The sequence below is a fragment of the Triticum urartu genome, chromosome 2A (assembly GCF_056163025.1).
Source record: "Triticum urartu cultivar PI428250 chromosome 2A, HENAU_Tu73, whole genome shotgun sequence".
NCBI lineage: Eukaryota > Viridiplantae > Streptophyta > Magnoliopsida > Poales > Poaceae > Triticum > Triticum urartu.
This window is the reverse complement of record NC_141874.1, coordinates 710691615-710763165: the sequence shown is the minus strand read 5'-3', so window position 1 is coordinate 710763165 and position 71551 is coordinate 710691615. Positions and strand designations below refer to the sequence as shown.

Here is a 71551-nt window from a genome sequence, read left to right as displayed (position 1 = left end):
TTACCTGATGCCGCCCGAGGAATTACATACCTTGAGCCTCATCAAGCCGCTTATTAACAAGCGTGATGTCGGCATCTGCCACGTCCAGTTGCCGCTTTAGTTCGGCAAAATCGTCAGTTTGGCTCGATTCCGTACACCCTGCCGCCTACATTCAAAGGCGACATCTTAGACCTGGGATTATGATCCTCCGCGTGCCGTCATTTCTTGACGACGCGCAGAGTCTCAGGGGCTACCATCTACACAGGGCGCATCTTATTCATGCGCAACTGACAAAAGTATACATTATCTAATGTACCTCGAAACCCGTCAGTAAACTTTTGACGGCCTCATACAATCTGCTCTCTGCGGATGAAATCCTTTCAATCACCGTGCCCATCAATGCGCGGTGCTCCTCTGAGATAGAAGCTCGCCCCAGCAGAATCTTTAGCTCCTCCGGCCGAGCACCAGACGGTGCCGGGCTCGTCCCATGACCTCTTTCGAAGGCCGGACACGGAGAACCTTGGGGGGCTGCATAGCTACCTTCCACCCCTGCCGGATTCGGAGAAACCCTCCGTGACGACACCTCAGGGTCGCCCGCCTCGCTAGGCGGCACGGCAGGGGGAGGCATCCCGCTCTCCATCATCTCCGAAAGGAGATCCCCCGAAGACGAGCTCTGCTGAGAAGGGCTGAGGTCCGAGCTACAAGGTAAAGGTTTGGTTAATCTTCTTAGATATAAATCAAGGATTTCCCTTATCCCTCAAAAGGAAAATCTTTCTCCACTTACGGCTCGCTGGAGAGCTGATCCCCTTGAGGGCGTAGTCCGGCCGAGGGACTCCCCGGCGTCGGACCCTCTGATGAGGATTTTCTCCCCCGCTTCGAGGCCATGGTTTCCGGGTCGTTAGAGGCGGCTCTCTTCTTCCCCTTAGGAGAGGAATTGTCGGTTCCTCCCTTCGGAGCAGCCTCCTTCGAGGAGGCCATAACTTCCTTGTCCCCCCCTCTCCAAAGGCATTACCTCCAGCATCCTGACCAGCACGGGATCCGGCCTGGTTTCAGGAAGGGGAGCCGGACACCTGATCAGCTTTGTCTTCGCTATCCACTCCTGTTTAAAAGGACGGCTCTTTTAGGGGCAAGTTTATGACAATTATACGGATAGAAGGTCCAGGCACAAGGTTGCTTACTTGAGTATCCGGGCGATTGCAGCTTAGGCCTGCGTCCTCGGTTAAATCCGGACACATCTCTTGTGACCCGAAGAACAGTCTATACATCTCCGCGGGCGTTGCGCCCATAAAGTTCTAGAGAGCTCGCGGTCCCTCTGGATTAAACTCCCACAGGCGAAGGGGGCGACGTTTGCCCGGCAATATTCGGCGAATCAGCATGACCTGCGTCACCTTGACCAAGCTGAGGTCTCCTTTCAAGAGATCCTTAATTCGGCCCTGTAACAAGGGCACGTCTTTGGGAAAACCCCAATCTAACCCTCTGTTAACCCATGACGCTAGCCGTGGTGGGGGACCCGAGCAAAAGGCAGGAAGCGCCACCCACTTGGTGCTCCGGGGAGTGGTGTTATAAAACCACTCTCGTTGCCACAAGCCTAGCTCCTCTTGAAAAGAGCCCTCAGGCCATGGAGCATCAGCATTTTTGCTTATAACAGCTCCTCCGCACTCTGCGTGCCGTCCCTTGATCATCTTCGGCTCCACTTTGAAAGTCTTGAGCCATAATCCGAAGTGAGGGGTAACACGGAGGAACACTTCCCATACAACGATAAACGAGGAGATATGGAGGATGGACTCCGGAGCTAAGTCGTGGAATTCCAGCCCATAATAAAACAGCATTCCCCTCACAAAAGGATCCATCGGGAAGCCTAACCCCCGAAGGAAGTGAGACACGAACACTACGCTCTCACCGGGCTGGGAACTGGGGATAGCCTGCCTTTGAGCAGGCAACCTGTGCGAAATTTCGGCGGTCAAGAACTTAGCCTCTCTCAACTTTAGCACGTCCTCCTCCGTGATGGAGGAGGGCATCCATCGGCCTTGAAGGTCGGAACCGGACATTGTCGAAGGTCTGAGGCGCCCGGAATCTGGAGCCTAGGGTGTTGGAACTCGAGGCGACGGGCGAACTTGTTTTGGGATTGGAGAAAAGGAGTAAGGCCCTGGTATCTTTATAAGAGGTTGAATACCAGGAGCCCTCCCCGTAACCGTTTGGGACTCGCCTTTAATCGAGAAAACATGCTAACGGGCACGATTGGGTTACCCACGTCCGTATTGATGAGAATCCCGTAAAAGGGGGGTACACGATCTCTGCTTTGACAAGACGTGCCAAGGAAACCGCCTCGCAAAACACGCTGAGGTGGAAAAGTGAAAACGATTCGAGTAAAGGACTTGGCTGTAGTGTGATGACGCACTGCGGAATACATCAGCAGATTTGATTCGTGTTAATATTATTCTCTCTATGGCAATATGTGGAAGCTTACTTTGCAGAGCCGGACACTACTCTTGGTGTTTACAATCTTCTATGAAGGACTTGGAGGAGAACCCGCCTTGCAATGCCGAAGACAATTTGCGCGCCGGACTCGTCGTCATTGAAGCCTGGTTCAGGGGCTACTGAGGGAGTCCTGGATTAGGGGGTGTTCGGGTAACCGGACTATACCTTCAGCCGGACTCCTGGACTATGAAGATACAAGATTGAAGACTTCGTCCCGTGTCCGGATGGGACTTTCCTTGGCATGGAAGGCAAGCTTGGCGATGCGGATATTCAAGATCTCCTACCATTGTAACCGACTCTATGTAACCCTAACCCTATCCGGTGTCTATATAAACCGGAGGGTTGTAGTCCGTAGGCAATCAACTCCATATACAACAATCATACCATAGGCTAGCTTCTAGGGTTTAGCCTCCTTGATCTTGTGGTAGATCTACTCTTGTACTACCCATATCATCAATATTAATCAAGCAGGACGTAGGGTTTTACCTCCATCAAGAGGGCCCGAACCTGGGTAAAACATCGTGTTCCCTGCCTCCTGTTACCATCCGGCCTAGACGCACAGTTCGGGACCCCCTACTCGAGATCCGCCGGTTTTGACACCGACAGGCACTGTCTAGAGTTTTACTAGCATATTGGATACCATTTAATTTCTTATCAACTCTTTGTCCTAGAACAGCCCCTACAGCATAATCACTAGCATCACACATAATTTCAAAGGGTAAATTCCAATCAGGTGGCTGAACAATAGGTGCAGAAATCAAGGCTTTCTTAAATATTTCAAATGCTTCTACACAATCATCATCAAAGACAAATGGAACATCTTTTTGTAAGAGATTAGTCAGAGGCCTATAAATTTTAGAGAAGTCCTTAATGAACCTCCTATAAAAACCGGCACGACCAAAGAAACTTCTTATACCTTTAATGTGTTGGGTAACGCAGTAATTTCAAAAAATTTCCTACGCACACGCAAGATCATGGTGATGCATAGCAACGAGAGGGGAGAGTATTGTCTACGTACCCTCATAGACCGTAAGCGGAAGCGTTATGAGAACGCGGTTGATGTAGTCGTATGTCTTCACGATCCGACCGATCCAAGTACCGAATGTACGGCACCTCCGAGTTCAGCACACGTTCAGCTCGGTGACGTCCCACGAACTCCGATCCAGCAGAGCTTCGAGGGAGAGTTCTATCAGCACGACAACGTGATGACGGTGATGATGATACTAGTGATGCAGGGCTTCGCCTAAGCACCACTATGATATGATCATGATGATACTAGCGAATACCGGAGGGAGAGTCTCTTTACTCGTTCCGTAATACATCATCCCGCATCTAACTCATTAGTTGCATTGCTTGCAAGGCTTAAAGTGATGTGCATTACCGAGAGGGCCCAGAGATACCTATCGGAGTGACAAATCCTAATATTGATCTATGCCAACTCAACAAGTACCATCAGAGACACCTGTAGAGCACCTTTATAATCACCCAGTTATGTTGTGACGTTTGGTAGCACACAAAGTGTTCCTCCGGTATTCGGGAGTTGCATGATCTCATAGTCACAGGAACATGTATAAGTCATGAAGAAAGCAATAGCAATATACTAAACGATCGAATGCTGAGCTAACGGAATGGGTCAAGTCAATCACATCATTCTCTAATGATGTGATCCCGTTAATCAAATGACAACTCATGTCTATGGCTAGGAAACTTAACCATCTTTGATTCAACGAGCTAGTCAAGTAGAGGCATACTAGTGACACTCTGTTTGTCTATATATTCACACATGTACTAAGTTTCCGGTTAATACAATTCTAGCATGAATAATAAACATTTATCATGATATAAGGAAATATAAATAACAACTTTATTATTGCCTCTAGGGCATATTTCCTTCATAATGTCCTTAGGACACGACATCTTTTCAATAGCATAAACTTTAGTTTTATCAACTTCAATACCTCTTTCAGAAATTTTATGCCCCAAGATAGTACCTTCATTAACCATAAAGTGGCACTTCTCCCAATTCAAGACAAGATTAGTTTCTTCACATCTCTGCAAAACTCGATCAAGGTTGCTTAAGCAATCAACAAAAGAAGTTCCATATACGGAGAAATCATCCATGAAAACCTCAACAATCTTTTCACAAAAGTCAGAGAATATAGCAATCATACATCTTTGAAAGGTAGCCGGTGCATTGCATAAACCAAAAGGCATACGTCTACAAGCAAAGGTACCGAAAAGGCAAGCAAAAGTTGTCTTTTCTTGATCCTCTTTTGACACAGGTATTTGAGAGAAACCAGAATAACCATCTAGAAAGCAAAAATGTGTATGTTTGGATAATCTTTCGAGCATTTGATCAATAAAAGGTAAAGGTCAATGATCCTTTTTAGTAGCTTTATTTAATTTACGAAAATCAATTACCATTCTATAACCTGTAACAATTCTTGGTGGGATCAATTCATCTTTATCATTAGGAACAATAGTAATACCTCCCTTCTTAGGGACACAATGGACAAGACTTACCCACTGACTATCAGCAACGGGATAAATTATACATGCCTCCAAAAGCTTTAGTATTTCTTTTCTTACCACTTCTTTCATCTTAGGATTTAACCATCGTTGGTGATCAACAACCGGTTTCGCGTCTTTCTCCAATTTTATTTTGTGCTGGCATAGAGTGGGACTAATGCCCTTAAGATCATCAAGAGTATATCCAATAGCAGCACGGTGCTTCTTCAGAGTTTTCAATAATTTCTTTTCTTCATGCTCTGAAAGGTTAGCACTTATAATAACAGGATATATCTTCTTTTCATCAAGATAAGCATATTTAAGAGTATCAAGTAATGGTTTAAGCTCAAACACGGGATCACCCTTGGGTGGAGGAGGATCCCCTAGGATTTCAACAGGCAAGTTGTGTTTCAAAATAGGTCCTTGTTTAAATAATACTTCATCTATTTCCCTTCTTTCATTCATAAACATATCATTTTCATGGTCGAGCAAATATTGTTCTAAAGGATTATTAGGAGGCACGACAATAGAAGCAAGACCAATAATTTCATCTTTACTAGGCAATTCTTTATCATGGGGTTGTCTACAAAATTTAGCAAAATTAAACTCATGAGACATATCCCCTAACCGATAGTAACAACATCCTTTTTGCAATCTATCCTGGCATTAACAGTATTCAAGAAGGGTCTACCAAATGTAATGGGACAAAAGTTATCTTGTGGGGAACCAAGAACAAGAAAATCAGCAGGATATTTAACTTTCCCACACAAGACTTCAACATCTCTAACAATCCCAACTGGTGAAATAGTGTCTCTATTGTCAAGCTTAATTGTAACATCGATTTCCTCTATCTCAACAGGTGTAATATCATGCATAATTTCTTTATATAAGGAATGAGGTATTGCACTTGCACTAGCACCCATATCACATAAGCCATGATAGCAATGATCTCCTATTTTAACAGAAATAACAGGCATGCCTACAAAAGGTCTATGTTTATTTTTAGTGTCAGGTCTAGCAATTCTAGCAGCTTCATCACAGAAGTAAATAACATGCCCATCGATATTATCGGCCAAGAGATCTTTGACCATAGCAATACTATGTTCAACTTTAATTTTCTCAGGGGGGTGTAGGTGTTCTAGTATTACTCTTACGAACCACAGTTGAAGCTTTAGCATGATCCTTTATTCCAACAGGGAAAGGTGGTTTCTCAATATAAGCAGTAGGAACAACAGGATCAACATTATAAGTGATAGTCTTTTCTTCAACTTTAATAGGTGAAACTACTTTTACTTCAATGGGAGGATTATATTTAGACCACTTCTCCTTAGGGAGATCAACATGAGTAGCAAAGGATTCACAGAAAGAAGCTACTATCTCAGAGTCAAGTCCATATTTAGTGCTAAATTCACGGAAAACATCGGTGTCCATAAAAGATTTAACACAATCAAACTTAGGTGTTATACCTGACTCCTTACCTTCGTCAAGATCCAAATCTTCAGAGTTGCGTTTAGTTCTTTCCAATAAATCCCATTTGAATTCAACAGTCTTCATCATAAAAGAGCCAGTACAAGAAGTATCGAGCATGGAGCGATTATTGAGATAAAGCCGAGCATAAAAATTTTGAATAATAATTTCTGTTGAGAACTCATGATTGGGGCATGAATATAACATCGACTTAAGCCTCCCCCAAGCTTGAGCGATGCTTTCTCCTTTGTGAGGCCAAAAATTATATATATAATTACGATCACGATCAACCAGATGCATAGGAAAAACTTCTGATGAAATTCCAATTTCAATCGGTTGTAGTTCCATGATCCCATATCATCACATAGCCTAAACCATGTCAATGTCTTTTCCTTCAAAGATAAAGGGAAGACCTTCTTCTTGATAACATCCTCAGTCATACCTGCAAGCTTAAATAATCCACATAGATTAGGTGCAAATCGGGATGTAATGTTCCATCACCTGTGAAAGGATTAGCTAGCAGTTTCTCTATCATACCTGAAGGAATTTCAAAGTAAACATTTTAAGTAGGTTCAGTAGGTTGAGGAGCAACTCTTTGCTCTAATGGTCGGGGTGAAGTACCCCGAACAAGCGCCTCAAAGGATTATGTTCCATAGTAACAATGACAGTAAATTTCAGCACACTATATAAACTTTTCCTTACCAAATTCCACCTACCAAAGGCACTTCACTCCCCGGCAACGGCGCCAGAAAAGAGTCTTGATGACCCACAAGTATAGGGGATCTATCGTAGTCCTTTTGATAAGTAAGAGTGTCGAACCCAACGAGGAGCAGAAGGAAATGACAAGCGGTTTTCAATAAGGTATTCTCTGCAAGCACTAAAATTATCGGTAACAGATAGTTTTGTGATAAGGTAATTTGTAACGGGTAACAAGTAACAAAAGTAAATAAGGTGCAGAAAGATGGCCCAATCCTTTTTGTAGCAAAGGACAAGCCTGGACAAACTCTTATATAAAGGAAAACGCTCCCGAGGACATATGGGAATTATCGGCAAGCTAGTTTTCATCACGCTCATATGATTCACGTTCGTTACTTTGATAATTTGATATGTGGGTGGACCGGTGCTTGGGTACTGCCCTTCCTTGGACAATCATCCCACTTATGATTAACCCCTATTGCAAGCATCTGCAACTACAAAAGAAGTATTAAGGTAAACCTAACCATAGCATGAAACATATGGATCCAAATCAGCCCCTTACGAAGCAACACATAAACTAGGGTTTAAGCTTCTGTCGCTCTAGCAACCCATCATCTACTTATTACTTCCCAATTCCTTCCTCTAGGCCCAAACAATGGTGAAGTGTCATGTAGTCGACGTTCACATAACACCACTAGAGGAGAGACAACATACATCTCATCAAAATATCGAACGAATACCAAATTCACATGACTACTTATAGCAAGACTTCTCCCATGTCCTCAGGAACAAACGTAACTACTCACAAATCATATTCATGTTCATAATCAGAGGGGTATTAATATCCATAAAGGATCTGAACATATGATCTTCCACCGAATAAACCAACTAGCATCAACTATAAGGAGTAATCTACACTACTAGGAACCCACAGGTACCAATCTGAGGTTTTGAGACAAAGATTGGACACAAAAGATGAAGTAGGGTTTGTGATGAGATGGTGCTGGTGAAGATGTTGATGGAGATTGACCCCCTCCCGATGAGAGGATCGATGTTGATGACGATGGTGATGATTTCCCCCTCCCGGAGGGATGTTTCCCCGGGAGAACAGCTCCGCCGGAGCCCTAGACTGGTTTCGCCTCGTGGCGGCGGAGTTTCATCCCGTGAGCTTGCTTATGATTTTTTTCTCGGACGAAAGACTTCATATAGCAGAAAATGGGCACCGGAGGCCTGCCAGGGGGCCCACGAGACAGGGGGTACGCCCAGGGGGTAGGGCGTGCCCCCCACCCTCATGGCCAGGGTGTGGGCCCCCTCTGGTTAATTCTTTTGCCAGTATTTTTTATATATTCCAAAACGTGCTCACGAAGTTTCAGGACTTTTGGAGTTGTGCAGAATAGGTCTCTAATATTTGCTCCTTTTCCAGCCTAGAATTCCAGCTGCCGGCATTCTCCCTCTTCATGTAAACCTTGTAAAATAAGAGAGAATAGGCATAAGTATTGTGGCATTATGTGTAATAACAGCCCATAATGCAATAAATATCGATATAAAAGCATGAGGCAAAATGGACGTATAACAACTCTAACAGCAAAGTCATGCATATTATGATTAGTTTCATCAAGTAATTCTCTTTGAGATTTAGCAACTTGTTCTAATTGAGTTTGAACCATAGAAGCATGTTTTCCAACACCCTTAACATCATAGACTGTTCTGTTTTTGACAGATTCTATTTTTCGTGTGTTGTGTGCTTATTTTGATGAATCTATGGCTAGTAAAATAGTTTATAAACCATAGAGAAGTTGGAATACAGTAGGTATAACACCAATATAAATAAAGAATGAGTTCATTACAGTACCTTGAAGTGGTCTTTTATTTTCTTTCGCTAACGGAGCTCACGAGATTTTCTACTTTAAGTTTTGTGTTGTGAAGTTTTCAAGTTTTGGGTAAAGATTTGATGGATTATGGAACAAGGAGTGGCAAGAGCCTAAGATTGGGGATGCCCATGGCACCCCCAAGATAATCTAAGGACACCTAAAAGCCAAAGCTTGGGGATGCCCCGGAAGGCATCCCCTCTTTGGTCTACTTCTATCGGTAACTTTACTTGGAGCTATATTTTTATTCGCCACATGATATGTGTTTTGCTTGGAGCGTCTTGTATGATTTAAGTCTTTATTTTTTAGTTTACCACAATCATCCTTGTTGTACACACCTTTTGAGAGAGACATACTTGATTTGAAATTTGTTAGAATACTCTATGTGCTTCGCTTATATCTTTTGAGTTATATAGTTTTGCTCTAGTGCTTCACTTATATCTTTTAGAGAACGGTGGTGAATTTGTTTTATAGAAACTTTTGATCTCTCATGCTTCACTTAGATTATTTTGAGAGCCTTAAATAGCATGGTAATTTGCTTAAAATCCTAATATGCTTGGTATACAAGATTAATAATAAAACTTTCTTATGAGTGTGTTGAATACTATGAGAAGTTCGATGCCTGATAATTGTTTTCAGATATGAAGATGGTGATATTAAGGTTGTGATAGTTGAGTAGTTGTGAATTTGAGAAATACTTGTGTTAAAGTTTGTGATTCCCGTAGCATGCACGTATGGTGAACCGTTATGTGATGAAGTCGGAGCATGATTTATTTTTTGATTGTCTTCCTTATGAGTGGCGGTCGGGGACGAGCGATGGTCTTTTCCTACCAATCTATCCCCCTAGGAGTATGCGCGTAATACTTTGCTTTGATAACTTGTAGATTTTTGAAATAAGTATATGAGTTCTTTATGACTAATGTTGATTCCATGGATTATACGCACTCTCACCCTTCCACCTTTGCTAGCCTCTCTAATACCGCGCACCTTTCGCCGGTATCATATACCCACCATATAGCTTCCTCAAAACAGCCACCATACCTACCTATTATGGCATTTCCATAGCCATTCCAAGAGATATTGCCATGCAACTTTCCACCGTTCTGTTTATTATGACACACTCCATCATTTTCATATTGCTTAGCATGATCATGTAGTTGACATTGTATTTGTGGAAAAGCCACCATTCATAATTCTCTCATACGTGTTACTCTTGATTCATTGCATATCCCGGTACACCGCCGGAGGCATTCATATATATTTTGTTCTAAGAATCGAGTTGTAATTCTTGAGTTGTAAGAAAAATAAAAGTGTGATGACCATCATTATTAGAGCATTGTCCCAGTGAGGAAAGGATGATGGAGACTATGATTCCCCCACAAGTCGGGATGAGACTCTGGACGAAAAAATAGGAAAAGATGCCATAAAAAAGAAAGGAGAAAAGGCCCAAATAAAAAATGAGAGAAAAAGAGAGAAGGGACAATGTTACTATCCTTTTACCACACTTGTGCTTCAAAGTAGCACCATGATCCTCATGATAGAGAGTCTCTCATTCTGTCACTTTCATATACTAGTGGGAATTTTTCATTATAGAACTTGGCTTGTATATTCCAATGATGGGCTTCATCAAAATGCCCTAGGTCTTCGTGAGCAAGCGAGTTGGATACACACCCACTTAGTTTCTTTTGTTGAGCTTTCATATACTTATAGCTCTAGTGCATCCGTTGCATGGCAATCCCTACTCACTCACATTGATATCTATTGATGGGCATCTCCGTAGCCCGTTGATACGCCTAGTTGATGTGAGACTATCTTCCCTCTTTTTTTCTTCTCCACAACCACCGTTCTATTCCACCTATAGTGCTATGTCCATGGCTCACGCTAATGTATTGCGTGAAAATTGAAAAAGTTTTGAGAATGTCAAAAGTATGGAACAATTGCTTGGCTTGTCATCGGGGTTGTGCATGTATTTTGTGTGGTGAAGATGGAGCATAGCCAGACTATATGATTTTGTAGGGATAACTTTCTTTGGCCATGTTATTTTGAGAAGACATAATTGCTTTGTTAGTATGCTTGAAGTATTGTTATTTTTATGTCAATATTAAACTTTTGTCTTGAATCTTTCTGATCTGAATATTCATACCACAATTAAGAAGAATTACATTAAAATTATGCCAAGTAGCACTCCGCATCAAAAATTCCGTTTTTATCATTTACCTACTCGAGGACGAGCAAGAATTAAGCTTGGGGATGCTTGATACGTCTCCAACGTATCTATAATTTTTGATTGCTCCATGCTATATTATCTACTGTTTTGGACATTATTGGGCTTTATTGTCCACTTTTATATTATTTTTGGGACTAACCTATTAACCGGAGGCCCAGCCCAGAATTGCTGTTTTTTTGCCTGTTTTAGGGTTTCGAAGAAAAGGAATATCAAACGGAGTCCAAACGGAATGAAACCTTTGGGAACGTGATTTTCTCAACAAACAAGACCCGTGAGACTTGGACCCTACGTCGAGACACAAAAGAGGAGGCCACGACGTAGGGGGCGCGCCTACCCCCCCCCCCCCCCGGCACGCCCTCCACCCTCATGGGCCCCTGTTGCTCCACCGACGTACTCCTTCCTCCTATATATACCTGCGTACGCCCAAACGATCAGATATGGAGCCAAAAACCTAATTCCACCGCCGCAACTTTTTGTATCCACGAGATCCCATCTTGGGGCCTGTTCCGGAGCTCCGCCGGAGGGGGCATCGACCACGGAGGGATTCTACATCAACACCATAGCCTCTCCGATGAAGTGTGAGTAGTTTACCTCAGACCTATGGGTCCATAGTTATTAGCTAGATGGCTTCTTCTCTCTTTTTGGATCTCAATACAATGTTCTCCCCCTCTCTTGTGGAGAACTATTCGATGTAATCTTCTTTTTGCGGTGTGTTTGTTGAGACCGATGAATTGTGGGTTTATGATCAAGTCTATCTATGAATAATATTTGAATCTTCTCTGAATTCCTTTATGTATGATTGGTTATCTTTGCAAGTCTCTTCGAATTATCAGTTTGGTTTGGCCTACTAGATTGATCTTTCTTGCAATGGGGAAGTGCTGAGCTTTGGGTTCAATCTTGCGGTGTCCTTTCCCAGTGACAGTAGGGGCAGCAAGGCACATATTGTATTGTTGCCATCGAGGATAACAAGATGGGGTTTTCATCATATTGCATGAGTCTATCCCTCTACATCATGTCATCTTGCTTAAGCATTACTCTGTTTTTAACTTAATACTCTAGATGCATGCTGGATAGCGGTCGATGAGTGGAGTAATAGTAGTAGATGCAGGCAGGAGTCGGTCTACTTGTCTCGGACGTGATGCCTATATAAATGATCATACCTAGATATTCTCATAACTATGCTCAATTCTGTCAATTGCTCAACAGTAATTTGTTCACCCACCGTAGAATGCTTATGCTCTCAAGAGAAGCCACTAGTGAAACCTATGGCCCCCGGGTCTATCTTCATCATATTAATCTCCTACTACTTAGTTATTTCCTTTGCCTTTTACTTTGCCTTTATTTTACTTTGCATCTTTATCACAAAAATACCAAAAATATTATCTTATCATATCTATCAGATCTCACTCTCGTAAGTGGCCGTGTAGGGATTGACAACCCCTATTCGCGTTGGTTGCGGGGATTTATTTGTTTTGTGCAGGTACGAGGGACTCGCGCGTAGCCTCCTACTGGACTGATACCTTGGTTCTCAAAAACTGAGGGAAATACTTACGCTACTTTGCCGCATCATCCCTTCCTCTTCGGGGAAAACCAACGCAGTGCTTAAGAGGTAGCAAGGTACCAAAGTAATCCAGGAGTGGATCACTGGACAACGGTCAAGAACATCCTAAAATACCTGAAAAGGACAAAGGATATGTTTCTCATTTATGGAGGTGACAAAGAGCTCATCATAAACGGTTACGTCGATGCAAGCTTTGACACTGATCCGGATGACTCTAAGTCATTAACCGGATACGTGTTTTTATTGAATGGTGGAGCTGTCAGTTGGTGCAGTTCTAAGCAGAGCGTCGTGGTGGGATCTACGTGTGAAGCAGAATACATAGCTGATTCGGAAGCAGCAAATGAAGGAGTCTGGTTGAAGGAGTTCATATCCGATCTAGGTGTAATACCTACTGCATCAGGTCCAATGAAAATCTTTTGTGACAATACTGGTGCAATTGCCTTGGCAAAGGAATCCAGATTTCACAAGAGAACCAAGCACATCAAGAGACGCTTCAATTCCATCTGCGATCAAGTCAAGGAGGGAGACATAGAGATTTGCAAGATACATAAGGATCTGAATGTTACAGACCCGTTGACTAAGCCTCTCTCACGAGCAAAACATGATCAGCACCAAGACTCCATGGGTGTTAGAATCATTACTGTATAATCTAGATTATTGACTCTAGTGCAAGTGGGAGACTGAAGGAAATATGCCCTAGAGGCAATAATAAAGTTGTTATTTATATTTCCTTATATCATGATAAATGTTTATTATTCATGCTAGAATTGTATTAACCGGAAACTTTGTACGTGTGTGAATACATAGAAAAGCAGAGTGTCCCTAGTATGCCTCTACTAGACTAGCTCATTAATCAAAGATGGTTAAGTTTCCTAGCCATAGACATGTGTTGTCATTTGATGAACGGGATCACATCATTAGAGAATGATGTGATGGACAAGACCCATCCGTTAGCTTAGCACTATGATCGTTTAGTTTATTGCTATTGCTTTCTTCATGACTTATACATGTTCCTATGACTATGAGATTATGCAACTCCCGAATACTGGAGGAACACCTTGTGTGCTATCAAACATCAAAACGTAATTGGGTGATTATAAATATGCTCTACAGGTGTCTCCAATGGTGTTTGTTGAGTTGGCATAGATCGAGATTAGGATTTTTCACTCCGATTGTCGGAGAGGTATCTCTGGGCCCTCTCGGTAATGCACATCACTATGAGCCTTGCAAGCAATGTGACTAATGAGTTAGTTGAGGGATGATGCATTACGGAACGAGTAAAGAGACTTGCCGGTAACAAGATTGAACTAGGTATGATGATACCGACGATCGAATCTCGGGCAAGTGACATACCGATGACAAAGGGAACAACGTATGAGCATCCAGGTTCCGCTATTGGTTATTGACCAGAGATGTGTCTCGGTCATGTCTACATAGTTCTCGAACCCGTAGGGTCTGCACGCTTAACGTTCGATGATGATTCGTATTATGAGTTTATATGATTTGATGTACCGAAGGTTGTTCAGTGTCCCGGATGAGATCACGGACATGACGAGGAGTCTCAAAATGGTCGGGACATAAAGATTCATATATTGGAAGGCTACATTCGGACACCAGAATCCAGAATGATCCAGGTCGTTTCGGATAAGTTTCGGAGTGCCGGGGGTTACCGGAACCCCCCCCCTCAGGAAGTTATTGAGCCTCATGGGCCTAATGGTGGAAGAGAGGAGGCAAGCCAAGGTGTGGCGCACGCCCCCCCCCCTAGCCCAAACCGAATTGGACTAGGGCTAGGGGGCCGCCCCCTTTCCTTCTCTTCTTCCTCTCCTTCCTTCTTCTCCTACTAGGACTAGGAAAGGGGAAACCTACTCCTACTAGCCTCACCCCGAGAAAGGAAATAATTTGAGAATAAAGTAATAGCGAGTTTTCTCATCACGAGTAAAAAGGGTGGCTATGTCATTCAACTTAGTAAGATGTGCCACAATAGTTTCAGTTTCATAACCATGGAAAGGATCAGATTCAACCAGAGTAATTAACGTTGGGTCGACAGAGAATTCATAATCTTTGTCATCAATAAAGATTGGTGAAGTAGCAAACTTAGGATCACACTTCATTCTAGCATTCAGAGATTTTTTTTATACTTGTGTAATAATTTCTCTAGATCGTCTCTATCATTACAAGCAAGAATATCTCTAGTTGCTTCTTCATTCATAACATAACCTTCCGGTACCTTAGGCAATTCATATCTAGGAGGGCTAGTTCTAGCAGGAGTTTCAGGAGTTTCAGTTTCAAGCTCATCATCAGATTCAACAACATCATGTTGTATAACTCTAGCAATTTGTTTATCAAGTAATTCACCAAGTGGCACATCATCATTATCAAGCAAGGTACTAGCATCATCATAAGGATCATTCATAGTAGAAGTAGCATCATAAATAACTTGCGACATATTAGAATTAATAGCATGTGGTGGTGTTGCAAGTTTATTCATAACATAAGGTGAATCTAAAGCAGAACTGGATGGCAGTTCCTTACCTCCCCTCGTCCTTGAGGGAAATATCTTAGTCTTTGGATCCTTCATATTCTTCATAGTGCTAATATGATAATAATCCCAAGTGACTCAACAAATATAGCTATGCTCCCCGGCAACGGCGCCAGAAAAAGGTCTTGATAACCCACAAGTATAGGGGACCGCAACAGTTTTCAAGGGTAGAGTATTCAACCCAAATTTATAGATTCGACACAAGGGGAGCCAAAGAATATTTGAAGGTATTAGTAGCTGAGTTGACAATTCAACCACACTTGGAGATTAATTATCTGCAGCAAAGTGATCAGTAGCAAAGTAGTTTGATAGTTTTGATAGTAGTGATACCAGCAACAATAACAGTAACAGTGATAGCAGTAATTTTGTAGCAAGTGTAACAGTGATGATAGCAGTAATAACTTAGCAGAAACAATATGGAAAAGTTCATAGGCATTGGATCGGTGACTTGTTGGATGATATTCATCATGAGACAGTTATAACCTAGGGCGATACGGCACTAGCTCCAGTTCATCGATATAATGTAGGCATGTATTCCATAAATAGTCATACGTGCTTTATTAAAAGAACTTGCATGACATCTTTTGTCCTACCCTCCCGTGGCAGCGGGGTCCATATTGGAAACTAAGGGATATTAAGGCCTCCTTTTAATAGAGAACCGGAACAAAGCATTAACACATAGTGAATACATGAACTCCTCAAACTACGGTCATCATCGAGAGTGGGCCCGGTTGTTGTCACTCCGGGGTTGTCGGATCATAACCGTAGTAGGTGACTATAACTTGCAAGATCGGATCTAGAACATGGATATAATGATGGATTCATAAATGTTTGAGATCTGAAATCATGGCACCCGGGCCCAAAGTGGCAAGCATTAAGCATAGCAAAGTCACAGCAACATCAATCTAAGAACATAGTGGGTCCTAGGGATCAGGCCCTAACAAAACTAACTCGATTACATGATGAATCTCATCCAACTCCTCACCGACTAGCGAGCCTATGAAGGAATTACTCACTCCCAGTGGGGAGCGTCATGGAATTAGTGATGGAGAAGGGTTGGTGATGACGAAGAACGAAGATCCCCCTCTCCGGAGCCCCAAACGGACTCCAGATCTGCCCTCCCGAGGAAGAATAGGGCTTGGCGGCAGCTCCGTCTCGTGGATCGTGATAATTCTTTCTTCCTGATTTTTTCTGGAAATATGTGATTTTATAGTATCAGGGGGTCGTTAGTTGGGCCACCGGGTGGGTACAACCCACCTGGGCGCGCCAGGAGAGGGCGGCGTGCCCTGGTGGGTTGTGCCCACCCAGGGGCCCCTCTTCGGTAGGTCTTGGCTTCAGAAATTTTTATTATTGATATAAAAATTCCATTTCGAGAACTTTTATTTCTGCACAAAAACAACACCATGGTAGTTCTGCTGAAAACAGCGTCAGTCCGGGGTTAGTTTCATTCAAATCATGCAAATTAGAGTCCAAAACAAGAGGAAAAGCGTGAGAAAAAGTAGATACGTCGGAGACATATCAGTTTTCTCAGCATTATCAAAGTAGTGCATAATATTTTTCACATAACGAGCATCGAGGGTTTTAGGAGGTTCCCCATCTCCATGAGTAGCAAGTACCACTAATTTTTTTGGTGTTTCGTGTTCCATATCCATAACTAAGATAGAGAACAACTTAGAACAGGAAATAAAAACTACTTAGTGATAAAGCAAACAAGCACACACGAGAATATTCACCCCACGCTATTGCTCCCCAGCAACGGCGCCATAAAAAGGTCTTGATAACCCATAAGTATAGGGGGTCGTTTGTAGCCTTTTTCGATAAATAAGAGTGTCGAACCCAAACGAGGAGCTAAAGGTAGAACAAATATTCCCTCAAGTTCCATCGACCACCGATACAACTCTACGCATGCTTGACGTTCGCTTTACCTAGAACAAGTATGAAACTAGAAGTACTTTGTAGGTGTGATAGGATAGGTTTGCGAGATAATAAAGAGCACGTAAATAAAATCTAGGGGCTGTTTAGATAAAGACACAACTAAGTTAGTTTTAGTAGAGAGCTTTTGTCAACAAGAAAGTTATTTGTCCCTAGGCAGTCGATAACAAGTACCGATAATCATTCTTGCAACTTTATATGAGGGAGAGGCATGAGCTAACATACTTTATATACTTGGATCATAAACACTTATGATTGGAACTCTAGCAAGCATCTGCAACTACTAAAGATCATTAAGATCGTGAAACCCAACCATAGCATTAAGTATCAAGTCCTCTTTATTCCCATACGTCATACCCCACCTACTCGGGTTTAAGTTTCCGTCACTCTCGCAACCCACCGTAAGCGAACCATGAACATATTGCAACACCCTACAGCGGGGGCCCCTCATGTTTGCGCGAGAACGGAGGGCACCGTAGGACAGCACCATAAATAAAATATACCGTCATACCAACCAAGATCACGATTAACCCACAGGACAAAACAGATCTACTCAAACATCATAGGATAACCATAGATCATTGGGAAATAATATATGGAGTTGAGCACCATGTTCAAGTAGAGATTACAGTGGGGGGGGGGGAAGAGGTGTTATACCGCTGCATAGAGGGGGAGAAAGTTGGTGTTGACGGTAGCAAGATTGTTGGTGTAGATCGTCATCCCGATCGTTGCCCCCGGTGGCACTCTGGCGCCACCGGAAACGAGGGGGAGAGAGCCCCCCACCTTCTTCTTCTTCCTTGGCCTCCCCCCTAGATTGGAGGAGAGTTCCCCCTCTGGTCATTGGTCTCCATGGCCGCGGAGGGGCGGGAGCCCCTCCAAGATTGGATCTCCCTCTCTGTTCTCTTCTGTTTCGCGTTCTCTAGATCTGGCCAAAAACTGTTTCTTATATTCCAGAAGATCCATAACTTCAATTGCGCTGATACTTTAACACGATTTTTTCCGGATATAAGCTTCCTTGCGCCCGAAGTAGAGCCCCAACTGTCATACGAGGTGGGCACAACCTACCACCGCCCGCGAGGGGCCTCTGGCGCGCCCTAGTGTCTTGTAGGCTGTGTGGACCTCCATTTGCGGTGATTCCAACTCCCAAAAATCACATATATTCCAAAATAATTCTCCGTGAAATTTTATTGCATTTGGACTTCGTTTGATATGGATACTCTGCGATACAAAAAACATGCAGAAAACATGAACTGGCACTGGGCACTAGATCAATAGGTTAATCCAATAAATCGTATAAAAAATTGCCAAAAGTATGTGAAAGTTGTATAATATTGACATGAAACCATAAAAAATTATAGATACGACGAAGATGTATCATATATATATACACATAACTAATATATTCATATTGATCTTCTTCTTTAAAGATGCAAGAGATGCGGGATAGGCTCCTAGTAGAGAACCGCATACGAGCAGTTCAAGAGGAAATTGCGGGATTTTTGCTTACGGAGGTCATATCTGAAAGCGGAGAATACCATTGCACCTAATGTCTGCAAATTGTAGGAGAAATTGTATATACCAAATTGTATATATATGTATGTATGTGTGTGTGTGTACGAGAAATTATATGATATATGTATGGTCGTACGAAGAATTATATTATATATGCATAACGTGTACAGTATGTAGTAGCGTAAAATATGTTTGAAATAAAAAAAAATTGAATATAAAACACAAAATGAAAAGGAAAAATAAACCCTAAACCCCAAACCCCTAAACCCTTAGAGAGAATTCCTTATTTAACATTACCGTAAAATATGATGCCCTATTTGACACTGGAAAAATATTTCTTCCCTATCTAACTCCAACTTTAAATTTTGTTCTCAATATAACACTTTCATCCATTTTTTGAGGTAACATTGTTAAATGGAACATGAAATGACATTTTTGCCCTCATACATCTATTTGATCTTTTTTTGCGGAGTATCTATCTGATCATTAACTGGGGGTGCGCCCTCTCCTTTCTCTTGTAGGAGTATCTCTCTGGGTCCGCCCTCTCCTTTCCCTTGTATCTTCTGATGTTTGTGCGTGAGTTCTTCCTGGATACTTACTTCGTGCGTGAATGATGAGTGCGTGAGTTCCCCTTGCGATGCCTATGTATGAGTAGGTCAGACGCATCGCAGCAGTTCGGATATTCTGGATCGTTGGTGCCTTTCCTTGCCCCCATGATCAAGTTGATCGGCTCCTTATCAACATACCTGGAAATAAAAAAAATTCTTTAACCATACATAGACAGGTGTACAAGTATTCAGGTATGTATGTGTGCTTGCCTGTATGTGCGTGGGTATTCGAGTATGTATATGTGTGTCTACAGCCGCCGCAGGTATTCAAGTATGTACAGACGGTAAGTATCGGATGGCCATGATCATGTCATTACCGTGTACTTGCTCACAAATCACAATGCATCCATGGATGGGTACGTGAAGGAGCACCCACATGCATGAATGAGTCACTAACTAATGTGCTAGTACACGTGTGTGTGCTTGACGTTGTTTTTTTCTTCATCTTTTTCTACAATGCCAAGCATAAGTATTTTGACATAGCTCCGTACAAAACCACTTCAAACAAAATAAAACACAGATGCATGGGAAAGAGGAGTAAAAAATGTCATATACTAGTTATAGGGGTAATATTGTCATTTCATATGCAAGTTAACACCGTTAGCTCACAAAATGGATGAAAATGTTATATTGGAAACAAAGTTTAGAGTCAGGATTTGATAGGGAAGAAATATTTTATCAGTATTAAATAAGGAAGATGATTTTAAAGTAGTGTTATATAAGGAATTCTTTCAAACCCTTAGTCCTAGTTGGTGTTACCAACCGGGACTAAAGGTCCCCCAGCCCGGGGGCTAGCTCGCGGCCACGTGGAGGGACCTTAGTCTGGTTGGTGTCACCAACCAGGACTAAAGGTCTTAGTCCCGGGTCATGGCCAACCGAGACTAAAGGATGGGGGCCTTTAGTCCTAGTTTCGTTGTCCCGGTTGCTGACCCGGGACTAAAGGCCCTTGCCAACCGGGACTAAAGCTCGTTTCTCCACTAGTGAAGAGAACTACAGGGACAGAGCCCTCGTGCTCATCGCTGCTGCCACATGAGGGAGCACCGCAACCACCACCTCGCCGGAGAGCGCCGCCTAGGGATTCGCCTGACCGCACAAGGGTGGCCGCTGAGTTGTTGGAGAAACCGCATCGCGCAGCCGCGGAGGTCCGAGCCTCCCCCACCATAGGCACGCGGAGAAACGCCCCGCCATCGTCGTCTGCCATGCAAGCTTAGCCCACCGGCGTCCTTCGACGGCAGCGAGGGAGGAGGAGGCAAGAGGAGGGGCGGTGGCGGTGGCTAGGGTTCCGCCCGAGCCGCCCCTTGAGCAACGCGGGCGTCTCTTTGTTTCTGCAGGACATATACTTTGACAAGTGTCATTATACAAAATACATGATGTGTATTTGGTCTTATATGATTTTACTATTTGCTAGCGTGTTTTTCAACGTGCGCTGGTTTTAGCTGCGTGCATCATACTTATGCAGATGTTAGATGCGTGCTTATTATGTTTGTGTCTTCTCCATTCTAAACCCGAAATCCACCCTTTTGTCAAACTACTAAGAGCAACTCCAACACAGGGATCCAAACGGACATGGATCTTGTCCGATTCGATCATCTATTCGCCTCACGGACATCGGGCGAACACGCGCGACGTGTGGATAAACCCAACGCAGAAAGACCAAAAAGCGGACAAGACTGTCGGCGTCCCTCGACGCAGCGCTCCTACGCGGCTGCTGCCACCGGCCCGCCGCCCGCCGCGCTCCTCCTCCGCTGGCCGCGGCTGCCACCCGCCTCTGCTCCTCCGCCTGCCGCGGTTCTCCGTCAGCCGCAGCCGTCGCCGCGGCCTCCGCCCACCTTCGCTCTTTCCCCCGTCGCGCTCCTCCGCCCGCTGCAGCCGCCACGGCCGCTGCCACCGGCCCGCCGCCCGCCGCGCTCCTCCTCCGCTGGCCGCGGCCGCCACCCGCCTCTGCTCCTCCGCCTGCCGCGGTTCTCCGTCAGCCACAGCCGTCGCCGCGGCCTCCGCCCGCCTCCGCTCCTTCCCCCGCCGCAGCTGCAGCGGCCGCTGCCACCGGCCCGCCACCCGCCGCGCTCCTCCTCCGCTGGCCGCGGCCGCCACCCGCCTCTGCTCCTCCGCCTGCCGCGGTTCTCCGTCAGCCGCAGCCGTGCCGCGGCCTCTGCCCGCCTCCGCTCCTTCCCCCACTGCGCTCCTCCGCCCGCCGCAGCCGCAGCGGCCGCCGCGGCCTTCGCTGCCTCAACCACCTCAGTGTTGCGCCCGCGCCGCCGTCGCCCGGCCTCGAGATCGCGCGCCCGCCACCCGCTCGCCACGCCCCGCCCGGCCCCGAGCTCGCCGCGCCCGCCCCGAGCTCGCCTCGCCGCGCCCGACGGCGAGCGACCTGAGCGCGCGGAGCAGCGAGGTACCGGCGAGGGTGGTGGGCGCGAAGTAGGCGCGAGCGAGTTGTAGCCTTCCTGCCTCCGTCCATTGACGAGGCCCACGACGGCGTCCTCGATCCCATCTCTTTCGACCGAGAGAGAGAAGAAAATGGGAAGGTGCGGGTCGCTGATTTGTAGGGCCAGGGCGGACAAGAGAAGCCACCAACGGATGGGAGCGGACGACGGGAGCGCTCGCTTTTGTCCGCCGCGGACACATTTCTTTCCATATTTACGTTCAATTTGGGTCCACGACGGACAGCAAGTGGACAACGGGCGGACGCTTTGTCCGTTTGAGTCGCCTCGTTGAGCCATCTTTTCTGTCCGGATAACTCAAACGGATAAAATGGGTCGCTCCATTGAAGTTGCTCTAAGTAGTTCAATGGCCACGAGCCCACGACCCCACCTAGCTGGCTTGTGTGGTATACATGACCAGCAGACAACCTCGTATGCAGTTCACCAGACTTAACAAAAGAGATGAGCGGTAAAAATGTCATGTGGTCCATGCTAATCGCTAGCTGGTGAAAATTCATTTCAGCATGTATGTGGCCACACTGTTAGTGAAACAACAGTTTTTTTTCCTTTAAAAATTTAAAATCTGAATTTCAAACTTAGACCCATATATTGTCGCATGACCAGTTTCATCAATAAATGAGATAGCATCACCAATTTGTGGAATTTCATGTGTCGTTACAAGCATCAATTTGTCCACTGAGGTGGGAACAGGAAACGAGATATTGTTGTCACTTTGGGATTTTGTTTGAAATATAAAGAATTTCGGTTCGGGGCGTTGTCATGGCGTCCACCACTCTCGAGTATGTTTTTGATGACTGTGTGCATTTTCAAGCTTCTTCTTTAAAAAACAAGTTGAGCTCACGAGTCAAACAAGAAACAACTAATGAATGCTATCTGGATAGCTTTGGCTTGAAGAAGGTTTTGACAGTAGAAACTAAAGTTTGAGAAATAATCCTCTTTTGACAGCTAAACAATGTTAATTATCTGGACGAAAGCTAGCTTTGGCTTCAAGTAATTGAAGTTTGGCAGTAGAAATTACCTGCCATTTTCCATCAGCTGACAAAGTACTTAAAATATGAGGCCAGTGACTTCTCGGTGAGTTGACGAGATCACAGTAATAGCTGCAGCAAGTAGCCAGCTACCGCAATGTACTACCGGAGCCATCCATCACTTGATCAACCCAAACTCCGACTGCACCAGCCATGTCCGCCGCGCCCTCCGAGCCCCCGGCGGCCACGGCTGGCGACGACGAGCTTCTCTACGAGTCCATGCCCCGCCTCCGCGTCTACAGGAGCCGCGTGGAGCGCTACCTGGTGGGCTCCGAGTTCGTCGCTGCCTCCACCGACGCCGCCACCGGGGTCGCCTCCCGCGACACCGCCATCTCCCCCAACGTCTCCGCGCGTCTCTACCTCCCACGCCTGGATGCGGCCGACGCCAGGCTGCCCATCCTCGTCTACTACCACGGCGGCGGGTTCTGCCTCTTCTCCGCCTTCGACTCCAACTACCACGCCTACCTCAACGCCTTCGCCGCGCGCGCCAACGCCATCGTCGTCTCCGTCGAGTACCGCCTCGCGCCCGAGCACCCCGTCCCCGCCGCGTACGCGGACTCGTGGGACGCGCTCGCCTGGGTCCTTTCCCAGGTCGCCGCGAGCGCCGGCGCCGAGCCGGATCCGTGGCTCGCCCGCCACGCCGACCTCTCCCGCCTCTACCTTAGCGGCGACAGCGCCGGGGCCAACATCGCGCACCACATGGCCATGCGGGCGGGCGCCAGCGTCCGCGGCCTCGTCCTGGTGCACCCCTACTTTCTGGGGAGCGACGAGGTGGGCTCCGACGGCCTGGACCCGGCGATGCGGGAGCGGCTCGGGAGGCTGTGGCGCGTCGCGTGCCCGGCCGCAGCGGGGGAGGACGACCCGCTCATCAACCCGCTCGCGGACGGCGCGCCGGGGCTCGAGGCCCTGGCGTGCGGGCGCGTCCTCGTGTGCGTGGCCGAGGCCGACGTGCTCCGCGACCGCGGCCGCGCCTACTACGACCGGCTCGGGGCCAGCGGGTGGCCTGCCGAGGCGGAGGTGTGGCAGGCGCCGGGGAAGGGGCACAGGTTCCACCTGCTGGAGCCGGGCTGCGACGAGGCCGCCGCGCAGGACAGGGCCATCAGCGGCTTCCTCAACCGCTGACTCGCCGGCCACGAGCTCGACATCGCCGGAAGAGGAAGAGTCAACTGTGTAGCCTCATCCAGGAGCGGCAAAACTACCATGCATGATATATACCGTGGTGTCTAGATCTGTCACTCATTTTTTTACCGAGATTCGAGCCCAAAAGAAATCAATATGCATGCAAACCAGCAATCATCACTCCTCTTGTCACATGCTCAGTTTATGTGTGTCAGTGCTTTTCGTAAATAATTTCCTACCCTGTGCATGGCCGTGCCCCTCATTGCAACTCTATCAGGAAATATATTATCTCTTTCTGTGTAAATGATTTAAATACCTCATATCTTCTAAGTACAAAAGTGTGTTTTACATTATATCTGGACAAATGTGTTTATTTCGATGAGATATTTAAAACATGACCATTATTGAATATGTTTTTGAAAACTTCTTTTTTCTTACGACTCAAATACACTTTGACTATTGCCTGAAAGAAAATAAGCACATATGTATTGTAAACGTGTCATACATCAGACTTCCGATTCAAAAGCATCTCCCGCAAAATAAAAAAGACTCACAATTCAAAATATAAACTGGATTTAATCTTTGGAATCATAAAAAAAAGGCATGGATGAGTGAAATACAAGCGCATGTAACCAGGGAAAGTTTATGTGCACATGCGAAAAGGTGACTGATTGATAGGGCATTAACCGATAAAACTGAGGCCCAGATTGAGATTAACTAAGCACTGCAGTAAAGTTTATGTGCACATGCGAAATGGTGACTGATTGATAGGGCGTTAACCGATAAAACTGAGGCCCAGATTGAGATTAACTAAGCACTGCAGTAAATACATGCATGCATGGGTTGGAATCTCAAAGATGATGAGTGGCTGAGACATGCACGATAGGTATCGTGCATGGTAGAATCTCTTTTCTCAGCCTCATCCTCACAAAATAAAAATAAAAAACTGTAACTTCATCGAGACTGGATTTTCTACCATGCACGGGACCTTCCGTGCATGCATCCACCATCTCATTTATTGTTTTGTGGGACCAATGACATCATCTATGTTGTTTTCTCTACTCACTAAGTTTTATTCAAATAAATAGATGTCTGATGTATGTTGAAGTGAAAGTTTGATTTACATTCTGTTTGCACAATTGTTTTTTTCGACAAGATCTTTAAAACAAGACTAATATTGAATATATTTTTTGGAAATTAGTTTTTAGACAACTAAATAACCATGCTTCAAACTTGTTTCGTACAATTGTTTTAATTCCATGCAATTTTTTAATAATGTTGCATTCTATTTCGTAAAGAAAAAAAATCTAACTATTACACTATGGCTCGCTGTGTTCCGTTGTGTATCATAATGTTACATTGTCTGCCGATGTGTATCAAATTGATTCTTCTTAACTTTACAGTGTTTCATCATGTTTCAGAACATGGATTTTCCTTGTTAAAATATATTCAAAAGTGGTCTCGTTTTAAAGTTCTCGTTGTCATAAACAAAATATGCAAACAGGTCATAGATTAAATTTTTGATTCAAAAGATAAAGTAGATTTTAACTTGGAAATAGAATTAAAAAGTATGGGATGATGGAGCCTCGCCGGGATAGTGTGCTTTCATGTGTCAGAGAAAAATATAGCAAGTATCAGCAGCATTAAACCATCAATGCATGGCATCGGATCTTAAGGAAAAATCAACGGCTCTCCCATGCACGGTACCTCCCGCGCACACGGAAGAATTGCTTTTCTCTAACTTCACTGTATACTCTTGAAATAATAACTGTAGCTTCGTCGCCGATGAATACTGCTTCATCTACTATATACTACGCTTTGTCCGGTTTATAACTCTAGCAGACATTCAAATACTTTTTTGGGCTAATCAAAGGGTGATTCATCCAGTTTTATGCATGTCGGAGGACCAAAACCGTCGCCGATCAACTCCTCGCTATGAGTGCTGGTGGAGCTGCGCCATTTGTTTTATTTTTTGAAAACCATACATCTCAAACTGTGAAAAAACGTTCAAACACAAAATACAGAAGAAAAAATAGAGCTTGAGGGTAGCTTTAAATGAACACACACTCACAAATCAAGGAACATCTACTCACAAGACATCATATCCACACTGAGACTCATTAACCGCCTTTGCATCCAATCAACATGGACTAATATTTTGCAGTGTCCACCTTCAACTTACTGTTGATGTCTGCCAAAGCACGAATTGCCCCGGTTGCTTTGCGATGAAACAACTTTTTGTACAAATTCAGGTTGGCCTTCATCTTGTGCTTGTCCCCTTCCTCTTTGTTCACCTCCCGCAACTCCCAAAATGCCTTCATCAACCTGTGCACTCGGTTATCGAAATATTGCCCACCTTGTTTTTCTTATCTAGACGCTCGTTACGCGCTATGTGTGACTGTGTGAGACACACCATCTTCCTCCACCCGCAAGGGCATCGGAGTCCCAAATAGACCACACAAGTAACCTTATTGATAAACTCATCCCCGAGATTGGTGATGCAAGGTACATCGACCTTCGTCACATCAACAGACCAACAATTGTTGTGCTTGAAAGCTCTGCAACACCAACCTTGTTGCGCTTGCGTCACTAGGTACGCATGGGCCTTTGATCACCCATTGCAACATGAACCATGGTGTGGTGACCTCCATCTATATGACTTGGGCTTTTGTCATCCATTACGTGACATGGGCCTCTGATCATTGCAACATGGACTATGTTGTGTTTACCTATTGCAACATGGACCATGTTGTGGTTAGATGCTGCAATCTGGCGGTGGGATGCGGCAGCACGCTCCATGTGTGAATCCATGGGAAGGAGTCGTCAGGGGAGAAGCCGATGGATACATGGAGAAATGCGGGTTGCAGTGGTTGGTCGTACGTTGTCGGTGACTGCGGTGGTGGATGGGCTGAGCCGCACATGTGGTTGGGCCGGCAGATCTAGGATGCGGCAGCACGCTCCATGTGTGAATCCATGGGAAGGAGTCGTTGGGGGAGAAGCCGATGGATACATGGAGAAATGCGGGTTGCAGTGGTTGGTCGCACGTTGTCGGTGACTTCGGTGGTGGATGGGCTGAGCCACACATGTGGTTGGGCCGGCAGATCTGGGATGCGGCAGCACGCTCCATGTGTGAATCCATGGGAAGGAGTCGTCGGGGGAGAAGCCGATGGATACATGGAAAAATGCGGGTTGCAGTGGTTGGTCGCACGTTGTCGATGACTGCAGTGGTGGATGGGCTGAGCCACACATGTGGTTGGGCCGGCAGATCTGGGATGCGGCAGCACGTTCCATGTGTGAATCCATGGGAAGGAGTCGTCGGGGGAGAAGCCGATGGATACATGGAGAAATGCGGGTTGTCGTGGTTGGTTGCACGTTGTCGGTGACTGCGATGGTGGACGGGCTGAGCCGCACATGTTGTTGGGACAGCAGATCTGGGCTGCGGCAGGGTTGCGATGGACGACGCCTGATGGCCGGGGAGGGTCCCGACGCAACATGGGATAGGGCAGTGAGCAGGGAAGAGCAGGGATGTGGGTAGACGATGCCGCCTGCTTGGCAAAATACTTGCGGTTGCGGCCGCAGGAGGAGACACTTAGAAGAAAGGGAAAGCGGTAGGTGGGCCCATGGTCCAACCCGGGACTGGTTAGGATCCTCTGCAGTACCGCAGAGTGCAGTATAGTCACTGACATGTGGGACCCGGCCCCACATGTCATCCGGTGTACTGACCGTAAAGTACTATAGAGAATCTCAACCCCATGGGGACGCGTGGCAGACAGAGGAAGCGGTTGACCCAAAATCAAGGATCCGTTCGGTTGATTTGAAGCCTTTTCCATAACATTAGGTATTTATTCAGAAAGTTCAGCTAATTCTCTCGAAGGAAAATCACGGTGGAATGCTAGTGCGCAGAGGTATCGGTCCGGGGTTTGAATTACCTATATCGATTAGTACTATGGTCCAAATAGCAGTGACACAAAGAGACGATTAGCTAGCTAGCTACATGATGGAGCAGGGGTCCTGCTGCTGCTGGTAGTGGCAGGGCACGACGGCGCACTGCTCGTACGCGGGCCACGACGGCGGCGGCGCCGGGACGTGGTGCACGTACAACGTCACTGGCGGCTCAGGCGCCCTCCTCTCCGCCGCCACATATGTCTGCTGCGGCTTCTGCTGCTCGGGCTTCTTCTTCTCCTCCGGCTTGGACGCGGTGGACGCCGACGGCGGCGGGCCGATGGTGAGGACGTCGGCGCGCTTCCCGGCTTTCCTCCTGGTGGCCTCCACCACGTCCACCGGGTCCACGCCGCCGGTCACCGTCATCGTGCCCTTCTCCGAGTCGACCTCGATCTTGTCCACACCTGGGCACAGCACGTAAGAGCAACACTTAACCAAGCAAGAATGCATGGCCTCGCTGCCAGTTCGGCCATGCGATCTGATCCAAACGTACGTACCTTGGAGGCTGGAGACGGCGAGCATGACCTTGCGCTTGCACTTGGCGCAGGAGGTGTCCACCCGCAGCACCGTCCTCTTCGACATGAGCGCTCTCGCGTGGTCGATAGAACCGATCCCGGCCGACCTCCACCACGACAACGACAACGCCGGCCGGCGGCTCTGCTGATGTCTGGTCCCGGGCTATATACAGACGGGTAGCGGTGGTGTCCCGTTTGGGTTTCAGGTGGTTAGGGACCCCGATGGGGTCGCTCAACCTCCCCGAACGGGAAGTCCACTGGCTACGGAGTCTAGATATTCTAGATAGCGAATTAGCGATTCACCTTTAGTTTCACCAGGTTTTCAGCTGGGGAAGCGTCACACGAGCCGGGATCAGGCGACCCGATTTTATGTCGCACACACGACGTACTCAACTGTTGTTTCGTCGTGGCAAACATGAAGTCGTCCTTTCCCTTTGTGTGTGTGTGGTCGTTGGGTGTTGGAACCACTTTAACCTGTACATATGACTTCATGCGTGCGGGGTTGTTAGCACAGTGGTCTTGGTGCTCAACTCCTGGTGCATTCTTTTTTCTTTTTTTAAACCGGGCATTACCCCTTTCCAAGAAATACAAAGTTTCCTGCCGGCCATAGACAAGAGTGAAAGTCCTGGTGCATTCTAGACTTTCACAAACGGCACAGCAGAAAACAGGCACAAATTCAAGAGGTACGGTGAAACAGCAACAGCAAATTCAGAAGATATACTGCAGATGCCCGTCAGACCGTCAGAGCACACAGGGAACACCGTGGCCAGGTGGCCTGCAACGAGAACTTTAGAGTTTTCGTCTGTGCTGCAAACATTACAGCATGTGGTCGCACCGCTGTAAGACAAGTCTGTACATCTTTGTGTCTGTGTATCGAATTCGTGCCGTATTTTCTGCCGCGACGAGACACCCGGTAGGTATTCATCCCTGTACTAGTCATAAAGCTACAATAACAGCGGCAACAAACAGCAGTGAGCGACCGCTCTGCTGCATCTTTTTTCCCGCCCAAGGGGAAGAGCTCCTCGACATTGGAGCTGTACTTACAAGGTTACAACAACAGCCGCAAGAAGAAACAGCAGGGGCCAATCTCATGTGCCGTTTCTGGTCCAGAGGCTTGGAGGAGCTCCTCAATGTTGTGGATCAACCTTTTTTTTCAAACCGGGCTATACCCTTTTCCATTGCAAATGAACGGAAATACAGAGTTCAGAAACATGTCAGGAGGAGGGAAAGAGGTAAAGCGAGTCCGGGCACTGCCAGGAAACCCACTACATTCGCCCGCCATCGAAACGAATGTCATGGGGCGAAAACCTAGACAGCACCGAATATCCACAGCAAACACCCATAAGTTTTTAACTACAGACAGAGACATGAGACATCCACAAAAGAACCAAAACGCCACCACATGATCGTAAGGTCGCCCAGCTCCAGCCAACGAGGTTTTGCAGCCCTTCAATCTCCTTCGATCGGCACCCTCGCCGCGTTGCACATCTCCATCATACGCATCGTGCTCGACCTGATCAACCTTTGTGTCATCACTGGCGCCTCCTCCCTTTGGGGCAATTGCATCATCAAGATAAAAAAAATTCAACCGCTAAGCAACAAAGGCGCCATTTTGAGCAATACAAACATCATGATATACCTCAGACCAACAACACATGCATGTATCAACAACCTAGGGTGTCCTCTATCATGTGTGTTTTCAGTGTACACACATAGTTGCATCATACAGATATATACAGCTGCATTTTTTAGATGAGTATGGCATTTTCTGTAAGGCTTTTTGAAGGGTTCCGTCTAAGCAAAAAATAAAAAAGGCACGATTTTGGGAAGTACTGCCGCGCACCAAAAACACACATATGTATCAACAACCTAGGGATTTTTTAGCGCTTCTTTTTCCATTGGAGTGTCTTTCTTCATTGGACAACACATACATCACTGCATCATGCAGTACAAACAACTACGTAGATACTCGAGATAAATACAACATTTTCTGTTGGGTTTATTGTAAGGTTTTGTCATCCATGTCTATAAGAGGGGGTCAATGACACTAGTAAGTTAACATACTTTAATCCGTTCCTTCCTTTCTTGGTTGCTTATTCCGGAGACATGGACGTCCACAAGGTCAAGAGGCCGGGCTTGTGCTTGTTGTTGCTCCTGGCATTCCTGTTGCTTCCTGCGGGGTAAACCTTGCCTGAAACAATAATCGTATGAAGAATGTACTGTAGTTGTTTCTCGGTGTGTTATCTTCTGATGAAGTGGTTACCCAAAATCCTGTGCATAATTTGTTGCAGGGTCTGAAGGTTAAGGTGACTAGGTGAGACTGTTTGCACAACGTTCAGCAAGACCTACTCTCACTCTATGTGTGTGGACTTTCCTTGCCATAGTCACTGCAAGCATGAGGGCTTCTTAGGCGGGGATTGCCACCCGTTCGGTGACCACTGGGAACCTGCCTATTACTGCCTGTGCGAGTACCCCTGTGGCTGATGGGGAAATCGCTTCATGATGTGAAGCGGCATGTGATGATGTAATAAATAAGCTCTTAAGGAGAGCCGTCCGTAACTTGCCAATAAATTCCAGTTTTGGAATGTTAAAATAAAAATAAATAATTACTTAATTAGGTCTGTCTAGGACACATCTATATGTGATTAGTTTTAGTGAATAGTTTCAGTCGATTTGTGTTACTTTAGTTTCGGGCCTGCGTGCCGCCTGATCTTTTCAAAGATCTGTATTCCCGGTTCTCTTTTCACTCGTATTGTCGTTTTAGGCTGACTGCTCCTCTCAGTGAGCTGCTGTATAATTGGAGGTCGCGTTTTGGTTTCATGCTAAGTAATGGAACCGGGGAGGGGGAACCTCCCTGTTCATCTAAAAAAAACATCTATATGTGATATAGTTATGTCTCATCTAAGCTGATGTCCACTTTGTTTGTGGTCTATTTTTTGTTCTAGTTTTTTTGTTTTTCGTTGCTACATTATATATTTGTGGGAGGTTAGATGTAACATCTTTAAAAACATCTAGATATGAATTAGACAAATTGTACTTAATTATAACTTTTTTAACAGAATATAGATGCAAGTGGTTGTATATAAGGCACCTTGTAGTTGATGTTCCTTTATATCATGTGGGAGGAGACGTTTCCGTCAACTACAAAGCGCCATATATATGAGCGCTTAATTATACTCCATCCGTTCCGTTCTTTTATATAAGGTGTATTTGTTTTTTCAAAAGTTAAACAAGTGCATGTTTGACCAAGGTTTTTAAAATATATAGCAATATCCACAATACGGATTTTATATCATTTGGTCCATCATGAAAAGTAGGTTCATATTTCATCTATTAGCTATTACAGATATTGCATCTACAATCTTGGTCAAATATTCAAATTGTTGACTTGCACAAAAAACAATACAGCCTATACTCTGGAACGGAGGGAGTATCGCATCTCTTATCATTTTATTTTTGGTGGGGGTCTCATCATATAACACCTCTTCAACGAAACGATGAGAATTAGACGAAGATGCAAAAACACCAGTGCATAAATGTCCAGAAAATGGACCTTTTCTCAATGAGACCTGACATCCTTTTGTAGTGGCCATGCTAATCTCCACTGCATTGGTCCAACTTTACAAGCCTCCAGTACATCCCCCCACCCCCCACCCCCCCCCCCCCCCCCCCCCCCCCAAAAAAATGTAGCTTTCGATCCTCTGCATGAACTTGCTCTAGTTCATTCGGATAATTTGAGACAAAACCATATATGGTCATTGGGTCTAATTCACATATTGTCTGGTCTGGTTGCTCAGTCGTTCTAGAATTCAGGTGCTACATGGAAAATCTAGCTACACGATATAAATAGAGACGACAATGTTGTCCAGAAACAATAAGCAACTGAGACCAGAGAAGGAACCGCAAACTCAAAAGTTGTGCAGTACTCCCTATCTCATATTAGTTGTCACAGAAATGGATGTACCTAAACATATTTCAATGCTAGATACATTCATTTGAGCATATTTCAATACTAGATACATTCATTTGAGCGACAATTAATATGAGACGAAGGGAGTAGTACATACGCCAGTTATCATCTCTGAGGGAAGCGGTGAAATGGCTACACCGTAGCCTGCAAGGCAAACCTGAGCTCCCATCTCTGCTGCAGATACTGCAACATGTGGTTGCCACTGTAAAAGTCTGTTCATGCATCTTGGTGTCTGTATCGAATTCCTGGTGTATTTTCTGCTGCGCCGAGCCACCCAGTAGGTATACATGATGTACCACTCATAAGCTACAGTAACAGCGACAACAAACAGCAGTGACTTTTTCCCGATGGAAGGGAAGAGCTCCTCAACAATGGAGCTGTACTTACAAGGTTACAACAACAGGCGCAAGGCGAAACAACAGGACCAACGGCATGTGCCGAGGCTTCAAGTTGAAGGAGCTACTCAATGTTGTGGCTGAACAGCTGTGTCATCACTGGTGCCTACCCCCTTCTGAGAATCACAAGGAACTCGCCCGATTTCCCCGCTCTTAGTGTAGAAATTGACGATCTTTTGGTCCAATTTAAAATAATGTGTCATCTTATCCAGAGGCTTCACATCCAGATCAACAAAGTATGCCTACGCATGGAATATGCAATTTTATGTCATTCACGTGCAAACGAACACCGCATAAAAGAAACGCATAAGCGGAATCAACGGTTCAACAGTAAAATATACAAGTACAGAAGTTGCTGACAAATACAAGATGAAGGTAACAGGAACACATTTCACAGAAACATACCTTGTAATCATAGGCTCGGTTCACTGACTGGAGAAAAACTGAATCATACTCGGAATCTGTTCTTTCACACTCTCTTGGCCGGAAGCACATCATGAGGCTACAGTCCTTTGCAGTAGCAGAAATGAGAAAGTCCCTCACAATCTTACAGCTCTTGTCCAAAGGAAGAGAATGCAACACAGAGTACTTGTGCAATAGCTCAGCATCAGTTATATTTTTGCAGACCAAACAAGGCTGAGAGATGATGTTGTAATACAAATGAATTGCCCCTTCGATGTCATGATCATCCAGTTTTTGAGTGGCCAAAAGTTTATCCAATACTCCAGATTTAGATATTGCCTCTGACAAGAGTTCAATAAAGTCAGATAGTTGTAGCCCACTAACCTTCCTCAGATCTTCAAGACACTTCTCAGTTTCATTAGCAAGGACCTTATCAGCACCACCTCCCATGCCACCAAAACCTAAGGAGCCATTTACAAAAATCCTGAAGTTGTTCTGAGGAGTCGAGAAAAATGACTTGATGGCCGTGCGTATTCTTTCTTTTGACCCAGAGAATAGATCAAGGGGGTCATATTCACTTGTCTTCGATATCTGAAATTTGTTAAAAATGTGTTGGGAATCAACCTGATTTCAAGAACCAATAGAGATACTACAGTATTGCAAAGAATGTCAACCTGGCAACCCTGAATTCTTAAATAAACAAGAATGCTTGAAGATATTTTGATTCAAAACAAATATCACCAAGACAGGTTTGTTTTTGCCAAAAGGCTACTTTGTCCTTTCAGTGGACAAAGAATAGTCTAGGATTCTATATAATCTATCAAACATAGCTATAATTAGTTTGAAATCTGTTAAGATTGACATACCTGCCCCTGATGAAATTTGAGGTGTTGATGCATCTTGTACCGTGTTACTTGTTTCTTAATAGCATTTTCCTTTGATATATATTCTGATGATGGAAGAAACCCACATTTGGCCTGGATGGTGAAGCATATAAAAAGCATGTCAATTGGAAATAAATATGTCAAAACAAATAATAAGAAAAATAAATGAAGCTTCGAGTGTACCTTTATCTCCACTGCAATACAGCTGCTACCTCTAGGTTTTCCTGTGATTAGAAAATTTAGTGTAAGAAAGTACAAATCTAAATGCGGGAAATCTACCATAGAGTTCTTAATAGCCTACCACAAACCCAATGGAAACCACTACTGAATCATGATACAGGTTAGCATTACTGGACCAAATATCCTTCTGGACAGAAACCAAAGATTTTTTGCAGTGAAACAAGATCAAATCTACAATACAAATCCGTAAAATACAAGAAACATAATTTTGTATCTTTCAGATTAATGGAGTTAGGAAAATCCCTACTATATGTATCCATGCAAAAACATCCCAAGTTTCAAAGGAAGTGCGACTTTGGCATAAAATAGTGCTGTTTTTTTTTGGAGGTTGGGCAACTATCTTGATCCTACCATTTGGCTGTGGCGAGTAGCACTAGAAATCCTAAACCACCATGGACTGCAAGCTATTTTTGCAAGACTTATGAATGGCGAACTTAAAAAAAATATACATGCAAAGAAGCTCAATAACCATGTAATACAAATAGAAAATAACAAAGCAAGTAAAACTCATGCTACAAACATTCCATCCAAGGTTTGCTGCATCAAGAGGGAAAATTTCACTTTCGTCATGCTCACAAGAGATGGGATGCACTGTAATAGTAGGGTTCAGGTTCCAAAACTTTACCAGAAAATAAGGAGTGGTCAGAAATTAGAAGGGCAGAATCAGCATTGGTGTCAATTGCGCTTGCATTCACTCGCCAAGCAGGACGGGCGCTGAGCACATTCTTTCCAACAATCTCCAGAAAATCCTTAGACACAGAGACACGAACCTGCACCACAAAAAAATGACATTATTTGACAATTGACATATATTGAAGCGGATCCAGAGAATAATGACTTTTGAAAGATCTTAACAAAAATGACAGCATATCTTTATCCAAACTTAATAGGTTGCATACTGATACCATGTTGTCCTTATAGACCAGATTAACTGGGGTGATGTTAACATTAGGAGATTTTCTCGCTGTTTCTAGAAGAACACGGAATTTGGAAATTTCAAAAAAAAATGATGATAAATTTATGACAAACATATAACTGCAACAAACATAACTGGGTCGAATATAAAACCGTACCCCGCCATCAACATGATCGTGCCCCAGATGTTGGCTCATGACATGTACTGCATAAGCTTGTGCCACAGAACCTTGCTTGACAGACTCGATCAATTCTGGGATGTCACCCCACACGAGCTGCTCGTAGCTTGAGAAGTTTACGCAGTTTGGTGCTGGTTGTGCCTTGTCATTTAGGACCTTCTTGGCCCGCAGTACCTTGCCAAGCTGTATGCAAACCAAAGGTAGATCAGCAAGTATAATCCCTGTCAGCTCTGAATGTATCAAACGAAAGCAAAATGGGGAATCATGGAACCAACTACAGATAAATAGGATGGCTGTTTCCTGGTTAGAAATGGCTAAAAAACTGGTAGGGAACAAAGAGCTACACCTGACCCCTGCTGCTCTCATGTTTCAATAATAATAAAGTGAAAGCAGATGCCTAAATTAAGAGGGCAGCCCTACACATAATTTATTGATTGCTACAGTGATGCGTGCTTAATTATCAAACAGAGCAGTGGGGACAAGCTAGCATCTCTGATTCTAGGCCACCAACTTCCCGATCGGTACACCAATCAATCTAGGCAGGGACAAACCAAGTCCAGAATCTTGCAGTAAATAGATGAAAGCTAAGTAGGTACCCAACAGCACAACAGAACGAACCTACTCAGAGCAGAGCAGAGCATAGCATACCATGGAGGGCGAGGAGCCCGTGTAGCTGAGGATGAGATTCGCCGCGCCCTCTCCCTTGTAGACCCAGTCCTCGGCGTCGCCGGCATGCAGCACCACCTCCATCTCCGCCCGGAATCTGCAGCCAGCACGGGATCAGACGAGTGGATCCGCGCGCAAAGAGAGAGAAAAAAGGCAGTCGGAAAAGCCAAACAAAAAAAAATCGGCAGAAGAGGGCAGATGGTGAATGCATCTAGACATGGGCGAATTTGTCGTTTGCTCTGCTGCCTCACGCCGCAGGCCCGCGGCATGGCCCGTGGCCGAAATTACGCGCGAGAGAAGCTAGTGAGGCTTGTCTCTGCTCGGCGCCGCATTCCGTCGAGCAGATGGCGTGCGGGCGGGAGGCCGCGGAGGATTCCGAGAGGAGCGGTGGAGGCGAGCGCGGGTGCTTACCGGCGGAGGCGGGGGGCAGAGCTGCGCGGGCGCTAGCGTCGGACCGCGCCCCCGCGACGGCCGGAGGAGAGGCGAGGAGGGCGGCTGCAGCCCGCGGCGGAGAACGCACGCCGCTCGCTCCCGGCTCGTGTCGCCGCCGCTGCCTCTCGCTCGCTCGCTCGCTCGTGCTGCAGACGCTGACGCTGCCGCTGCCGCCCCAGTTGAGCGGTTCGAGGAATCCGGGCCCGGAGGTGGGAAAAGGAAGGCTGCAGATTCCCGGGAAGCCGAAACGTGGAGGAGGGGTGGACGCCACGCGGACCGCGGGGGCTTTCCTCTGCATGTGGTTCCAGTGAGACAGACAGCGTGCCGATGCTCATGCTCGCATCAACGCAACTTGTCGTGCGTGACCTGTGATCATGAGCTCCTGTACCCACTACCCACCCCACCTACCTGCGGTCAGTGCGCTCGCTCGATTTGATGCAACGCATCAACATGTCTTTCATCTCCCCGAAATTTACCGGAATTTGATCAAATGTTGCAGTATATTTTTTTGTCACGGTGCAAACAAGGGTTGCCAAAATTTTCTAAAAATTTACGGCCTTCCTGCGAAGATTACAGCCACCGTCTGAACTTGAACTGCGCACAATTCTTAATCCAAGTAATACTATAACAAAATGAACTTTGCGACAAAAACTGCCGCGTGTACGAGCAGCTCGGGTACCATCGCTAAAACAACTGGTGGTATCCTCAAAATCATCTCCACGTTGAGAATGCCAACAGCCGAGTAGCTCTTGGCAACGGGATGACCGCCGTTAACAAGTTAAAGGAAAAAAAAACTACCACTAGTTGCAACGCAAGATTTGAACAGCACAAATTTTACACAACGCGCACAGGGTTAAACATCAAAATATATAGGGATCCGATCAAAATACACAGGGTAAGCTAAACAATAATGGGTGAGAAGCCAGAGCTGTACTGGGTGAGAAAGGGAACAAACTGTTCCTAGAACAATTGTTCTACTCTTACAGGATCTACTTTCTCGCCGCTACAACTATCTCCCACAATGTTACATATCGCAGTACAAAGAGAAGTAAAATGCCGACCGGAGGAGACACTCAGGAGCATGGGTGAAACTGTACTACAATTGAGTTCAGACGCAACAAAGTTATCCATTTGGCCCAATACAAGCCCCGAATTGAGTCTGCCAACCAAGCAGGCACATCTCCAAGTCTTCCAAAATTTCCACCCGTAGCTTGGATGGATAGCTTCATATTGTGCGCAGCAAACTATGAGGTTGTACATCACAGCAGTTCATGCGCGTGGCGGTAATATCTATTGATGTACCTCGCCTGCAGAGTACAATATACACAGAGTTAAAATGCAAGGCTTGTTCGACAAATAGTCCTTTCTAAGGAATACAGAGCAATGCTGCTGCATACCTGTACTTGGCTCACATCAGGAGTGTCATCGGTTTTTACAGGATAAAATTTGTAAAACCGGATATTTTCAAATGCCGCTTTCAACTTTGGATCCATATCATCAATAGCTTTCTTTCTGGCTTCTTTAGCCTGCATCAGGTTTGGAGAAACATTTGAGTAGTGAATAAATTAGATTCTTTGGTGAAGGTAAATTAATTAACATTTTGCTTGATTGCGAACCTGCTTCAGCTCTCTCTTCCTTTCTCTAACTCTCTCCTTTATGAAGTCCTGTTAATGAAACATTCCAGCAAAATTAGGAAAATAAATCTTCTCAAGGTAATCAGCTGACTATACTAAGTTATACACTACAGCAGAGCAAGGACAAAAAATATTGGATGTGCACCTTGAATTTTTCCTTCTCATCCTCCGGCAAGACCTCGTCTTTGACTTTCTCATCAATAAAATCCTGCACGGCAGTGCAATGATTAAAAAAGATACATTTCCATGGATAGCATAAGAAACAAAACAAATTTCATACAAACCTCCATATCATCCATTTCCCAGTCGAAGTCGCATACTATCTGCAACAAGCAGCAAGAAGTAAATACAGTAGTTTATAACAAGAATTAACAGCTACTAGAAATAAAAGCCGAAGAGCCAACTAGGAAGCATTTAATTACACTCCTTAGAATAATTTTCGTGAAGCATTAGCTAAAAGCGGGTAATGGTATGAGCAGTTCTTTGTTTTATCCCTTCATAGATATACCAAACCTAAGAAATATGTGCTACATTTTTGGGTAACGACTTCTCAAACTTATGGCATGAGCTACCTTAAGTTTGAGAAGTTGTCTGGGATAACTCATGCTCACGAGGGAAACATAAGAAATATATTACACCCCATCACTGGCATCACACAGCTACATCAACGCAAAAGATAATCAACTCATAGGCTTGTTATAATACAACAGATACAGGCAATCTACATGTACATAGAAAGAAGTCAAAAGGTCAACTCGAGATATGTCATGCAGATTCTCTCATAAGCCTAGTTACCAAACATTCCATAAATAACTACAACCTCCTTAACGGTTTACAAGGCCCCTAACCAAATTCAAGAATTTGGCAAATACAAGGCTGGCAAATACAAGGCTCCTTGCCTTCCCCGGGTCTTCATTTAATTATTGTTAATTGATTGTCTTTGATTGGCACATTGGCAACAAAATGCATGCAGCATCTAGGCAAGATTGATTGGGTGTGCAACACAATTAATTAGCATGTGGGCCTCAGAGTAATTAAACAGAGCCTAAATTAGAACTATTGGTGACTGCCCTTATCGTTGATTTGAGTCAATTAAAAGCATCACAACCTACACTGAGTTAAGTTCACAATCAAACAACCTTTTTATAATGTTTTGACGTAGATTATAGAGGCCATGTTGCTACACACATGGTATCTTTGTTGACTTCTCTATCAGCAGTTACGAGATTATGGCTCCTCTATGAGCAAATAATGAACAGCCAACTTCCGAGGAAAAATAAGAGAAGCAACAAACTTTCATGACAATTAAGACAGTAGTTCCAACTTCCAACATGGTGTTAGACCTTGTGAAAGAAGCTTACCGGGGGTTCTAAAGGATACATGATATTGACAACGGTATCATCTTCATCTTCAGGAGGACTAAGTGGCATATAATCTGCAAGATTTTTGCAACAGGGTAAGTGTTCCTGCCTCTTGCCTCGGAAAAATATATTATATTGCAACAGGTTCATGAGCACATCACATTACTATCAAGGGAACCATAGTAGCAAATATTTCATTTCAGATATATATATATATGGAGGGATTAAACAATATAGTCAACTAGTTGTGCTACTCAGGTGAGTGGGTACGTTGGGTTCCTCATGTGATCAATACCCTTCGCATATATTAACTCACACTACTCTATGCTTGTTTCACAATTGCTGACCTTGAAGGTACAAACACCACCAAAGGAGATCCCAATACACAGTTCATGAAAAATTGGGCTTGGTTAACATGGTATATAGTGGTATCAAACCAAATTGTTTCAAATCAACCAATATGTATTTTTAACCAATGATTATTAAATATATGGCCCACCATTCACAGCTCTAAAAGTGCTAGGCTATAGAAGCCACATCATCTCCTGTCTGGCACTTTTTAAAACAAGGATGCCATTTATATTTTTTATAAATGAAATGTCATTCGTCCAGCAGAAGAAAAGCAGCAAACTAAACATCCAAAGTCCCAATGAAGTGACGTCCCAATGAAACAAAAAACAGTAAGCAAAAGGCTTCACATCCCAGACATACTATTGCATAGCAAAACATTAAACTAACACGTACTCCTAGTTGTGATCATGTATTGCAAAATATTAAACTAAGACATAGTCATGGTCATATTTTATATTATATTAAGGGAAAAATGAAACATGTAGATTACATATTCACCCAAGAAAGAAGAAGTACAGAAATGGAACCATAGGATCCAATAACAACAACAGATATTTCAGAAGACACAAAAAGCAGGCCTATGGAAACAATCAAAATTCAGCTTACAAGGCATGCAGTAGTCAAACTTCTTCACTCGTTCTTCTTTCAGATGCTTCAGGGCAGACCTGCCATATATATAAAATTAGGATGCTGGGACAACTCCAGGAAAAAATATATACTCCCTCCGTTCCTAAATATAAGTCTTTTAAGAGATTTCTATATGGACTACATACAGAGCAAAATGAGTGAATCTACACTCTAAAATATGTCTATATACATCCGTATGTAGTCTACATTGAAATCTCTAAAAAGACTTATATTTAGGAATGGAGGGAGTAGAAGTTTAAGATGGGAGCATTTAGAGCAGAGCTCCATCAAACATGAATAACTGATAGCAACAGAGCTCCATCAAACATGAATAGTCAGTATTGCAATAATACCAACCTTCGCTGAGTGCAGCCAAGAGTGAATATTTTTGTTTTCAAACTGTCAATTCTGCTGAGCCTGAAAACAAAGCAGGAGCAAAGTAAACAAATGCACAACTACATTGCCAAGGGGGGGAAGTAACAATATGGTAGCCCAAAAGAGAATATAAGAAATATAGTTGAAATAAATAAAATGTTAGTACCGGTCCTCTAGTGGAACATAGGGCACCCAAGCCATTTTCATCGCCCTCATTGGTACTATTTCTTCATTTTCCCTTTGGACAGAATTTATACCAATTTTATCTGATGGAGGGAAAGGGCAATCAACCTGTACAAGAGTAAGAAATGCAAGAGCTGTAAATCCATCGACCAGTGAATAAAATAGAAAGATATCAGATCTTCAGGAAGCAAAACAATTAAACAATCACAATGTACAGATACACCAAGATCTGCACACCTAATTTCAGGAGGGGGAGGGGGGGCGTCTGCACTGTGGGTTCGATACCATCAGCAAAAGTGCGGCAAAAACACGTAGTTTGCATCTCCAGGGTTTATAGGAGAAAAAGGGAACCCCAGGCAAAATACTCATACTTAAGACTGACATAACAAAGGTAGAAAGTGTCCTTAGCACAATCCAGCCCAGCGAGAGTTTTATGCATATGACTTAGCACAACTAGGAAAGTAAGATAAGATAAATATAAGCAAGACTAAAAATATATCCGCCGGAATAGCAGATCATAATCTCAGACGCCTCGTTAACATTAATGGGGTATATTAGTGGAGCAAGCCATTTAATGGGATAGATTAGTGGAGCAAGCCATTTAATCATTGTCTACTCATGAAAGACATGAGATTATTAATCACAACAAATACTCATGCATTCCCCATCGAGTGCAGTGGGTCTCTTTATCTTCATGTACAAACGAGCAAGGGCCATTACTGATTACATGCAAGATACCATACGTTTTATGTAATGCATTAATTATGAAATATAATATGGCTAGTAAAATCATGAGAAAACATGCAATTGAGAAAGAATTTAAGAAATGCGTCTTTCTATCAATCCACTCCAGAACATAAAATAGAATACCAAAGAAAACAAAGAGATAAATTCTCAGGTAAAAGGAATGGATGGAAACTTACAGCAACCACAACAGGAATAAGTACTATCTTCGATTCACCATCAACATTCAACAGTTGAGCTGCATAGCAACAGAAATAAGCCCATTAGACCAATTATATAAAACCATGTAATCTACAGGGATGCTCAGGGAATTTTTCAGTATTAATAAACTGTCGTAAAATAGCTCTAAAGGATAATATAGAACTACATATCTACAGCCTACAGGGATGCTCGGGGAATTTTTCAGTATTAATAAGCTGTTGTCAAATAGCTCTAAAGGATAATATAGAACTACGTATGTACAGCCTACAGGGATGCTCAGGGAATTTTTCAGTATTAATAAACTGTTGTTAAATAGCTCTAAAGGAGAATTACTTAATTTCTAGATGATTGTTAACACAACTGATAGTGCCAGTTAGCCAGCCAGTGCTAAAATACTACTTACGCTCAGTGCTGCCAAATACGTAGACCGTCTTCCCATACAGCTTCCCCCCTTCTTCTAGAGCTTTCTGTTCACCAACAATAAAGAATGTATTACAATGCAAGGAAACATCATATTGAAGGGGAAATTTGAAGATCATCTATTCATCATACCTCTAAATTTTGAAAGTTCCAGTTGAACTCCTTAATCTTATCAATATTTTCCCACTGCAGATGAAACAAGCATTAAAAGTAAGGCCAAATGTGTATGACAGGGAAGTATTATGCATGTTTGCGTGTGATTAAAAACAAGAACATGAATGCGCACAAACCTCTGTCCCAATAGGAAAAGCCGACAGCCAAAGATCCTCCTGAAGATAGTAATTGAACGTCAGGCAATATGCAGAAAACACAATACAAACAAGGGCACAAAGCATACGCCCTTCCTTCAAGTGAAGCATCTAATGAATTCAGCCAAAAGAGCCAACTCATAGCACAACTTGAACGGAATGGCCACATCACAGTTAAAGCTAGGGGGTTGCATTGGAAAATCTGATGGTCATTAAGCAGAGGAAACATTTTCTTTAGTAATTTGCACTTTGAAACTGGGTCAGACATGCGTAGGAGACAACCATTATGCTAATTGTCTACACTTACGCTATTATTAGGGACAGGAAAACATGTCCTGTAAACAACCATCTCCTAGACGAAAGCAACTAAGCATACGACATTCGCTACCGTTGCCGTGGGTCAACTCCAGTGCAATGCACAGCACGGCATTCCAGGAGAAAACAGAACCATAATCAATCGGACAAGTACCAAACTCTAAACAAATCTAGATATTTCAGCGGAAAGGGAACAGCAACAATATGAACCAGATCGCCATCCCCTTGGCCTGATTCGAAGAGCGTAAAGCTCGCGGCAGCAAAGAGCAACGGCACGGACACAGACGCACGCTAAGCCGTACCAGCAGGGCCAATCAAGCCCGCCGCCAGCCGCCTATGCAGGGACCTAGCGAACCCGAAGCACGCAATCGAGAGCAGAGAGCAGGAAACCGTCGGGAAAGCGTCCTCACCAGATTCCTCGGCTCGTGGACGTACTCCGTCTCGGGCTTCGGCTTGGGGGGCGCCTTGGCGCGCTTCGGCCGGCCCCCTTTCGCCGCCGCCGCCGCCTCCGCCTGGCTGTCACCGGCCGCCGCGGCCGCGCGCTTCCTGCCCTTGGCGCGCGCCATGCTTCTCTCTCTCTCGATCTCTCGATGTGGATTCGCTAGGGTTAGGGTTTGGTCTCGATTGGGATTTGGGGATTTGGGGATTTGTATTTATGCGCCGGGGGAGGAGTGGGAGTGGGAGTCGATTTGGGGGGAGCGGCGCGTGAAATCGACGCGGACGCAAATTTGAAGCGTGGAACCGACGGGGAGCGGAGGGGAGGGGGGGAGAAGAGGGTGGCGGCGCGGGCCTCCGTGGCGTGGGGTGCGCGATGGGCTTCTGAGCCGTCGGATCTGACGTGGGCGGCCCTGGCCCGTCGGATCTGACGTGGGGGCCGAAGGTGGTCCGGACTGCGCCAGTGCGTGCCCTCGCGTGGAAACTATGCGACCTTTTTTTTATCGGCGGTGGGTGTGCGCTGTCTGTTGGAGAAGCCAGATTCAAAATTAGTGACTATGACGTGTGGGACCAGGACCACGCGCCCAGATTCAAACAGAGGGACGTGCGGTGTTTTTTTAGTGCCGGTGACGTCGTCCTTCGGCCCACGGTTTTCAGGCAGCCAGATCGGCCCACGGTTTGGGACCTGGATGCCGCATGGGCTGTGTACTGCTGTAGTATTTTGTCAGTTCGATCCCTCCTTAATTTACACTGTTTTGCTTTGTTATTAAGGAAATGGTTTTTTTTTCATGAGCATGCCTCGGCCTACCATATTTTCATTGAAGACAGCAGAATATTAAATATGTACAAGATGATAGCATTATGGATAAGACCAAGCACTCCAAAGTCCGAACACTCCAGGAAAAAGCTAAGGAACGACTCCCTAATTACATTCTTCTAAACCACCCCACCAGTCGCCTTCCATTGGCCAAGTTCCTCCATGATCAGACCAATCAGCGCTTGCACCGGACGTTGCTGCTTCGGGTTGTCGAGGACTCTGGCACTTCTTTGTTTCCGTTGATGCCAACACACCAGAATGATAAGCGAGTCGAAGCCTTTTCTAAAGTTTGCCGTTGTAAGCAGCCCTATCTTCAAGCCATCACTCCTCCCGTCTGTTATCATGGTGTGGAATTGTTGTGGGGATCTGCAACCTATAGAAGCAACTAGACCAAACTTGTCGGGCAAACACACAGCCCAAGAGGACGTGATCCACCGCGTCTTGCTCCTGCAGGCAAAAAACAGGGGATGTCTAGTCCTGAAGACCATGTCTAGCCCTCCGATCTGATGTCTATTGTCGATAATGCCAGCGAGGAAAAAATGCAAGTGAAAGGAGGCCAGGGGTACCAGATACATTTCCCCCCATCTAAATATAGATCACCGTTAGTTAATATTTGGTATGTAGAACTGGCTGAGTACTGACCTGGTGTCGACCACTTCCAAGAGAAAGAATCAAGTGGGCACGGTGGTTATTTCCTAGACTGCCCTCCATAGGATACTGAGTTGCGCAACACCCAAGCCAAAGAGTTCAGGCTTTATGTCATCCAGCCATCTCCAATTGATAAGCATCTCCTTGATTGTACACTTGTTGATTGTTCGCTTCCCAACTGTCGTGTCACAAGCGGTACCAAATCCATAACACAACGCCCCTCTAAGCATCGGTTGCTCTGAAATTGAATCTTGGCCCATCTCCCATATTAATCTACACTAGACTATCAAACACATGTTTGGCAGCGGTGTCAACAAACAAAGGCAATCCTTGCCAAGGCCTGCTAGGTTTAGCTTGTCGCAACCATTCCTAGTGGACACGGAGCGCAAGGCTTGCAGTTTTCAGATTTTTTTTATCACCATGCCTCCATTTGCTTGGGCTTGCAGATGACATTCCATGCCACAGGGCATTTGCTTTCACTCACCGCAATAGAACCTTCCCATGAAAAGGCCCTCCTTAGCCCTCACCCACTTCTCAATCGCCTCCAAAACCCGGTCAAGGGCCTCCATGATGAGCAAATGGTCGATCAGTTTGGTAGCAAAGACCAAATTTATTAGAACCAACCTCTCTACCCTATTAATGTGCCCTCTCGGTCGAGCATGGATGAAATTGAGCCTTGCATCAAGCATGGGCTGCCAATCAGCTTTACTAAGGCTCGTGATCGAAAGTTGTAAGCTAAGATACCTGTTGGGGGATTGTCAATGCTTCAAATTTGGGATTTTATACACTCTCTCCTTATCTCCAATGCCTTCTCTCATGCGAACAACCTAGGATTCGCCTAGTTCACCTGATCTGAGGCTTCTCCAAACGCCAAGAGCATGTATCTCATGCATAACAGATGAGAAGTCAGCGATCGCAGGAACATGTAGCGACCAGACCTCAAACGGTCCAATCTCTGTGCTTAGGTGTCATCCCTGGATCAGTAATGCTGACATCACACAGTACTCGGAGGATTTATAACAAAGTAGCAATCACACACTTATTACATCGAGTGTCTCAATAGAGAACTTATTACAATAAATATGGCTTAAGGCCATCTAATAACGATAACAGCGGAAGGCTTAGAAGATAAGTGAGTCCATCAACTCCAACGGCATCACTGAGTATAGAACCCCGACCTAAAAACTCCTTAATCGTCGTCTGAAAAGTCTGCAACATTAACGTTGCAGCCCGAAACGGGTCAGCACATGGAATATGCTGGCAAGGTAACACATAGAGAGTAATGGAATGAAACAGCTATTCTATATGCATATTTGGCTGGTGGAAAGCTCTATGGTTACAGTTTTGCGAAAAGCCAATTTTTCCCTACTGCAAAGGAATAAATTTATTTAACTATCATGGTGGTTGTTAAACATTGAGAATGGCTGACAGCATTCTCAATCCCAATTAAGCATCATCATTAACAAAACCCAACAAAATTAATTTTAGAGTAACATGTTGAGATTCACATGATAATTCAGGTACTAGATACTCAAGATGTCCATAACCGGGGACACGGCTAACCATGATTAGTTTATACACTTTGCAGAGGTTTGTGCACTTTTCCCCACAAGACTCGATCGCCTCCGTTTGGTTTCTCGCACTACATGGTGTTTGAGAATACGGATGACCGACACATAGTCTTTCAGAAGCGCTAGCACCTTACGATGGATAGACCGTTACACCTACTTTCCCCTGCATCTGCTAGTCTACCCTGTAAGAGTTCGCATGACTTAATCAACTATGCTAGAGCCCATAATAGCTTGTGGCTGCACACGAAAGTTTCTAGTATGAAAAATCTCATGATCCCTTTGGGCCTGGGTGGCGGTCCATAAAGAAAAACAGGCAATCCTGGAATACCCAGGTACCTCAATCCACCCAGATGTGTGTTTAAGTTGCCACCTTAGATAAACCATTTAATTAACAAACTCACATCTGTCATGGATATCACTCACCCAATCCACGTCTACTAGCATAGCATGGCATAATAAGCAAAGGTAGAAGTAACTCCCAAAGGTTTGAAAATAAACAGGTAATAGGTACTACCTCAATTACTTCCCGAACCCACAATTTAATTAGATCCTAATCATGCAATGTTTGAGGATTGATCTAATGCAATAAAACTGGGTAGTAGGAGGTATGATCAAAGTGTTACTTGCCTTGCTGATGATCTGCGAAACCTAGAGATTCGAAGTAACAGGCGGCGCACTCCGGGTATTCTATCGCAGACAAACAAACAAGCATACAATAAGTATTCATCTAATGCACAGGTAAAACTCAAATAAGGTATCTAACCAGAAGGTTCAACTTAAGAACTCCGGTTTGCAAAAAGAATCAAATCAAACGAAGCAACGAAAGTCAAACGGCAAAAGAACAGGCTTCGTTTACTATTCTGGATCTAGGGCAATTTTTACAGTGGCAAAAACTTGTTTAAGTTGGTTAAACGGATAGTGGGTTTCGAGACGAAACTCCAGGCGCTTGAATCGCCTGATTCCGATAAACGAGCAAAAAGTTATACTAAAACGAAAATCGGATCAGGAATCGCGATCAGAAAAATCGCGGATTTAATCCGAGAAAAAGAAAAACAACGAACGTCCGCTAGAACGAACGAACGGACGAACGCTCGCTATTTAAATAAATCGGAAAAACCGATCTATTTAAAAAAACCGAACTAAAAAAAATAAACGAACAAAACCGTCGGAAAAACCGAACGGTTTTTCAGAAAAAAAACCGGCATCTAAAAAAACTACCCAGCAACTCCGGCGAGAAATCCGGCGGCGGCGGCGAGACTCCGGCGGCGGCGGTGGTCGGCGGCGCGGGCGGGGGCGGCGGCGGCGGTCGGCGGCGCGGGCGGGGGTGGCGGCGGCGGCGATGGGGCTGGGGCTGGGGCTAGGGTTTTTGGGGAGGCTCGGGGCTGGGCTCCCCGGCTTATAAAGCCTGATTGGGCCTAGAGTCCAGGTCGGACACGGCCCGTAGGTCGGTTGCGTTTTTTTTAATTATTCCGCGCAAAAAAACAAATAAAATAAATACTAAACGGACTCCAAAAATCCCGAAATAAATTTTCTCGGGCTTCTAAAATCAAGCCGCACAAGGTGAACATTTATTTGGGGCCTAAATGCAATTTTGAAAAACGCACATTTTTCGTAAATTCAAATAAAATAACAAAAAACTTCGAAATAAAATCTTATTTGATTTTATTATTAAATCCTCAATATTTCTTTATTTTGGTAAAGTCATTTTATTCCCTCTCTCATATTTTTGTAATAGAAATAATTGATGATAAAATAATTAAAATTAAATGATCCTATTCTCAAATTTTGAGAAAACTCAAATATGAAAATAACGAAATCCCCAACTCTCTCCGTGGGTCCTTGAGTTGCGTAGAATTTCTAGGATCAAGGCCAAAAGCAAATAAATTATGATATGCAATGATGATCTAGTGTATAACATTCCAAATTGAAAATTTGGGATGTTACAAACCTACCCCCCTTAAGATGAATCTCGCCCTCGAGATTAGGGTTGGCTAGAAAATAGGTGGAGGGTGGTCCTTGAGCAAATCTTCCTCTCGTTCCCAGGTGGCTTCATCCTCTGTGTGGTGGCTCCACTGAACCTTACAAAACTTGATAACCTTGCTGCGGGTGACTCGGCTGGCAAACTCGAGAATCTTAACTGGTTTCTCCTCATAGGTCAAATCACTGTCCAACTGAATTGCTTCCAGTGGTACCGTATCTCTCAGCGGTATGTCAGCCATCTCCGCGTGGCACTTCATCAACTGAGAAACGTGGAACACATCATGAACTCCTGACAATCCTTCGGGCAATTCCAACTTGTAGGCCACTTCTCCCATATGTTCCAAAACTCGGTATGGTCCTACAAATCGTGGCGCTAACTTTCCCTTAACACCAAAGCGCTTTATTCCCCAAAGTGGGGATACTCGAAGATAAACTCTGTCTCCGACTTCGTAAACTGTCTCCTTGCGTTTAGAATCTGCATAACTCTTCTGCCTGGATTGAGCTACCTTGAGCCTATCGCGAATCAATTTCACCTTCTGTTCAGACTCTTTAATCAAATCAGGTCCAAACAACTGGCGGTCTCCAACTTCATCCCATGACAACGGTGTCCTGCACCTCCTTCCGTACAAGGCTTCGAAAGGGGCCATCTTTAAACTGGATTGATAGCTGTTGTTGTAAGAGAATTCTGCATATGGCAAATTGTCGTCCCAACTAGATCCATAATCTAGCGCACAAGCTCTCAGCATGTCCTTTAAAATCTGATTGACTCTCTCGGTCTGTCCATCTGTCTGTGGATGAAAAACTGTGCTGAACTCTAGCCTGGTACCCAAAGTTTCGTGCAACTGATTCCAGAACTTTGAGGTAAACTGGGTTCCTCTATCTGATACTATACTCCTCGGAACTCCATGTAAGCATACAATCCTGGTCATGTATATCTTTGCCAACTTAGCACTGGTGTAAGTGGTCTTTACCGGGATGAAATGAGCTACCTTCGTCAACCGATCAACTACAACCCAAATCGAGTCATAGCCTGAACGAGTCCTGGGTAATACCGTGATAAAATCCATGCCTAACTTATCCCACTTCCATTCGGGTATCGACAATGGCCGTAGCAATCCTGCTGGCTTCTGATGCTCTGCCTTTACTCTCTGACATACATCACAAACTTCTACATACTCCGCAATATCCTTCTTCATTCCGGTCCACCAGAAAATATCCTTCAAATCCAAATACATCTTGGTATTTCCTGGGTGAATCGAATATGGTGAATCGTGTGCCTCTTGCAGAATCAACTTCCTGATCTCCGGGTCATTGAGCACATAAACACGGTCTTCAAACCATAGGGTGTCGTTCTCATCCTCACGAAATCCTTTAGCCTTTCCTTCGCTCATTTTCTCCTGTATAGAGGCAATCCCCTTGTCAGTCTTCTGAGCTTCTCTGATTCTATCCATCAAAGTTGACTGAATCTCCAATGCTGCTACATAGCCTCTCGGAACTATTTCCAAACATAGCTCACGAAGATCCTCGGCTAACTCCTTTGGTATTTCTCCCGTCATTAGTGTATTGGCATGGCTTTTACGGCTCAATGCGTCAGCTACTACATTAGCCTTTCCGGGATGGTAATGCAATCTCATATCATAGTCCTTGATGAGCTCCAACCATCTCCTTTGTCTTAGGTTTAACTCCTTCTGCGTGAAAATGTATTTCAAACTCTTGTGATCCGTGTACACCTCACAATGATTTCCAATGAGGAAATGTCTCCATGTTTTCAAAGCATGCACTACGGCTGCTAACTCCAAATCATGTGTGGCATAATTCAATCCGTGGGGTTTCAGTTGTCGTGAGGCATATGAAACAACTCTCCCTTCCTGCATAAGCACTGCTCCAAGTCCTCGACGTGAAGCGTCGCAATACACCTCATAGTCCTTGGTCTGGTCTGGCAAAATCAACACTGGTGAAGTAACCAAGCATTTCTTCAACTCCTGGAAACTAGCCTCACACTCCACGGTCCATATGAACTTGGTATCCTTCTTTAACAACTCCGTCATAGGTTTTGCAATCTTGGAGAAATTCTCAATAAATCTCCGGTAGTATCCTGCGAGTCCAAGGAAACTCCGGATCTCGCCAACTGTGGTTGGTGCTTCCCACTTGGTCACGGTATCAACTTTAGTGGGATCTACTGATATACCTTCTCCGGATATAACGTGTCCGAGGAATCCTACTTCCTTCAACCAAAACTCACATTTGCTGAACTTGGCATACAACTGATGTTCTCTGAGCTTCTCAAGTACCAATCGCAAATGTTCCTTATGCTCCTCTTCATTCTTCGAGTAAACCAGGATATCATCAATGAACACTACGACGAACTTATCCAAGAACTCCATAAACACTTTGTTCATCATGTTCATAAAATAGGCAGGTGCGTTAGTCAGACCAAATGACATAACGGTATACTCGTACAACCCATACCTGGTGGTAAAAGCCGTCTTAGGTATATCCTATTCTCGAATCTTCAACTGGTGGTATCCTGATCGCAGATCGATCTTGGAAAATACCTTAGCTCCTTGCAATCGATCAAACAGGTCATTGATCATTGGTAGTGGGTACTTCTTCTTGATCGTTACTTCATTCAACCCACGATAGTCAACAACCATCCTTAACGATCCATCCTTTTTCTCCACTAGAAGTACTGGTGATCCCCAAGGCGATGAACTTGGGCGAATGTAACCTTTATCCAGTAACTCCTTAATCTGCTCCTTAATCTCCACCAAATCCTTTGCAGGCATCCTGTATGGTCTCTTCGATATTGGCACTGTGCCTGGCAATAGCTCAATCAAAAACTCAATATCTCTATCCGGTGGCATGCCTGGCAATTCTTCTGGAAATACTTCAGGGAAATCCCTTACCACTGGTACTTCCTCCTGCACAACTCATGTTAAACAATTTACTTGAGTCCCTTTTGGCACATGTCAGGATACATACTTGATCCTTCTCCCTTCTGGGGTGGTAAGCAAAATTGTCTTACTGGCGCAATCGATGTTTCCTCCATACATCGACAACCAATCCATACCCAGAATTACATCCAATCCTTGTGATTCCAAAATGATCAAATCCGAGGGAAACACATGCCTACCTATACTCAATGGCACTTGAAAATATCCTTGACTGGCCATATACTCCGCTCCTGGTGATCTCACTAGCATAGGTGTTCTAAGAACCTTAGTGGGCAGGTTATACTTATCCACATTGATATGTATGAATGCGATGCACCAGTATCAAAAAGAACGAGTGCGGTAAATGACTTAACCAAAAACTTACCGATTATTGCATCCGGCTGCTCTTCAACCTCCTCCACGTTAACGTGGTTCACCTGTCCCCTGTTGAAAGGGTTTGGCTTCTTCCCAGAGCTTCCATTGCCATTCTGGCCTTCAAGACATTCATTGGCATAATGTCCGGTCTTCTGACACTTAAAGCAAGTGACTTGGCTCAGGTCCTTCTTGGCTGGGGTTGATGGGTTGGTACGGTTCTGGTCGTTGCTTCCTCCATTGCCATTACCATTCTTGGTGCCATTGTGATTGTGCGAGCTACCTCCTCCATGGGTATGCTGAAAATGTCCTCCCGATCTAGGGGTAAAACGTGGCTTCTGCTGAGCTCCAGAATTGTACTTCCCTTGTCCATACTTCCTCTTGCGATTCTCAATTTGCTGCTGCTTGCCTTCAATCATAAGAGCATGATCTACCAACTCCTGGTAGTTGTTGAAGGTTGCTATCATCAACTGCATGCTCAACTCATCATTCAGTCCTTCCAGAAACTTCTCCTGCTTAGTTGCATCCGTAGCAACGTCATCTGGGGCATAACATGCTAATTTACTAAAGTCCTCCACATACTGGCCAACTGTCCGTCCTCCTTGGCGCAAGTTGCGAAACTCACGCTTCTTCATGGCCATAGCTCCTGCTGAAACATGGACAGTACGAAAAGCCTGCTGAAACTGGTCCCATGTGACAGTGTCGACAGGGAAAGTGGCTGTTAAATTCTCCCACCATGATGCTGCGGGTCCTTCAAGCTGATGTGCGACAAACTTCACCTTCTCCGCATATGTGCATCCTGCTATGGTCAACTCTCTAGCTGTCTTGCGGAGCCAATCATCTCCTACTATCGGCTCGGTGCTACTGGAAAACACTGGCGGATTCAGCCTAAGAAAACAGGCTAAGTGATCAACAGGTGGTGGTGGGGGTGGGTTGTTGTTGTTGTTCCCCTGATTCTGATTCTGGAATAGCAACTGCATCAATGTGTTCTGCTGCTGGATCAACTGGGTGAGCTCCGGTGGAAAGGTAAATCCGGGGTCATGTCTCGGAGGCATCTGAGGGTTTAGAAAAGATGATATTTAAGAATAGAGGGGGTCTAAAGAGAAAACACTACCCATATGCACATGAGGCAAAAGCAAACAATTCACTTCATTCAATCAAACAAGGGCATACAATCGATCTAACTATCGCAAAAGTGCTCGGACTACTGTATTTACATGGTGGACTACTACTACTGATGATGTGGTCTACTAGAAATATTCTTCGGTTGCAGACTCCATGATATCTGCTCCGGCTTCATCAACATAGTCATCATCGCTATTGTTTGGGTCCGAGTCGGTGTCGTCGATGATGATGTAGTCTTCCGGGCGAATCTCCTTGGGTTCTTCGTCTTCATCTACTGGTGTAGGGCCTCCCATAAATATTCCGATCTTCTTGATCAGATCGTCATTCTTCTCCACCAATACTTCTATTTCTTCTTCATAATCCTCACATGTAGCCTTGAGTTCTTCCTCCAGTTCCTTGATTCTTGTCTTAGCCTTCTTCAGGTCTATCATGTCGGTGCACATCTGGTTCTCCTGTCGTCGAATGTGCTGGTTTAGTTCCTGGATAAAAGCTGCAATTGATCTATCCTTTCTGGTGCTGATCATCTCCCAGTGCTCATCTCGGCGCCCACAAATCTGGTAGATAGTATCCCTGAGATCATTGCGGTAGACTTCTCCAATGCGTCCCATGGCGATGTGAGCTGCCATGCTCTTTTCTAGACTCCAAGTTGGTGCATCAAAAGAAAACTCTATGGGCTCAGTGACTGGCATGAACGTCCTTCCTGGAACTTGAACTTGAATCATCCAGCGCTCTTCTTCAGGTAAAGTGGCGTTGTAGGTTCCGGTGAAGCTTGGTACTCCTATGTTCAGGTATCTAGTGACTTCCTTCAAGTGACGCCCAAAGGGTGTATCTTCATCCGGTTGCGTGAACTTGTTCCTTGCATCTGCCATCCTAAAGAGTAGAAAAGATGAGAGGTCAGAAGAGAAGAGAGTGAATAGTGATCTAGATCTTTAGCTTAGTGGTCGTGTCCTACAGTCAGCGTGTGCTCTGATATCATCTCTGTAGCGACCAGACCTCAAACGGTCCAATCTCTGTGCTCAGGTGTCATCCCTGGATCAGTAATGCTGACACCACACAGTACTTGAAGGATTTATAACAAAGTAGCAATCACACACTTATTACATCGAGTGTCTCAATAGAGAACTTATTACAATAAATATGGCTTAAGGCCATCTAATAACGATAACAGCGGAAGGCTTAGAAGATAAGTGAGTCCATCAACTCCAACGGCATCACTGAGTATAGAACCCCGACCTAAAAACTCCTTAATCGTCGTCTGAAAAGTCTGCAACATTAACGTTGCAGCCCGAAACGGGTCAGCACATGGAATATGCTGGCAAGGTAACACATAGAGAGTAATGGAATGAAACAGCTATTCTATATGCATATTTGGCTGGTGGAAAGCTCTATGGTTACAGTTTTGCGAAAAGCCAATTTTTCCCTACTGCAAAGGAATAAATTTATTTAACTATCATGGTGGTTGTTAAACATTGAGAATGGCTGACAGCATTCTCAATCCCAATTAAGCATCATCATTAACAAAACCCAACAAAATTAATTTTAGAGTAACATGTTGAGATTCACATGATAATCCAGGTACTAGATACTCAAGATGTCCATAACCGGGGACACGGCTAACCATGATTAGTTTATACACTTTGCAGAGGTTTGTGCACTTTTCCCCACAAGACTCGATCGCCTCCGTTTGGTTTCTCGCACTACATGGTGTTTGAGAATACGGATGACCGACACATAGTCTTTCAGAAGCGCTAGCACTTTACGATGGATAGACCGTTACACCTACTTTCCCCTGCATCTGCTAGTCTACCCTGTAAGAGTTCGCATGACTTAATCAACTATGCTAGAGCCCATAATAGCTTGTGGCTGCACACGGAAGTTTCTAGTATGAAAAATCTCATGATCCCTTTGGGCCTGGGTGGCGGTCCATAAAGAAAAACAGGCAATCCTGGAATACCCAGGTACCTCAATCCACCCAGATGTGTGTTTAAGTTGCCACCTTAGATAAACCATTTAATTAACAAACTCACATCTGTCATGGATATCACTCACCCAATCCACGTCTACTAGCATAGCATGGCATAATAAGCAAAGGTAGAAGTAACTCCCAAAGGTTTGAAAATAAACAGGTAATAGGTACTACCTCAATTACTTCCCGAACCCACAATTTAATTAGATCCTAATCATGCAATGTTTGAGGATTGATCTAATGCAATAAAACTGGGTAGTAGGAGGTATGATCAAAGTGTTACTTGCCTTGCTGATGATCTGCGAAACCTAGAGATTCGAAGTAACAGGCGGCGCACTCCGGGTATTCTATCGCAGACAAACAAACAAGCATACAATAAGTATTCATCTAATGCACAGGTAAAACTCAAATAAGGTATCTAACCAGAAGGTTCAACTTAAGAACTCCGGTTTGCAAAAAGAATCAAATCAAACGAAGCAACGAAAGTCAAACGACAAAAGAACAGGCTTCGTTTACTATTCTGGATCTAGGGAAATTTTTACAATGGCAAAAACTTGTTTAAGTTGGTTAAATGGATAGTGGGTTTCGAGACGAAACTCCAGGCGCTTGAATCGCCTGATTCCGATAAACGAGCGAAAAGCTATACTAAAACGAAAATCGGATCAGGAATCGCGATCAGAAAAATCGCGGATTTAATCCGAGAAAAAGAAAAACGACAAACGTCCGCTAGAACGAACGAACGGACGAACGCTCGCTATTTAAATAAATCGGAAAAACCGATCTATTTAAAAAAACCGAACTAAAAAAAATAAACGAACAAAACTGTCGGAAAAAACGAACGGTTTTTCAGAAAAAAAACCGGCGTCTAAAAAAACTACCCGGCAACTCCGGCGAGAAATTCGGCGGCGGCGGCGGTCGGCGGTGCGGGCGGGGGCGGCGGCGGCTGCGGCGGTGGCGGGGCTGGGGCTAGGGTTTTTGGGGAGGCTCCGGGCTGGGCTCCCCGGCTTATAAAGCCCGATCAGGCCTAGAGTCCAGGTCAGACACGGCCCGTTGGTCGGTTGCGTTTTTTTTATTATTCCGCGCAGAAAAACAAATAAAAGAAATACTAAACGGACTCCAAAGATCCCGAAATAAATTTTGCCGGGCTTCTAAAATCAAGCCGCACAAGGTGAACATTTATTTGGGGCCTAAATGCAATTTTGAAAAATGCACATTTTTCGTAAATTCAAATAAAATAACGAAAAACTCCGAAATAAAATCTTATTTGATATTATTATTAAATCCTCAATATTTCTTTATTTTGGGAAAGTCATTTTATTCCCTCTCTCATATTTTTGTAATAGAAATAATTGATGATAAAATAATTAAAATCAAATGATCCTATTCTCAAAATTTGAGAAAACTCAAATATGAAAATAACGAAATCCCCAACTCTCTCCGTGGGTCCTTGAGTTGCGTAGAATTTCTAGGATCAAGGCCAAAAGCAAATAAATTATGATATGCAATGATGATCTAGTGTATAACATTCCAAATTGAAAATTTGGGATGTTACAGAACAACACGACGTCCTCGGAAAGTAACAAAACCATTTGCAATGTCGAGATTGTTAGCAGTGGCAGTGGTCCAAAGGACCTGTTCTTCCAAGGTAATTGGAACAAGTGAAGACATAACTTCCGTGGCGATGATAAAACAACAAGGGGTGAGATAGGATCCCATTGTCTCAAATCTCTATCATGAGCAATCCTTCTGTCTGGAACACCATTGGCGATCACCTTCGAGCTAAAAGAGGACAAAAGGATTGCAATCCACTTAATCCATCATGTGTAGAACCCTTTCTGTACTAGAACTCGAAGAATCAAATGCCCTGGAAATGTCCAGTTTCAACAAAACTCCTGTTTCATTCCACGCATGCAACCTCCAGTCCACGTGTTCATCAACATATAATTATCATGTAGGCTCCTCTTCTTGGTGATCGAGTTCACTCCATTTTGAGTTTATACAAGGGAAAAGTTGATGCACCAATTTGGCTTGTTCATTGTGTTTTACACACGTTGAGTACGACCATCTATATTAGTCTCAAATATGATCAAGTGTGCCGAATTAAGAAAGCAAGCTTCAATGGTGCAACATAGTTGGTGATGGCATGGGTGGAGGCTAGTGTACAATAAGACGGTAAAAAAGTCATCATATATGCTACAATGGAGCTTTTCTCAGGCATCATGGCTTGGTAAAGTGTACGGCACACACCATGATTATGTACATCGTAATCAACTTAGTGCATGGTATGATGTTTTATCAGTGGCAACTCATTGAATAAAATGAGTCTTGCTTTGATCCATAGGGCGCCAAGATAGTGAATAAGTGAAGGAAATATGCTCTAGAGGCAATAATAAAGTTGTTATTTATATTTCCTTATATCATGATAGATGTTTATTATTCATGCCACAATTGTATTAACCGGAAACTTAGTACATGTGTGAATACATAGACAAACTGAGTGTCACTAGTATGCCTCTATTTGACTAGATCGTTAATCAAAGATGGTTAAGTTTCCTAGCCATGGACAAAGAGTTGTCATTTGATGAACGGGATCACATCACTAGAGAATGATGTGATTGACTTGACCCATCCGTTAGCTTAGCACGATGATCGTTTAGTTTGTTGCTATTGCTTTCTCCATAACTTATACATGTTCCTATGACTATGAGATTATGCAACTCCCGAATATCGGAGGAACACTTAGTGTGCTATCAAACGTCACAACGTAACTGGGTGATTATAAAGATGCTCTATAGGTGTCTGCGATGGTGTTTGTTGAGTTGGCATAGATCGAGATTAGGATTTGTCACTCTGTGTATCGGAGGGGTATCTCTGGGCCCTCTCGGTAATGCAATCACTACAAGCCTTGCAAGCAATGTGACTAATGAGTTAGTATGGAATGTTGCATTACGGAACGAGTAAAGAGACTTGCCTGTAACGAGATTGAAATAGGTATTGAGATACTGACGATCGAATCTCGGGCAAGTAACATACCGATGACAAAAGGAACAACGTATGTTGTCATGCGGTTTGACCGATAAAGATCTTCGTAGAATATGTAGGAACCAATATGAGCATCCAGGTTCCGCTATTGGTTATTTGACCGGAGATGAGTCTCGGTCATGCCTACATAGTTCTCGAACCCGTAGGGTCCGCACGCTTAACGTTCGGTGACGATCGATATTATGAGTTTATGTGTTTTGATGAACCGAAGGTAGTTCGGAGTCTCAGATATTATCACGGACATGAAGAGGAGTCTCAAAATGGCCGAGACATAAAGATTGATATATTGGAAGGCTATGTTTGGACATCGGAATGGTTCCGGGTGAGTTCGGGCGTTTACCGGAGTACTGGGGGTTACCGGAACCCCCGGGGAGTCAATGGGTCTTATTGGGCCCTAGTGGGAGAGAAAAGGAGGCAGCCAGGTGGAGGGCGTGTAACGCCCCAGATACAACTTTCCATATTTATAACTCCGACTCTTGCCTTTTTCGGAGAGGTGTTGTGAGTTTCCCTCCGTGGTTGGGTTTTGTCTTTGTTTTTCTTTTGTCCATGTCATGCATTTCATATCATGTCATCATGTGCATCTCATTTGCATATGTGTTCGTCTCATGCATCCGAGCATTTTCCCCGTTGTTTGTTTCTCAATCCAACACTCCTACGTCCTCCGGCGCCTTCTTTTGTCTCTTTTCGTGAGCGGGTGTTAAACTTTCTCGGAATGGACCGAGATTTGCCAAGCGGCCTTGGTACACCACCGGTAGACCGCCTGTCAAGTTTCGTGCCATTTGGAGTCCGTTTGATACTCCAACGGTTAACCGGGGAACCGTAAAGGCCTCGTGTGTGTTGCAGCCCAACACCCCTCTAAAGTGGCCCAATAATCCATCCAAACCCCCTCCATCCTCTCGGCCGTTCGATCACGATCGCGTGGCCGAAAACCGCACCTCATTTGGACATTCCCACCTCCTTCTACCTATATATATGTGCTCCCCTCCAAAAATTCGCGCAGATGAAACCCTAGAAAACTCCCTCTTCGCGCCGCCGGACATGTCCGCCGCGCCGGGCCACCTCACTCCGGCCAATCCAAGCACGCCACCTCAGCACCGCCGCCTCCCTCCTCCACTCGCGCCCGCCACAGGTCGTAGCTGCCCTCCTCCACCCCGCGGCCCGCTGAGCCCATCTGGGACCCGCCTGGGCCCAGATCTTCGCCGCCGAGGCCCGCGCGGCCCACGTGCCGCCGCCGCTCGCCCGGTCACCGCCGCCAACCGTCCGACTCGCTCCTTTGCCCGGCGCCGCCGCGCCCTCGCCGGCGTTGCCCGCCGCTACCGCCTTCCGCCGGTGCCGGCCTTAGTTTCCGCGTGCGCCGCCGCCGCAGAGCGCCTCGCCGCTCCTCACCGCCCCACGCGCCGCTCCTCCACCGCCCGGAGCTCCACCGCGCCACCCGTTCGCGCGCGCCGCCGCCCGCAAGCTCCGCCGCCCGTTCGCGCATGCCGCCGCCCGCAAGCTCCGCCGCCCGCCACGCCGTAGCCTGCGCCGGCCACCGTCTGCGTCGCCGGTCACCGCGCGTCCACGTCCTCTCCGGCCGGCACCGCCGCCGCCTCGGATGCCACGTCTTCTTCGGCGTCTCCGACGAACTTCTCCGGCGAACCCCAGATCGGGACCAGATCCACCCATCCCTCCTTCCAAATGCGTCGCGTCCCCGGGATCTCTCCGTCCCGGAACCACCTCGTCCCGCGTTGACTTTCCGGAGGGTGAGAATCTCTGGAGTAATTTATGCCCCTGTTCATCGCATCATAACTTCATGTGTACTGCTCTGTTTTGTGCGTGCAATATATCAAAATGTTCACAAGGATGTGCTTTTCATTTTGTTCCATTGTGCCATGCTTGTTTGAGTCCATCTTGATGCCCTAATGACTGATGCAAGAGTGCTATAAAATGTTAGGTGCTGATTCTTAGCAGAGTATGAGCATTTGTCATTTTTGCTACATTTGTTGTGTGCTGCATATGGACTTGAGCTCTACATGTGTTTTGGGCTATGCCATGCCATCTTTACAGGGGTGTATGCCATATATTTTTGTGATCAATGTGGTGACTAGCACAAGCATGCAAAGTAGCCTTCGTGTTATTGCTAATTTCAGGGACTTAGAATTTTACTAAGTCATTGCTCTGCTGTTATTTTTAAGCCATGTGTTCATGTTGCTACAGTGAGTTCCATGCTTCTTTTGAGTATGTTCAGTAAGGATGATTTGGACATATGGTTGTGATCTATCTATCCATGCCCCTGTTTGCAATTATGGAGTGCCCTAGCATGACTTAATCTTGCTCTACTTTTGCTATAAAATGTTCCTGGCAGATTGTTTACGTGTTAATCAATTTTGCCAAGGTTGTTGTAGTTGATCCATGCATGCTATGAGCTTGTTCTTGCTTTGGTTAGCTTCATGATTATGTCTTCTTGCTGATGCTATGCTTATCTTGTCATGCAAGGCTTTGTGATGAGTTAATCGAGCTTGCAAAGATGCCTTCATAATTCTGTTTATGCCATGCCCAGTTTTCTGCTAAGTCTGAATCTGTTAACGAAACTTGCTATGTTTACATGTGTGCCATCATATTTTATGTGACCTTTTGGCCCATGGTCAGCAAGTGACTTTTGTTCTATGCTTTGAGTAGATTCATGACAATGCCTTTGTTTGCTATGATCTGTTCCTATAGCATGTTGTTTGCTTGCTCTAAACATTGCTTCTTGATGTTAATTCCTGACATGTTAGTATTTTCACTAAGTCTGTGATGCTGATATCTTTTGCACTTTTTCCATGCTTGTTTGAACCTACTCTTGTGTGATTTAGCCGTAGCTCAGTGTTCATCTTTTGTCAAGCATCTTGAATAGATCACTGCCATGTGCTTTGTTGCTATGTTGGGGTGCAGTAGCTTAGTTTCTTGTTGCATTCTAGATGGCATCGTGCTGTTATTCGCAGAATTGTGTCGTTATTGTTTTGCTTGCCTTTTGCAAACTGTGCATTTGATTCCGGTGATCTTTATATCGATTCGACCAAAATCAACTCATCTTTCCAGCGGCACACTTGGTTTGCCAAGTTGATGCCTTGATCAATCTTTTCCTTCCGGAGCACGCATATGCATTGCATATCACATCCCGCATGTCAGGCCATGTTTTACATCATGTTGCTTGCACATTGCACCGTGGTTGATTGTTGTTTCCTTTGCTTGTGTTCTTGATTTGGGTAGAGCCGGGAGATGAGTACGTGATCGAGGAACCCGTTGAGTACGCTTACGAGGATCAAGCTTTCGTCAACTCTGAGAACTTTGTAGGCAAGATGACCATACCCTCGAAATCACTTCTATCTTTGCTTGCTAGTTTCTAGCTCTTTTGCTATGCCGCGATACCTACCACTTGCTATATCATGCCTCCCATATTGCCATGTCAGCCTCTAACCCACCTTTCCTAGCAAACCGTTGTTTGGCTATGTTACCGCTTTGCTCAGCCCCTCTTATAGCGTTGCTAGTTGCAGGGGAAGATGGAGTTTGTTCCTTGTTGGAACATGGTTATTTTTGGGATATCATTATTATATCTTGTTTACTTTAATGCATCTATATACTTGGTAAAGGGTGGAAGGCTCGGCCTTATGCCTGGTGTTTTGTTCCACTCTTGCCGCCCTAGTTTCCATCATACCGGTGTTATATTCCTTGATTTTGCGTTCCTTACGCGGTTGGGTGTTATGGGAACCCCTTGACAGTTCGCTTTGAATAAAACTCCTCCAGCAAGGCCCAACCTTGGTTTTACATTTGCACTAACAACCTATCACCTTCCCTTGGGTTCTGCAGACTCAATGGTCATCTTTATTTTAACCCGCCCTGGGCCAGTGCTTGTCTAAGTGTTGGTCCAAACCAGAGCCACTTGCGGCGCCACCTCGGGGTAACTTGAGGGCTGGTTTTAGCTGTACGTAGTGTTCATCCGGTGTTGCCCTGAGAACGAGATATGTGCAGCTCCTATCAGGATGTCGGCGCATCGGGCGGTCTTGCTGGTCTTGTTTTACCATTGTCGAAATGTCTTGTAACCGGGATTCCGAGTCTGATCGGGTCTTCCTGGGAGAAGGAATATCCTTCATTGACCGTGACAGCTTGTGATGGGCTAAGTTGGGACACCCCTGCAGGGTTTTGAACTTTCGAAAGCCGTGCCCGCGGTTATGGGCAGACGGGAATTTGTTAATATCCGGTTGTAGAAAACTTGATGGTTAACTTAATTAAAATGAATCAACCGCGTGTGTAGCCGTGATGGTCTCTTCTCGGTGGGGTCTGGGAAGTGAACACGGTTCTTGTGTTATGCTTGAACGTAAGTAGTTTCAGGATCACTTCTTGATCACTCCTAGTTTACGACCGTCGGTGTCAAAAATGGCGGATCTCGGGTAGGGGGTCCCGAACTGTGCATCAAGGCCGGATGGTAGCAGGAGACAAGGGACACGATGTTTTTACCCAGGTTTGGGCCCTCTTGATGGAGGTAATACCCTACTCCTACTTGATTAATATTGATGATATGGGTAGTACAAGAGTAGATCTACCACGAGATCAAGGAGGCTAAACCCTAGAAGCTAGCCTATGGTATGATTGTTGTATATGGAGTTGATTGTGTTGTCCTACGGACTAAAACCCTTCGGTTTATATAGACACCGGATAGGGTTAGGGTTACATAGAGTCGGTTACAATGGTAGGAGATCTTGAATATCCGCATCACCAAGCTTGCCTTCCACGCCAAGGAAAGTCCCATCCAAACACGGGACGAAGTCTTCAATCTTGTATCTTCATAGTCCAGGAGTCCGGCTGAAGGTATAGTCCGGCTATCCGAACACCCCCTAATCCAGGACTCCCTTAGTAGCCCCTAAACCAGGCTTCAATGACGACGAGTCCGGCGCGCAAATTGTCTTCGGCATTGCAAGGCGGGTTCCCCTCCAAGTCCTTCATAAAAGATTGTAAACACCAAGAGTAGTGTCCGGCTCTGCAAAAATAAGCTTCCACGTATTGCCATAGAGAGAATAATACTAACACAAATCAAATCTGCTGACGTATTTCGCAGTGCGTCAACACACTACAGCCAAGTCCTTTACTTGAATCTTTTCCACCTCAGCGTGTTTTGCGAGGCGGTTTCCTTGGCACGTCTTGTCAAAGCAGAGATCGTGTGCCCCTCTTTTACGGGATTCTCATCAATACGGATGTGGGTAACCCAACCGCGCCACTTATCACGGCGCTTGGGAGGCAAGCGAGTTTTACTAGGCAGGTGGGGACGCACAACCGCATCCGCCCATATAAGGGGATAAGGATCCACCTTTTTACCTACGCCTTCTTCCTCCCTTGCCTGCCCATCTCTTGCGCACCCGAGCTCCAACGCCCAAGCCCGCACTTCCCACCTCAACCTTCTCCAGCAATGTCCGGAGCGGGAGGCAAGTGGATGGTCTCCTCCGTTATGGAGGTTAAAATCAAGAAGCTAAGGAAGGCCGGATACCTGTCCAAGGACATTGCGCACCGGATTCCCGAAGAGGGGCAGCTTATCCCCACCCCAAGGCCCCATGAGAGGGTAGTATTTCTCCCCCACTTCCTCCGCGGACTGGGTTTTCCACTCCATCCATTTGTCCGGGGGCTCATGTTCTACTACGGCCTGGATTTCCATGATCTGGCTCCGAACTTCATCCTCAACATCTCGGCGTTTATCGTCGTGGGCGAGGCCTTTCTCTGCGTCCGCCCCCATTTCGGCCTCTGGCTCAAGACCTTCAACGTCAAGCCCAAGGTGGTGCGCGGCAGCCAGGCGGAGTGCGGAGGCGCCATGGCGGGCAAGATGGCCAACATCCTATGGTTCGAGGGCTCTTTCGTGGAGACCCTAAAGGGATGGCAAGCCGGGTGGTTTTATATCACCGAGCCACGCGATCCGGAATGGACCGCAGCCCCCGAGTTCCGATCCGGACCCCCACGCGGCTTATGTCCTGGAAAGAGACGGGCCTGTCGTGGGGTGACGAAAAAGAGGTGACCGGATTGCAAACATGCATCCAGTCCCTGGTGAACAAGCCAGTCCGACTTGCTAACGTAATCCAGGTTATGCTCGTCCGTCGGATTCTCCCGTGCCAACAATGGGATTTTAACCTGTGGGAGTTCGACCCGGCGCAGCATCAAACCCTCAGCAGGCTCTTCGACACGATGTACGAAGATGCTTGGAAGATGCTATTCAAGGGCGCCGAGGCTCCCGCATCCGCTTCCGAGGACCGCGGATACAGCTCGCAGCGTCACGCTAGCGAGGTAAGCCATCTACACCTTTTACAGGATGTTAAGCTTTTTACATAGTTTGACTCTATGCGGGATCTAAACTCCCTTACCTTTGACAGGCTTGGCAAGCGATATCCGGACCGATTAACTGTCCGGCTCCGCTGCCCGAAGACCCAGCCCCAGCTCTACTAGCGAAGCTGCTGGCTCCGGCGTCTTACGTGGTGCCGGAGAAGAAGTCCAAGAAGAAGAATACCACGGGGACCCAAAGGAGTGCCCGCAACGTGGTGGTGTTGGACTCGTCATCTGATGAGTCCGAGACGCCCTCCTCCCGTGAAAACGAGGATGAGGAAGAAGAATCCCCCCCCAGCGGAGGGAGGAGAGAAGAGGAAGGCCGCCCCAACGGGGGAGGCCGAGGGGTCTAGGAAAAGGAAGACCCCTCCGCCGGACTACGCCCCTGACGCCGAAGAGGGCGAAGAGGAGTGGCCAGACAGGGCCAAGCGTCCGGCGAAATCGTAAGTTCGGATATCAGAGTAACTCATGATGTTCCTTTGTTGCACAGCTTTCCCTAATGTTGAATGTAATTATGCAGTCCGCCCCGGGCCGGACTCGACGAATCGTCGGGCGGCTCCCTGGACTCTTCGGATGTGAACTCAGTTCCGCCCGCTGTCTCCCCCCGCACTGCAGACGACACCGAAGTGGCGTCGCGACAAGCTCTGGGGCAGGAGGAGGTGGTCCCGGAGGGGCCGCAAGGCAACCTCCCGGACTCCAGGAGTGAAGGGGATAAGGCTCCCTAGGGCTCTCAGTCCGGCTTTGTGCCGAACACCGCACCGGAATCTTCCACAGTTCCGAACCGCGGTAGGCGAACTCCTTCCAAGAGGAGCAAGCCTTCTAAGCCGGCGGCCTCCGTCCAACCGGAGGTGCCGGACAATCTGCTGGAGGTGCTTGACGGCGCCTCCATCGACGAGGGGCACCGTACTATTATGAGTACGGTGATCCAGAAGGTTCAGTCCGCCAAGAGCGGACTGACTGAAGCTTGCGCTAGCCTTCTAACAGGCTTCGAGGTAAGTAAAAATATGTAAAAATATTACCGCATAGACAGTAGCCCCTGTTGCTCTGTTTGGCATTCGAAAAGAAAAGCCGAATAGAGGATCTATTAAATATCGCAGGAGTCTAACAAAAAAGAGTCAATATGCGTATGCAGGCTTCGCTGCTGTCCACCGCCGCACTGACTACGGAGGTGGGTGTCCTGAAGCAGGACCTCGAGCGGACCGAGCAAGAGCTCGGCCTTGCCAAGCAGCGGCTCGAGGAGGAAGAAGGTAAGAAATACCTTGCAGAAAAAGTGCCTATAGAAAGGCTTGATTGCAAAAAAAAAGTAACAGGATTGTACTGCTTATTGTAGGGGCCACGACTGAGGTGGTAACCCTTAAGCAGGCGCTGACTGCAGCCAAAAAGAAAACGGCCGCGGAGCGCACCGAGCGAGACAGACTTGGGATTCAGGTCAGTGAGGTGCAGCAGGAGCTTCAGGCTCTTATGAAAAAACATGAGAGTTTGGAGCTTGAGTCCAAGACGCAAGCGTCCGAGCTCGCGGCTGCCCTTGAGACTGCCAGGTCTGCCAAGGCCGAAGCCTAAAAGGCCCTCCAAGTGTTGGAGGAGATGAGGAAGATAGCAGCGGGTAAGGCATTCTTTATGCAAAGCAGAAATATAAAAGTGAACTACCTGTTACTTACCCGAATCCGGAGCTCTCCAGGGGCATTCGCAGATCTTCCCCGCAGCGTATCCGATGCCGCCGCATTCTACCGAGCTGAAGAGGGCAGCTCGACGGAGAAGGTGTTCTGGTCTCAGTATTCTGAGGCCGGACACCCTGTGCCCTTGAGCGACCAGCTGAAGCAGCTGGTCGAGCTCCGCAAGGCGGCCGAACATGCCCTGAAGGGCTTCATAGTTCGGCTGTGGCCCAGAGAGGCCTGCCTGGGAGCTACTTCGGGCTGGTGTAGCGACTGGTGGAGGCCTGTCCAAGGCTCGAGGTCGTCAAGCGCTCCGTCTGCATCGAAGGTGCCCGTAGGGCCCTTGCCCGTGCAAAGGTGCACTGGGGTAAGCTGGACGGTGAGAAGCTTGTGAGGGATGGGCCGCCGCCGGGGGAAGGAGCATCGCAAGCCCGAGAACTATTACAAGGATGTCCTTGCCGGTGCCCGCCTTGTGGCGGATGAATGTACTAAGGATGTAATTTTTGAATGAACTCGCTTGTGTTTATCCTGTGCGCTGAAAACTTGTTCATATGCGCTAAGCAATGCTTATTGAATTTAAAATATTACTTTCTGTGCGGCCGTTTATCAAAAAATTGAGAGATGGCCAGTCGTCGGCTTCTGCCCCCATGCCACTAGTGCTGGGGTGTTCGGGATAAACCTGAGCGCTCTTTTTCCCATGATTGGGTCCGTCGAGGGAGGCGGTTAGCACAACGAACAAGGCAATCGGACTATAATGCTTGAACACTCTCACTTAGCCATAGAACTCTATAATTTTAAATTTCGGCGAAGCCCCTAGTTCGGAAGACCGAGTTCGGGGCGCTATCCACGCCTTGGCCGGACAAAGCCAGCTCCTCGCTCGAAGCGGCATAAGCCTTTAGGGACTCGAAAAACCTCTCGAACAGCGACCGGTCTCTCGCCACATCATGACAGTCAGTTTTAGCTTTCTCCACTGAGGTGCTTAACCCAGCTCAACCGGGGCACAATCGTAGTGGTTCTCCTAGTGCTACCGTAGCCGATATAGCGGAACGTAAGGCACCAAAACATAGGAGCCGGGCAAACCCAACTACTGACCCAAATCATGATTCGGAGCCGATGCATATAGTGCTATAAGTTCGGGGTGCCGCACTTGGGAAAGTGTACGGACTTCTCACGCCATATTTATGGGTACTAAAGCCCCTGACGTATTTTGCCGTACCACAGTGTACGGGTGCAACATGTCATAAACATATATATGAAAATATGATAATGCGAAAAATAGACAGAAAGCTATGCATTGTTTATAGAGAGGATATTTATCAAAGCTGAACGATACAAATAGTGCGGTAAGAAAAAGATATTGGACTATTCAGTATGTCCTGACCAGGGGCAGGCCGCGGAATTGTATTTAAAACAGGTATACCGCTCGTAACAGAGACCACCTGGGAGTTCCATAATGCGGCATGGCTTGTCTGCCTCCCTGGATCTTGCATCGTTTGTGCGGCAGTCGAATTGCCGAACAGGTCGTCCGAAGTATGGAGTCCTGAAAGTAAGAAAAATTAAAAAAAGAATCCGGCAGCCCCTAGTACGTTTTAAGCCGTAGTTTGGGCGTGCCGTTATTGTGGCCCCTTCCCCTGTGCCCATGGTATTTCAAGGGCGTAGTTATGTACATGAGGTACTGGTTTTGCTATGTCGCGAAAACTGGGGTTGGGGCCGCATTGCTACGCTTGCTCAGAATGTGCCAGGTGGTCCTGCTGTGGGTTACTCCGGGCGCGCTTGGTAGTGTCTGGCTTTTTAATGGCCGGGCTGGAGAATTGCCTGAGAAGGCTACTTTGTACCTCCGCTGCGAGAGCCGCCGTATGCTCCTCCGTACGGAGGGAGCGTTCGGTGTTTCCGTTGACCGTGATTACTCCTCGAGGGCCTGGCATCTTGAGTTTGAGATATGCGTAGTGCGGCACCGCATTGAACTTTGCGAATGCGGTTCGTCCGAGCAGGGCGTGATAGCCACTGCGAAACAGGACTATATCAAATATTAACTCTTCGCTTCGGAAATTGTCCGGGGATCCGAAGACCACGTCAAGTGTTACTGAGCCTGTACAGTTGGCTTCTACACCTGGTATAACGCCTTTAAAGGTCGTTCTTGTGGGCTTAATCCTTGAGGGATCTATGCCCATTTTCCACACTGTATCCTGATAAAGCAGGTTCAGGCTACTGCCGCCGTCCATGAGGACTCTTGTGAGATGAAATCCGTCGATGATTGGGTCGAGAACCAATGCGGCGAAGCCGCCATGACGGATGCTAGTGGGATGGTCCCTTCGATCAAAAGTGATCAGGCAGGAGGACCATGGGTTGAACTTCGGGGCGACTGGCTCTGTCGCGTATACGTCCCGTAGCGCACGCTTCCGTTCCCTCTTGGGAATGTGGGTTGCGTATATCATGTTCACCGTCCGCACTTGTGGGGGAAAGCCCTTCTGTCCATTGTTGTTCGGTGGCTTGGGCTCCTCGTCGTCGTTGTGCAGCCCCTTGTCTCTGTTTTCGGCCCTTAACTTGCCTGCCTGCTTGAACACCCAACAATCCCTGTTAGTGTGGTTGGCTGGCCTTTCGGGGGTGCCATGTATCTGGCACAAGCGATCGAGTATTCGGTCCAAACTGGACGGGCCCTGAGTATTCTTTTTGAATGCCTTTTTCTGTTGACCGGATTTATAGCCTTTGAATCCGGCATTGACTGCCGTGTCTTCAGTGCTGTCGCTGCTAACGCGGCATTTTTGCTTATTCCGACGTGTCCTGCCACTTTTGTCCTTGGTATCCGAATTACCAGGGTTCTTTGATAAGTTGTTATTGCGGGCGAGCCAGCTGTCTTCTCCCGCGCAAAAGCGGGTCATGAGTGTCATGAGGGCTGCCATGGATTTCGGCTTTTCCTGTCCCAGGTGCCGGGCAAGCCACTTGTCGCGGATGTTATGCTTGAAGGCTGCTAGGGCCTCTGTGTCCGGACAGTCGACTATCCGGCTTTTCTTTGTTAGGAACCGTGCCCAGAATTGTCTGGCCGATTCTTCTGGCTGCTGAATTATGTGGCTTAAGTCGTCGGCATCCGGTGGTCGCACGTAAGTGCCCTGGAAGTTGTCGAGGAATGCGGCTTCCAGGTCCTCCCAAGAACCGATTGAGTCTGCTAGCAAGCTGTTAAGCCAATACCGGGCTGGTCCTTTAAGTTTGAGCGGGAGGTACTTGATGGCGTGTAGATCATCGCCGCGTGCCATGTGGATGTGAAGGAGATAATCCTCGATCCATACTGCCGGATATGTTGTGCCATCGTATGATTCGACTTTTACGGGTTTGAAACCCTCTGGGATTTTATGATCCATTACTTCATCCGTGAAGCATAGCTGGTGTGCGGCGCCTCTGTACTGGGCTATATCACGACGCAGCTCGGAAGAGCTATGTCTATTGTGTTCGGCCCGGCCGGATTTGTTGTATCCGGAGTGAAGATCATTGTCACATGCCGTAGGGCACCTGCGCGATCCGTAGATCGATCTTGTTTGTCTTGCCTTATCCTCCAGTATGTCTCGCAGGTCGGGCGCATTTTCCCGTGCCTTAGTTGAGCGGCGTCGGGGCATGGCTTGGGTGGAGGGCCGAGAGGCCTCTCTGTTGCGGCCGCGAGGTGGCCGGTCTGCCATGTCATGCGCTGGTGATGTAGGTGCTTCCTCCTCTGATCGGGGTAGCGGTCTGCGCTTCGGGTAACTCTTGGAGGGGCCTTCGAGTTCATACTCCTCGGCCACAAGGACTTCAGTCCATCTGTCAGCTAGCAAATCTTGGGCAGCTCTAAGCTGCTGCTGCTTTTTCTTGAGGCTGCTTGCCGTGGCTAAAAGCCTGCGTTTAAAACGCTCTTGTTCGGCGGGGTCTGATGGTATGACGAATTCGTCATCATCGAGGCTTGCCTCGTCTTCGGAGGGAGGCGTATAGTTATCATCCTCGACCTCTCGGTCTGCCACTCTCTCATGAGGGTTGTCTTCTCCATCTTCCTGTGCCGAATCTTGATGAGGTGGGTGTTCTTCGGTGCTATCCGGGGTAGTATTATCTCCCGTGCCGGAATCACTGTTTTTGCTTTGGCGGGATTTAGAGTGGCGCCGCTGACGCCGGCGCTTTGGCTGTTTCTTGGGGGCATCATCCCCCACTGTTCCATCGCCATCTCCATCTTTTGGACTATCCACCATATATATGTCATATGACGAGGTGGCCTTCCAGCACTCTATAGGTGCTGGTTCCTGTTCGTCTCCTACATCGTCGTCCATGCCGTCGATATCTTCGGAGCCGAAGTCAAGCATGTCGGTTAGATCGTCGACAGTGGCTACAAAGTGGGTGGTGGGTGGGCTTTGAATTTCTTCATCGTCCGTATCCCACCCTCGCTGACCGTAATCCGACCAGGGCTCTCCTGATAAAGAGAGAGACTTAAGAGAATTCAGGATATCGCCAAAAGGCGAATGCTGAAAGATGTCTGCGGCGGTGAACTCCATTATCGGTGCCCAATCGGATTCGATTGGCAGGGGCGTGGGGGGTTCGGAGTCCGGGAAGGAGTCCGGATCCTCGGAGTCACGGGTCGTGCAGAGTGCGGGGCTGGAGTTCGGCTCGATTGTATCTGAGATCGCAGCCCCTGAGGCAGCGTCCAACCGTTGATCCTCGATCGGCGCAGTAGGCTCCGAATCGATGGTCGGAACCGGTGCGTGTGCGGCCTCCAAAGCACTGTTCGGCGGCAGAGCTATATCATGCCCATCGAGACAGTGCGGCGCGCTTGGCTGTGGCCCGAATCCGTCGAAGAACAAGTCCCCGCGGATGTCGTCCGTGTAGTTTAGGCTTCCAAACCTGACCTGATGGCCAGGGGCATAGCTTTCGATCTGCTCAAGGTGGCCGAGCGAATTGGCCCGCAGAGCGAAGCCGCCGAAGACGAAGATCTGTCCGGGGAGAAAAGTCTCACCCTGGACCGCATCGTTGTTGATGATCAAAGGAGCCATCGGGCCTGAAGGCGACGACACAGAGGAACTCTCAATGAAAGCACCAATGTCGGTGTCAAAACCGGAGGATCTCGGGTAGGGGGTCCCGAACTGTGCGTCAAGGCCGGATGGTAGCAGGAGACAAGGGACACGATGTTTTTACCCAGGTTCGGGCCCTCTCGATGGAGGTAATACCCTACTCCTGCTTGATTAATATTGATGATATGGGTAGTAAAGAGTAGATCTACCACGAGATCAAGGAGGCTAAACCCTAGAAGCTAGCCTATGGTATGATTGTTGTATATGGAGTTGATTGTGTTGTCCTACGGACTAAAACCCTCCGGTTTATTTAGACACCGGATAGGGTTAGGGTTACATAGAGTCGGTTACAATGGTAGGAGATCTTGAATATCCACATCGCCAAGCTTGCCTTCCACGCCAAGGAAAGTCCCATCCGGACACGGGACGAAGTCTTCAATCTTGTATCTTCATAGTCCAGGAGTCCGGCTGAAGGTATAGTCCAGCTATCCGAACACCACCTAATCTAGGACTCCCTCAACAACCGTGCTTTGCTTCTCTTCTCGCTCTCATTTGCATAAGTTAGCCACCATATATGCTAGTGCTTGCTGCAGCTCCACCTCACTACCTTTTCCTACCCTTAAGCTTAAATAGTCTTGATCGCGAGGGTGTG

The 71551-nt window shown here is 46.0% G+C and overlaps 3 protein-coding genes and 2 pseudogenes across 3 annotated transcripts; 1 reads left to right on the top strand and 4 right to left on the bottom strand.

Annotated features, from left to right (window-relative positions):
* Positions 1-22764: 22764 nt before the first annotated feature.
* LOC125534239 (tuliposide A-converting enzyme 1, chloroplastic pseudogene) lies at positions 22765-24279 on the top strand (annotated as a pseudogene).
* Positions 24280-27769: 3490 nt separating this feature from the next.
* On the bottom strand, positions 27770-28701 carry LOC125534238 (uncharacterized). The gene is made up of 2 exons (XM_048697508.2): positions 28400-28701; positions 27770-28306 (listed from the first exon to the last, which is right to left on the bottom strand). Exons 1-2 carry the CDS (start codon positions 28482-28484, stop codon positions 27951-27953), a joined length of 441 nt encoding a protein of 146 aa, XP_048553465.1. The 5' UTR covers positions 28485-28701; the 3' UTR covers positions 27770-27950.
* Positions 28702-31958: 3257 nt separating this feature from the next.
* Positions 31959-32045, bottom strand: LOC125542019 (U6 spliceosomal RNA; annotated as a pseudogene).
* Positions 32046-32314: 269 nt separating this feature from the next.
* LOC125539937 (inositol-pentakisphosphate 2-kinase IPK1) lies at positions 32315-36852 on the bottom strand. Its single transcript, XM_048703483.2, has 8 exons — positions 36480-36852; positions 36051-36165; positions 35382-35585; positions 34934-35078; positions 34252-34292; positions 34051-34161; positions 33188-33775; positions 32315-33024 (listed from the first exon to the last, which is right to left on the bottom strand). The coding sequence occupies exons 2-8, from the start codon at positions 36150-36152 to the stop codon at positions 32851-32853; spliced, it is 1365 nt and encodes a 454-aa protein (XP_048559440.1). The 5' UTR covers positions 36153-36165; positions 36480-36852; the 3' UTR covers positions 32315-32850.
* Positions 36853-37350: 498 nt separating this feature from the next.
* LOC125539938 (myosin-H heavy protein) lies at positions 37351-43773 on the bottom strand. Its single transcript, XM_048703484.2, has 14 exons — positions 43430-43773; positions 42687-42725; positions 42529-42582; positions 42380-42443; positions 41955-42013; positions 41015-41139; positions 40831-40890; positions 40453-40511; positions 39496-39569; positions 38419-38457; positions 38280-38342; positions 38117-38164; positions 37898-38026; positions 37351-37807 (listed from the first exon to the last, which is right to left on the bottom strand). Exons 1-14 carry the CDS (start codon positions 43583-43585, stop codon positions 37760-37762), a joined length of 1017 nt encoding a protein of 338 aa, XP_048559441.2. The 5' UTR covers positions 43586-43773; the 3' UTR covers positions 37351-37759.
* Positions 43774-71551: the final 27778 nt, after the last annotated feature.

Excerpts from the sequence above, each read along its gene's own strand:
- LOC125539937 (XM_048703483.2), bottom strand. The coding sequence starts at position 36,152 with ATGGAGGTGGTGCTGCATGCCGGCGACGCCGAGGACTGGGTCTACAAG. Across the intron at positions 35,586-36,050 it reads CGGGCTCCTCGCCCTCCATG|CTTGGCAAGGTACTGCGGGC; the intron begins GTATGCTATGCT and ends GTTTGCATACAG. Across the intron at positions 34,293-34,933 it reads TGACCACTCCTTATTTTCTG|GAAAACCTAGAGGTAGCAGC; the intron begins GTAAAGTTTTGG and ends TTCTAATCACAG.
- LOC125534238 (XM_048697508.2), bottom strand. The coding sequence starts at position 28,484 with ATGTCGAAGAGGACGGTGCTGCGGGTGGACACCTCCTGCGCCAAGTGC. Across the intron at positions 28,307-28,399 it reads CGCCGTCTCCAGCCTCCAAG|GTGTGGACAAGATCGAGGTC; the intron begins GTACGTACGTTT and ends TGCTGTGCCCAG.
- LOC125539938 (XM_048703484.2), bottom strand. The coding sequence starts at position 43,585 with ATGGCGCGCGCCAAGGGCAGGAAGCGCGCGGCCGCGGCGGCCGGTGAC. Across the intron at positions 42,726-43,429 it reads TCCACGAGCCGAGGAATCTG|GAGGATCTTTGGCTGTCGGC; the intron begins GTGAGGACGCTT and ends TACTATCTTCAG. Across the intron at positions 38,027-38,116 it reads GGAAGAGAGAGCTGAAGCAG|GCTAAAGAAGCCAGAAAGAA; the intron begins GTTCGCAATCAA and ends AACCTGATGCAG.